The sequence below is a fragment of the Somniosus microcephalus genome, unplaced genomic scaffold (assembly GCF_052327205.1).
Source record: "Somniosus microcephalus isolate GS21.2 unplaced genomic scaffold, FLI_Smic_1.0 unresolved_chr3, whole genome shotgun sequence".
NCBI lineage: Eukaryota > Metazoa > Chordata > Chondrichthyes > Squaliformes > Somniosidae > Somniosus > Somniosus microcephalus.
Window position 1 is genome coordinate 62,476,286 of NW_028225181.1, and position 72,089 is coordinate 62,548,374.

Consider the following 72,089-nt stretch of genomic DNA (forward strand, 5'->3'; position numbering starts at 1 on the left):
CATTGTTGTAACTGTGCACGGGATTTCCACTGAATCCATATAGAAGTGTCAGTGACTCCGCAAAGGAACAGTTGGAAATTTCCGAGGCTGAAATGCTCACTTAACTTGAGCTCTACACTGCGGGAGAAGCACCATGAGAGCAGTTGGGAGCTGGGATTGTTCTTTTTAGAGCCGAGAATGGCGACGGGAGATTTAATAGAGGTTTTCGAAATTATGAGCGGGTATAATCGAGAGATTAGGGGGAAACTGCTTCCAGTGGTAGGGGGTTATTAAACAGAGGACACAGATTTCATATTTATTATTACACTAGACCCTGAATCTGATTATTTTATGGGAGGCACTGGGCCCGATTTTTGGCTTGTGTGGGAAATGGTCGGATTTCCCCGAATGTGGAGCTCCTGACACACAAAAAAATGTGTCAGCCAGATCCATGCAATTTTCCCTCAAGTGGCCAATTAATTCCCAGCATGTGGGCAGCTTTGCTAATTGTCCAATTCGTGTCAGAAAGCCCCACAGTGTGGTGTCATCATTCGTGGTGCTTTCAAAGTGTCCAGCAAGCGTCTCCACCTCTGCAGGCTTCTCAATCACTCTTGCACAATGGCAGAGGAGCCTGCACCAGCTGCTGCCAGCGGCAGAGGCTGAGCTGCGGCCAAATTCAACGGGACGTCATTGCAGACTTTGGTGGATGGGGTAAGGGCCCACAGGGAGGTCCTCTACCCTCGCTCAGGGAGGAAGAGGCCTCCCAAAGAATCCACGGCTGCCTGGATGGAGGTGGCATCAGAGGTAAACTCTCTGGGTGTCACCAGTCGCACCTGACTGCGGTGCAGGAAGCGCTTCCATGACCTTCACCGCACAGGGAAAGCAAGTATGAAGTTTCCATCAACCTCAACCTGATCCCCATTGCCTTTCCCCAACAGCACTCAGCTTCAGCAATCTCTGCTTCCACATCCCACTTCACAGTCACATCCATGCACCCTTACCCATTCCATCTCTCTCCATGCTCACATTCACAGAACTATTCCACCATCCAGTCTTGTAAATAGTTTTAATGCCATTATTTTCCTGTACATAAAAAATCTGGTGCCAGCTGCTGCAGTTATGGCGTCTGTCATTTGGCGAATGGGGATGTCACATAGAGGTCTTAGGATAACTTGCAGATGACTGCAAGCTGGTCAAAGTTGTTGGAAAGTGCAGGCATGGGCCATTGTCCATAGTCAATTCAGAAGCAGTGAGGCTGCAGTGTTTGAAGTTCCAGGCTACGCAAATCTGCCCAACATGAGTGCGTTCCCAGCAATGTTCTCGCGCACTGGTGCCGCTGGTTGGCGGGCCTCTGCAGGATGCTCGTTTCTCTCCTCCTCCTCCTCCTCAGCATCATCCTCATGTGAGGCGGCTCTGTGAGGAGCCTCTTGGTCCTGCGGAATCGGCAAGCCACGACACTGCGCCATGTTGAGAAGCACACAGCATACCACAACGATTTTGCAGACCCTGGCTGATGAGCACTGTAGGGCTCCACCTGATCTATGGAGGCATCTGAAGCGCATCTTCAGCAATCCGATGTTTTGCTCAATAATGCATCTGGTGGTAATGTGGCTGGAGTTGTAGCACTCCTCAGCTTCGTTGGCTGGTCTCCTCAGCGGCGTCATTAGTCAATCTCCATCTTTTTTGAATCTGTTAAAACTAAATAGTCCTTAAAATGAGACTGGGTGTGACAGTAATGTTGAGATGAGGAACACTCTGTGTTGCAGTTCCTGGTGCTGTCACAGTGAGGCCGCCCCCACAGACAGGAAGCCTGTTCATGGTAATAACATCAGACTGACACCTGCGATTTCAGTCTCAGGGGACTCAACTTCCTCTTTCTCACTGCCGGCTCCAAGCCACACATCTCAGTTCTGAGCAGAAAATAAATCCAGGGGCCACAATCTGGTGGAAACATCTGGCAAGGCGGCGTATATCTGGCCACAGAGTCGGTGCAGAGCCACACAGATCACTTTGTGGTGACATTTGCAATTGTTGATTGTGTTTAGGGTCTCCATTCTCGGACATGACTGGCGGTTTCTGTGGATCAGTCACTGAGCTCCCTCTGCTCTCTGAAGCAGGGAGCTGGTAGTTTGCTCCCTTTCAGTATATGAGGACATTTTTCATTAGGCAGCGAGATGTTATGATCTGGAATGCACTGCCTTAGAGCGTGGTGGAAGCAGCTTTTATAATAAATTTCAGAAGAGAATTGAATACATACTTTATTGAAAAATAAGAGACAGGACTTGGGGAAAGAGCAGAGAGTGGGACTAATTAGAGAGCTCTTTCAAAGAGCTGGCACAGGCACGATGGGCTGAATGGCCTCTTCCTGTAATATTTCATTTGGTAATTCTAGTTCACAGCTTTTATCACTTACCTCATTGTATCTCCTCTTTTAAAGTCTCTTTCTCTCTTTATTTCTCTCTTTCTCAGCCCTTCTAGCAATCATAAATAAAAGTTTAGACTACAAAGTTGGACAGAGCACTTCAGCTGAAGCCTCACCTCTGATTTATAAAGCTTTATCAATAACATCCTTGCCTTAGCATGAAAATAGTGGGCAAAACAAAGCAGTATTTTCTCCCAGTAAGGCTTCTGTCCCTTCTGAACAAGGTAATGCACCGATTATTTTGGCACAAGTCACTCGTATTGTTATGGTTACACTAAAGAACCAGCAAGTTATTTTCAACTTAACTCCCGGGCAGTAATTCTGTCCCAGGATATATAGATACATAGATACATAGAAGATAGGAGCAGGAGTACGCCATTCGGCCCTTCGAGCCTGCTCCGCCATTCAATGAGATCATGGCTGATCATCCAAATTCAGTGCCCGGTCCCTGCCTTCTCCCCATATCCCTTGATCCCTTTAGCCTTAAGAAATATATCCAACTCTTTTTTGAATATACTTAATGAACTGGCCTCCACCGCCCTCTCTGGCAGAGAATTCCACAGGTTCACCACTCTCTGGGTGAAGAAATTCCTCCTCATTTCAGTCATAAATGGCTTACCCCTTATCCTTAGACTATGACCCCTGGTTCTGGACTCCCCGGCCATCAGAAACATCTTTCCTGCATCTAGTCTGTCCAGGCCTGAAAGAATTTTATAGGTTTCGATGAGGTCCCCTCTCAATCTTCTAAACTCCAGTGAGTATAAGCCCAATCGACACAAACTCTCCTCATACGTCATTCCTGCCATCCCAGGTATCAGCCTGGTGAATCTTTGCTGCACTCCTTCCATGGCAAGAACGTCCTTCCTCAGGTAAGGCGACCAAAACTGCACACAATACTCAAGGTGTGGTCTCACCAAGGCCCTGTAGAACTGCAGCAAGACATCCTTGTTCTTGTACTCGAACCCTCTTGCTACGAAGGCCAACATACCATTTGCCTTCTTAACCGCCTGCTGCACCTGCATGCTTACCTTCAGCGACTGCTGTACAAGAACACCCAGGTCTCTTTGCACTTCCCCTTCTCCCAATCTATTACCATTCAAATAATAATCTGCCCTCCTATTTTTGCCACCAAAGTGGTTAACCTCACATTTATCCACATTACAGGGCATTTGCCATGTTTCTGCCCAATCACCCAACCTGTCCAAATCGTGCTGGAGTTTCACGACATCCTCCTCACAGCATACCCTCCCCCCCAGCTTTGTGTCGTCTGCAAATTTGGAGATATTACATCCAATTCCCTCGTCCAGATCATTAATATATATTGTGAACAGTTGGGGTCCTAGGACCGATCCTTGCGGTACCCCACTAGTCACTGCCTGCCACTCGGAAAACGACCCATTTATTCCAACTCTTTGCTTTCTGTCCACCAACCAGTTCTCTATCCAAGTCAATACCTTGCCCCCAATCCCATGTGCCTTAATATTGCACGATAGTCTCTTATGCGGGACCTTATCGAAAGCCTTCTGAAAGTCAAAATACACCACATCCACTGGTTCTCCCTTATCTATTTTACCAGTTACATCCTCAAAAAATTCCAGTAGATTAGTCAAGCATGATTTACCTTTTGTAAATCCATGTTGATTTTGTCCGATCCAGTGACTGCTTTCCAAGTGCTCTGCTATTACATCTTTTATAATGGACTCTAGCATTTTCTCCAGTACCGATGTCAAGTTTACTGGTCTATAATTCCCCGCCTTTTCTCTACCACCTTTTTTGAATAGTGGGGTAACATTAGCTACCCGCCAATCCATGGGTACCGTTCCAGAGTCCATCGAGTTCTGGAAGATGACCAGCAATGCATTTACTATTTCTAGGGCCACTTCCTTAAGTACCCTGGGATGTAGATTATCAGGCCCTGGGAGTTTATCGGCCTTTAGTCCAATCAATTTTCCTAACACCATTTCCCTACAAATACTGATTTCTTTCAGTTCCACCATTTCATCAGACCCTATGTTCCCCGGCATCTCTGGGAGGTTATTTGTGTCCTCCTTTGTGAAGACAGAACCAAAATATGTATTTAGTTGGTCGGCCATTTCTTTGTTCCCCATTATAAATTCCCCCGATTCTGACTGCAAGGGACCTACGCTTGACTTCACCAATCCTTTTCTCTTCACATATCTATAAAAGCTTTTACAGTCAGTTTTTATGTTCTCTGCAAACTAACTCTCATATTCTATTTTCCCTTTCTTAATTAATCCCTTTGTCCTCCTTTGTTGAATCCTAAACTGCTCCCAATCCTCAGGATTATTGCTTTTGCTGGCCAATTTATATGCCCTCTCCTTGGACCTTATGCTACCCCTAATTTCCCTTGTTAGCCACGGTTGGGTCACCTTTTTTGTTTTATTTTTATGCCAAACTGGGATGAACAAATTCTGTCGTTCATCCATTCGGTCTTTGAATGTTTGCCATTGCCGAACCACCGTCAACCCTTTGAGTGCCATTCCCCAATCAATCCTACCCATCTCGCTCCTCAGATCATCATAGTTTCCTTTATTTAAATTGAGGACCCTAGTCTCCGAGTCAACTACTTCATTCTCCATCTTAATGAAGAATTCGATCATATTATGATCGCTCCGACCCAAGGGGCCTCTTACAACAAGATTGCTAATTAATCCTTTCTCGTTACATAATACCCAGTCTAAGATGACCTGATCTCTGGTTGGTTCCTCGACATATTGGTCCAGGAAACCATCCCATAAACACTCCAGGAATTCCTCCTCCACAGTATTGGTACTAATTTGGTTGGCCCAATCTATATGTAGATTAAAGTCCCCCATGATGACTGCTGTGCCCTTAATGCACGCTTCTTTAATTTCTCGTTTAATGTCATCCCCAACCTCCGCCTTACTGTTTGGAGGTCTATAAACCACTCCCACTAACGTTTATTTCCCCTTAGTATTTCTCAATTCTACCCATACAGATTCCACCTCATCAGAGCTAATATCCTTCATTACAATTGTGTTAATCCCTTCCTTAACGAGTAATGATACCCCACCTCCCTTTCCTTTTTGCCTATCTATCCTGAATATCGAATACCCCTGGATGTTGAGTTCCCAGTCCTAGCCTTCCTTGAGCCACGTTTCCGTAATCCCAACCAAACCGTATTTGTTTACTTCTATTTGCGCAGCCAATTCATCCACCTTATTACAAATGCTCCTCGCATTAAGACACAAAGCCTTCAGGCTTGTTTTTTTAATGCTCTTAGACCTATTAGAATTAATATTTACTGTGGCCATGTTTGATTTAAACTGTTGATTTCTCTGACTGCCACTTTTGTTTTTCTCCTTCCTATCTTTTGCTTTTATCCTTGTTTCCCTTTCCTCTGTCTCCCTGCTCAGGTTCCCAACCCCCTGCCATTTTAGTTGAAACCCTCCCCCACAGCACTAGCAAACACTCCCCCTAGGACATTGGTTCCAGCCCTGCCCAGGTGCAAACCGTCCGGTTTGAACTGGTCCCACCTCCCCCAGAACCGGTTCCAATGTCCCAGGAACTTGAATCCCTCCCCCTGGCACCATTCCTCTAGCCACGTCTTCATCTGAAGTATCCTTCTATTTCTACTCTGACTAGCACGTGGCACTGGTAGCAATCCTGAGATTACTAACTTTGAGGTCCCGTTTTTTTAATTTATCTCCTAACTCCCTATACTCCGCTTTGAGGACCTCATCCCGCTTTTTACCTATATTGTTGGTGCCTATATGCACCACGACAACTGGCTCTTCACCCTCCCCTTCCAAGATGTTCTGGAGTCGCTCGGAGACATCCTTGACCCTTGCACCAGGGAGGCAACACACCATCCTGGAGTCTCATTTGCGGCCGCAGAAACGCCTATCTATTCTCCTTTGAATTGAATCCCCTATTACTATAGCTCTACCCCTCTTTTTCCTCCCATTCTGTGCAGCAGAGCCACCCCTGGTGCCAGGAAGTTGGCTGCTGCTGCCTTCCTCTGATAAGCCATCCCCCCCAACAGTACTCAAAGTGGTGTATCTGTGGCGAGGGGGATAGCCACAGGGGACCCCTGCACTACCTGCCTGCGCCTAGTACTCTGCCTGTTGGTCACCCGTTCCCTTGATTCCTGTCCAACCTCTACCTGCGGTGTGTCCAACTCTGTAAATGTGCTATTCACGTTGTCCTGAGCATCGTGAACGCTCCATTATGTGTCCAATCGCAGCTCCAGTGCCGCAATGCGGTCTGTCAGTAGCTGCAGCTGGATGCACTTCCAGCACATGTAGTTGTCAGGGACACAGGAAGTGTCCCTGAGTTCCCACATATCGCAGGAGGAGCAGATCACGGGGCCCGGCTTTCCTGCCATGGCTTACCCTTTAATTAATTGAATTTAAATTAAATCAATCAATCCCACTAATTACACTACAGTTAACTGGTTTACCAACAGTCCCTTCTACACCAGAGAGACCTTAGAAACTATAAACCAGAGTTAAAGTTTAAAAAAAAAGAGATATACTCACCAACCAAATACTCACCAACCAATCACTTACCTGCTTCCTGGTGACGTCACACTTTGATTACTTTTTACCTCTCTCCCCTGCTGTTGAATTGGTCGGGCTGCTCCTGACTCACTGCCGCCGGTATAACTGCTGCCGATGCTGTGTTCTCACACAAGGCCCGCTCTAGTCGGGCTGCTCCTGACTCACTGCCGCCGGTGTAACTGCCACCGATGCTGTGTTCCCACAAGGCCCGCTCTAGTCGGGCTGCTCCTGACTCACTGCCGCCTGTGTAACTGCCGCCGATGTTGTGTTCCCACAAGGCCCGCTCTAGTCGGGCTGCTCCTGACTCACTGCCGCCGGTGTAACTGCCGCCGATGCTGTGTTCCCACAAGGCCCGCTCTAGTCGGGCTGCTCCTGAGTCACTGCCGCCGGTGTAACTGCCGCCGATGCTGTGTTCCCACAAGGCCCGCTCTAGTCGGGCTGCTCCTGACTCACTGCCGCCGGTGTAACTCCCGCCGATGTTGTGTTCCCACAAGGCCCGCTCTAGTCGGGCTGCTCCTGACTCACTGCCGCCGATGCTGTGTTCCCACAAGGCCCGCTCTAGTCGGGCTGCTCCTGACTCACTGCCGCCGGTGTAACTACCGCCGATGCTGTGTTCCCACAAGGCCCACTCTAGTCGGGCTGCTCCTGACTCACTGCCGCCGGTGTAACTGCCGCCGATGCTGTGTTCCCACAAGGCCCACTCTAGTCGGGCTGCTCCTGAGTCACTGCCGCCGGTGTAACTGCCGCCGATGCTGTGTTCTCACAAGGCCCACTCTAGTCGGGCTGCTCCTGACTCACTGCCGCCGGTGTAACTGCCGCCGATGCTGTGTTCCCACAAGGCCCGCTCTAGTCGGGCTGCTCCTGAGTCACTGCCGCCGGTGTAACTGCCGCCGATGTTGTGTTCCCACAAGGCCCGCTCTAGTCGGGCTGCTCCTGACTCACTGCCGCCGGTGTAACTGCCGCCGATGCTGTGTTCCCACAACGCCCGCTCTAGTCGGGCTGCTCCTGACTCACTGCCGCCGGTGTAACTGCCGCCGATGCTGTGTTCCCACAAGGCCCGCTCTAGTCGGGCTGCTCCTGACTCACTGCCGCCGGTGTAACTGCCGCCGATGCTGTGTTCTCACAAGGCCCGCTCTAGTCGGGCTGCTCCTGAGTCACTGCCGCCGGTGTAACTGCCGCCGATGCTGTGTTCTCACAAGGCCCGCTCTAGTCGGGCTGCTCCTGACTCACTGCCGCCGGTGTAACTGCCGCCGATGCTGTGTTCCCACAAGGCCCACTCTAGTCGGGCTGCTCCTGACTCACTGCCGCCGGTGTAACTGCCGCCGATGCTGTGTTCTCACAAGGCCCACTCTAGTCGGGCTGCTCCTGACTCACTGCCGCCGGTGTAACTGCCGCCGATGCTGGGTTCCCACAAGGCCCGCTCTAGTCGGGCTGCTCCTGAATCACTGCCGCCGGTTTGAACTGCCGCCGATGCTGTGTTCCCACAAGGCCCACTCTAGTCGGGCTGCCCCTGACTCACTGCCACCGGTTTGAACTGCCGCCGATGCTGTGTCCCCACAAGGCCCGCTCTAGTCGGGCTGCTCCTGACTCACTGCCGCCGAGGTATTAGGGCATTTTGGTGTTCAGAGATAACTGGGCGCCCCTGTACATGAATAACTGAAAGTTAACATGCACGTAACCAGGTAAAGGTTCCGGGGCCTTACTTATGGCCTCAAAAGGACTCATGTAACTTCCAGCTTTCAGACCTCTCCTGCCCCTTTATATTTGCACTAGACCTCGGTACTCTTCTTATCACTTCCCTATGTTATTCTTAAACAATTTTCCATATCACACTTGTTAAACTACACACTCGTCATGGTTAGTTTTTTGAGGTTGTACCTAGCAGAATAGATGAAGGGCAACCATCAGTGCATGTGTTGAATTTGGATTTTCAGAAGGCATTCCATAAGGTGCTACTCAAGAAGTTTTGAACAAAATTTGGGGTCATGAGAATGGTGGTAATGTACATGCATGGATTGAGGATGGGTTAATGGACAGAAAACAGAGAGTAGGAACACACGGTTTATTTTCGGATTGGCAGGATGTAACTACTGGTGTGCCACAAGGATCAGTGCTTGGGCCTCAGCGATTTCCAATCTACATCAATTATTTGGATGATGGGAACAAATTTACTATTCCAAGTTTGCTGATGATACAAGGTTTAGTGGGAATGTAAGTTGTGAGGGGGCTGTGAGGGGATATACAGAGGCTAAGCGAGTGGGAAGGGACATGGCAAATGGAATATAAAGTGGAGAAATGTGAAGTTATCCAATTTGGCAGGATAATAGAAGAGCATAGTGTATTTTCAATGGTGAGGTATTAGGACATTTTGGTATTCAGAGATAACTGGGCGCCCCTGTACACGAATCACTGAAAGTTAACATGCAGGTAGAGCAAACAATTCGGAAAGCAAATTATATGTTCGCCATCATTACACGATGATTTGAGTGTAAGTGTAAAGATGTCGCACTGCAATTATATAGGGCCCAGTTTTGGTCTCCATACATAAGGAAGGATATACATGCCATAGAGGGATTGCACCGAAGTATCCTTGGATGAGGAGATTTTCCTATGAGGAAAGATTGTGTAGACTAGGCCTATATTCTCTCGAGTTTAGAAGAATTGGAGGTGATGTATTTGAAACATGCACAATTCTGACATGACTTGACAGGGTTAATGCAGGGAGGATGTTTCCCCTGGCTGGGGAGTCTAGAATCAGGCATCACAATCTTAGAATAAGGGGTCTGCTATTTAGGACTGAAATGAGTTGAAATTTCTTCACTGAGTGGGTGGTGAATCTTTGGAATTCTCTACCCCACAGGGCTGTGGAGGCTCAGTCGTTGAATATATTTAAGATCGATAGGTTATTGGATATTAAGGGAATCAAGGGATATGGAGATAGTACAGGAGAGTGTATTTGAGGTAGAACATCAGGCATGATCAGGTTGAATGGCAGAGCAGGTTTGACGGGCCGAAAGGCCTATTACCTGCACCTATTTCTTATATTCTTTTGTTCTTATTTCTTATTGTGTGAGACCCTGTCTCTTTAATTGTTACACTAGATGCTGCCTCGGCTGTTATTAGAAAATAACCTGCCGGTTATTCCAGTTCTAGTGCGTGCCTCAATTACCATAACTGTAGAACTTGTCTCTGTTGTATTCAACAGAGTTTGCATCTGGGATTGTTAAAGCAGACCCGGCTTCTGTTAGTGTTACAATATCACCTGATTCAGTTATTATTGCACAGTGACTTGTTTCTTATAGTTTTACAGAAGACCCCAGTTACGTTATTACTGCATTAGACCCGGTCTCTGTGTATATATCATTAGCCCTTGTCTCTGTTTGAATTACACTGGACACTGTCTCTGTTTCTGTTACAATAGATCCTGTCACTGTTTGTATTACGCTATCTCCAGTATCTGTTTGTATTGCACTAGACCCTGTCACTGTTTGTATTACACTAGACTCTGTCTCTGTTTATATTACACTAGACCCTGTCTCTGTTTATATTACACTAGACCCTGTCACTGTTTGTATTGCACTAGACCCTGTCTCTGTTTATATTACACTACACCCTGTCTCTGCTTACATTACTCTAGACCCTGTCTCTGTTTATATTACACTAGACCCTGTCTCTGTTTATATTACACTAGACCCTGTCTCTGTTTATATTACACTAGACCCTGTCTCTGTTTATATTACACTAGACCCTGTCTCTGTTTATATTACACTAGACCCTGTCTCTGTTTATATTGCACTAGACCCTGTCTCTGTTTATATTACACTACACCCTGTCTCTGTTTATATTACACTAGACCCTGTCTCTGTTTATATTACACTACACCCTGTCTCTGTTTATATTACACTACACCCTGTCTCTGTTTATATTACACTAGACCCTGTCTCTGTTTATATTACACTAGACCCTGTCTCTGTTTATATTACACTAGACCCTGTCTCTGATTATATTACACTGGACCCTGTCTCTGTTTATATTACACTAGACCCTGTCTCTGTTTATATTACACTAGACCCTGTCTCTGTTTATATTACACTAGACCCTGTCTCTGTTTATATTACACTAGACCCTGTCTCTGTTTATATTACACTAGACCCTGTCTCTGTTTATATTACACTAGACCCTGTCTCTGTTTATATTACACTAGACCCTGTCTCTGTTTATATTACACTAGACCCTGTCTCTGTTTATATTGCACTAGACCCTGTCTCTGTTTATATTACACTAGACCCTATCTCTGTTTATATTACACTAGACCCTGTCTCTGTTTATATTACACTAGACCCTGTCTCTGTTTATATTACACGAGACCCTGTCTCTGTTTATATTACACTAGACCCTGTCTCTGTTTATATTACACTCGACCCTGTCTCTGTTTATATTACACTACACCCTGTCTCTGTTTATATTACACTACACCCTGTCTCTGCTTACATTACTCTAGACCCTGTCTCTGTTTATATTACACTTGACTCTATCTCTGTTATATTACACTAGACCCTGTCTCTGTTTATATTACACTAGACCCTGTCTCTGTTTATATTACACTAGACCCTGTCTCTGTTTATATTACACTAGACCCTGTCTCTGTTTATATTACACTAGACCCTGTCTCTGTTTATATTACACTTGACTCTATCTCTGTTATATTACACTAGACCCTGTCTCTGTTTATAAGCCACTAGACCCTGCCTCTATTTATATTGCACGAGACCCTGTCTCTGTTTATATTACACCAAACCCTGTCTCTGTTTATAAGCCACTAGATCCTGTCTCTTTTTATATTACACGAGACCCTGTCTCTGTTTATATTACACTAGACCCTGTCTCTGTTTATAAGCCACTAGACCCTGTCTCTATTTATATTACACTAGACCCTGTCTTTATTCCGGTGGAATAGATTTACAGTAATTGGTGGAATGTTTACAGGGGAGTTGAGGGGAAACTTCTTCACCCGGAGGTTTGTGGGGGTCTGGAACTCACTTCCTGAAAGAGTGGTAGAGCCAGAAAATCTATCCACATTTAAAAGGTACTTGGATGCAGACTCGGCATGCTGTAACCAGCAGGGCTATGGACCAAGAGCTGGGACGTGGGATTAGGCTGGATAGCTCTTTGTTGGCCGGCATGGACACAATGGGCCGAAATGACCTCCTTCTCTGCGGTAAATTTCTATGATTCTATGATTAGACACCGAGTTAATGTGTGATTAGTTTGAGCTGGAATCCACAATCTACTGATTCTGAAACAAGAATCAAGCCACTTTAGACAAGCTGCTGCTAAAATGTTTCATGGTCTCAGGTGGAATTTTATATGTACTATTTTAGAGTAATATTGGATAATATCATTGTCATTAAGCATCCGCACATTAATATCACAAATATCAACTTCAATAGTACATTTAGAAAATTTGTGATTAGTGTAATTTAAATGAAGAGAATCGTGCAATCTTATTGCACAGAAGGAACATTCGGCCCATTGCTCCTGTGTCCGCTCTTTGAAAGAGATATCCTATTAGTCCCACTCTACTGCTTTTCTCCAACGGCCTGCAAATATTTCATTACAACATATTTCCATGTCCCTTTTGATATTTTCTATTGACACTTTCAGGCAGTGCATTCCAGATTAAAACAATTCGCTGGCCAAAAATTCTCATCTTCCCCCCACTGATTTTATTTGCTAAATATATGAAATCTGTGTCCTCTGGATACCGACACTCCTGTCAGTTGAAATTGTACCTCACTATCAGATCGCTCAAACCCCTTCATGCAGAGAAAGCTTGGAAAGGCAGTGGCATTAATTTCTCTATTCTGCCAGAGATTGATTGGTAGATTTTAGTTAGGAAACGATAGCTTGATAGAGTCAATATATTGATCAGTCATGATGTGTTTAAACATTGACATGGCAGTAATAACTGAGAAAGGGTATCGTGTAATTCAAAAAGCAGTATGGTCTACTGCATCAGCATCAGCTACAATGTCTAGTGCAATAGAAACAGACATTCTCTGGTGCAATAATAAAAGAGACAGTGCCTAGTGTAACATAAACATCCAATGCCGAGTGTACTACAAACAGAGACAGACATTAGTGTAACAGAAACAGAGACAGTGTCTGGTATATTAATAACTGAGAAAGTGACCAATGTAATATAAACAGAGATATGGCCTAGGATAATAGAAACAGAGACAGAGTCTAGTGTAAAATAAAAAGAGACAGGGCCTAGGGTAATATAAACAGGGCCTAGGGTAATATAAGCAGAGACAGGGTCTAGTGTAATATAAAAGGAGACAGGGCCTAGGGGAATATAAGCAGAGACAGGGTCTAGTGTAATATAAAGAGAGACAGGGTCTAGTGTAATATAAACAGGCAATGCCGGGTGTACTACAAACAGAGACAGACATTAGTGTAACAGAAACATAGACAGTGTCTGGTATATTAATAACTGAGAAAGGGCCCAATGTGATATAAACAGAGATATGGCCTAGGGAAATAGAAACAGAGACAGGGTCTAGTGTAATATAAACAGGGTCAGGGTCTAGAGTAATATAAACAGAGTCAGGGTCTAGCGCAATATAAACAGAGACAGGTCTAGGGAAATATAAACAGAGAATGTGCCTAGTGTAATATAAACAGAGACAGGGTCGAGTGAAATAAAAACAGAGATAGGGCCTAGTATAAAATAAACAGCGACATGGTCTAGTGTAATATAGGCAAATGCAGGGTCTAGTGTGATATAAACAAAGACAGGGTCTGGTGTAATATATACAGAGACAGCGTGTAGTGTAATATAAACAGAGACAGGCTCTAGTGTAATATAAATAGAGACAGGGTCTAGTGAAATATAAGCAGAGACGGGGTCTAGTGTAATATAAACCGGGACAAGATCTAGTTTAATATAATCAGAGATAGGGTCTTATGTATTATGAACTCAGACAGGGTCTAATGTAATATAAATATAGACAGCATCTAGAGTAATATAAACAGAGACATTGCCTATTGTAATATAAACAGAGACAGGGTCTAGTTTAAAATAAAAGAGACAGTGTCTAGTGTAATATAAACAGAGACTGGATCTAGTGTAATATAAACATAGACAGGATCTAGTTTAATATAAAGAGAGACAACTCGCTTATACCGCCAAAAACTGGAGGGTTGCACCTCAACAGACTTGGATCAATGTCCTCATGGCTTGAGGGTGGGCGGTCATTGCTAGTGCTGTTGGGGAGGATTTAACGAGCTTGGCAGGTGGATAGGAACCTGGGAGTATTTTCAGAAGGGCAAGAAGCAACCCTGCAATTCAACAAATTAGTAAGCGAGTTTGTAAGGCAGAGGAAAGAAAGACTATTAAATAGACAAGAAATGAGTTTGGCAGTGCTAAATGACATATACGTCAAAGCAAGGAGTCAAGGGAATAAAGCAGATGAGCTGAGCGCACATACATGCACGTGGGAGTTTGATATTACAGGTGTTACTGAGACATGGCTGAACGAAGGACAGGAATGGCAACTCAACATTTCTCGTTACTGGGATATCTGATGAGATGGAGAGGTGGATAAAAAAGAGGCGGACGCAATATTGATTAAAGAATCAATTACAGCTGTGAGGCGGGATGATATCTTAGAAGGATCATCAAGTGAGTCCTTATATGTTGAACTGATAAACAAAAAAAGAGGCAATCGCAGTGCTGGTAAGAAGGAGTTAGAAGAGGAAATATGTCGGAAAATTTCTGAAACTTGCAGAAATAGGACAGTTATAGAAGGGGATTTCAACTTCCCTAATAATAACTGGGATAAAAGTACTTTGACAGGTATAGAGGGAGCAGAATTCTTAAATTGTATTCAGGAGGTAATTTTTACCTAGTACATAGCAAGCCCAACAAGAGAGGTGGCGGTTTTGGATCTAGTTTTAGGGAACAAATCTTGGCAGGTGGAAAGGTTATCAATGGGAGTGCATATTTCTGGTAGTGATCATAACTCAGTTATATTTAGGGCAGTTTATAAAAAGGCTAAGGACAGACCAGGAATTAAATTTCTCAATTGGGGACAAGATAAGTTTACTAAGCTGAGAGGTGATTTAGCCAAGGTGGACTGGAGACAGAAACCTGATGGTAAATTATTATCAGAGCAGTGGGAGGCATTCAAGGAGGTGATAGTGAGGATTCTGCGCAAGTATGTTCTCTTAAAGTAAATGTGAGGGACTAACAAATCTAGAGCACCCTGGATGTCAAGGGGCCTACAGGATAGGATAAAGATTTAAAAAATGAAGATTATGACAGATATCGAGAACGCAATATTGCAGAAAGCCTAGTGGATATAAAAAGTGCAGAAGTGACGTTCAAAAGGAATTTAGAAAAGCAAACAGGGGGCATGAAAAAGCATTGGCAAGTAAAATATGTTTTACAAATACGTTAAGAGAAAGGGGATAACAATGTAAGTGTTGGGCCTATTAGGGACAATAAATGTAACCTGTGTGTGGAAGGGGAAGATATGGGTATGGTTCTTAATGAGTACTTTGCGTCTGTTTTCACAAATGAGACGAACGATGCAGACATTGCAATCAGGGGGGAGGTATGTGAAATATTAGAAGAAATAAATAGAGTGAAAGAGGGAGTATTAACGGGTTTAGCCTCTTTGAAAGTGGCTAAATCTCGAGGCCCGAATGAAATGCATTGCAGACAGTTAAGAGAAGTAAAATCGGAAATAGCAGAGGCACTAACCATTGTTTTCCAATCCTATCTGGTTAGATTATGGTGCCGGAGGACTGGAGGAGTGCTAATGTGGTACCGTTGTTTAAAAAGGAAGAAAGGGATAGACCGAGTCATTTTAGGACAGTCAGCCTAACCTCGGTAGTAGGAAAATTGTATGTAAAATCCCGAGGTCCAGGAAAATCATCATTTAGAAGAACACGGTTTAATCAGGGACAGTTAGCGTCGATTTGTTAAGGGAAGGCCGTGTCTGTATAATTTGATAGAATTTTTGCGGAGGTAACAGGGAGGTTCGATGACGGTAGTGCATTTGATGTAGTTCATATGTATTTTAGCAAGGCTTTTAATAAGGTCCCATATGGCATACTGGTCACGAAAGTAAAAGCCCATGGGATCGAAGGCAAACTGGCAAGTTGGTTCCAATATTGGCTCAGAGGCCGGAAGCAAAGGGTATTGGTCGAAAGGTATTTTTGTGACTGGAAGACTGTTTCCAGTGGGTTTCTGCAGTGTCCAGTGCTGGGTCCTTTGGTGTTAGTGGTATATATCAATGGTTTTGACTTGAATGTGTGAAGTATGATTAAGAAGTTTGCAGATAATACAAAATTTAGTCGTGTGATTGATAATGAAGAGTAAACCTGTAGACTGCAGGAAGATATCAATGAACTGGAAAGGTGGGCAGAAGAATTGCAAATGGAATTCAATCTGGAAAAGTGTGAGCTAATACTTATGGGGAGGGCTAACAAAGCAAGGGAAGACACTATAACTTGTAGGACACTGAGAAGTGCGGAAGATCAGAGGGACCTTGGAGTGCCTGTCCACAGATCCCTGAAGGTAGCAGGAAGGGTCGATAAGCTAGTTAATAAGGCAGACGGGATACATGCCTTTATTAGCCGAGGCTTAAAATATAAGAGCAGGGAGGTTGTGCTTCATCTCTATAACATATTAGTTAAGCCACAGCTAGAATACTGCGTGCAGTTCTGGTCACCGCATTATAAGAAGGATGTGATTGCACTAGAGCGGGTGCAGAGGATATATGCAAGGATTTTGCCTGGGCTGGGGAATAATTAGCTATGAGAAAATAATGGCATGGATGGGGTTATTTTCATTGGAACAGAGGAGGCTGAGGGGAGGCTTAATTGAGGTGTAAATATTATGAGAGGCCCAGATAGAGTGGACACGACGGACATATTTCCCATAGCAGAAGGGTCAGTAACCAGGGGTGTATAGTTTTAAAGTAGTTGGTCGGAGGTTTTGAGGGGATTTGAGAATTTTGTGAACCCATAGGTTGGTGGGGTCTGGCACTCACTGCCTGAAAGGGTGGTAGAGACAGAGACCCTCAACACATTTAAAATTACTTAGATATGCACTTGAAGTGCCGTAACCTACAGGGCTACGGGCCTAATGCTGGAAACTGGGGTCAGGGTGGATTGCTCTTTGTCGGCCGGCATGGATGATGGAACTAATGGCCTCCTTCTGTGCTGTAAATTTCTATGATTCTATCCTGAACCTGCATCAGCGATGCCCACTGGTGCAAAAGGCTCAAAATGCCCGCGGACACAATGTGATCCCCCCTCTCATCTACCTCAAATACTGTCAGAAAGCTGGAGACACTCTGTGTGTTTAACTGAAACATGGAGAGAGTCGGTGTGTATAACACAAGACGATCGTGAGAGTGTGTCTGTCTGATAGGCACCAGACTCTGGGAATCATTCCCAGCTTTGCGCTCCCTGATGTGTACCGTGCTGTACCTGCACTGGGGCTGTTTGATTGGACAATGCAGAGGGAGATATACTCTGTATCAGACCAGTGCTGTAGCTGCACAGGGAGTATTTGATGGGGCAGTGTGGAGGGAACATTACTCTGTATCTGACCAGTGCTGTAACTTCCCTGGGAATGTTTAAAGGGACAGTATACAGGCAACTTACAAAGATGGGAGGGAAAGTAGGGAGTGAGGAGGATACAAAAAACCTGCAAAGGGACATAGACAGGCTAAGTAAGTGGGCAGAGATTCGGCAGATGGGATACAATACTGGAAAGTGTGAGGTTATGCACTTTGGCAGCAAAAATCATAGAGCAAGTTATTATCTTAATGGCAAGAAACTGGAAAGTAACGCATTACAAAGGGATCTGGGGGTCCTGGTGCACGAAACTCAAAAATTTAGTATGCAGGTGCAGCAGATGATCAAGAAGGCCAATGGAATGTTGGTTTTTATTGCTAGCAGGATAGAATATAAAAACAGGGAGGTATTGCTGCAGTTATACAAGGTATTGGTGAGACCGCACCTGGAATACTGCATACAGTTTTGGTGTCCATACTTAAGAAAAGTCATACTTGCTCTCGAGGTAGTACAAAGAAGGTTCACTCGGTTAATCCCGGGGATGAAGGGGTGGACATATGAGGAGAGGCTGAGTAGATTGGGACTCTACTCATTGGAGTTGAGAAGAATGAGAGGCGATCTTTTTGAAACATATAAGATTGTGAAGGGGCTTGATCGGGTGGATGAGGTGAGGATGTTCCCAATGATGGGTGAAACTAGAACTAGGGGGCATAATCTTAGAATAAGGGGCTGCTCTTTCAAAACTGAGATGAGGAGAAACTTCTTCACTCAGAGGGTAGTAGGTCTGTGGACTTTGCTGCCCCAGAAAGCTGTGGAAGCTACATCATTAAATAAATTTAAAACAGAAATAGCCACTTTCCTAGAAGTAAAGGGAATTAGGGGTTCCGGGGAGCGGGCAGGAAATTGGACATGAGTCTAGGTTCGGATCGATCATGGCCCTGTGGGTGGCGGAGCGGGCCCAGGGGCCGTGTAGCCTGGTCCTGCTCCTACTTCTTGTGTTCTAATTCTGTGTTAGATTTCAGGAGATGGTTTTATTCATAGGGATTAGTGGAGACCTCGGGAACAGGCTGCCAGCTAGGAGTCTTTCAAGAGTAAATTGGGCCTGTTCCTGGCTGGGGTGGAGATTGCCTTTTACAGAAGGTAAGTATTGCAGCAAATATAGGTACAGAGTGATCTCCTGGACGAGTTTCGATCGCCTAGATGGGTCGGAGATGAATTTCCCAGATTTATTCTCCCAAATTGGCCATTGGGTTTTTTACCTGGTTTTTTGCCTCTCCCGGGAGATCACATGGGATCTGGTGGGATGGAGAGTGGAAGTAGATTTGAGGTTAGGATCAGATCAGCCATGATCTTGTTGAATGGCGGAGCAGGCTCGAAAGGCCGATTGGCCTACTCCTGCTCCTATTCCTTATGTTCTTATGTTCTTAACTTTACTCGGTATCAAACACGTGCTGTACCTGCCCTTGGAGTGTGTCTTGGGACAGTATAGAGGGAGCTTTACGCTGTATCTAAGCCGTGCTGTACCTGCCCTGATACTATTTGATGGGAGAGTGTGGAAGGAGCTGTTCTCTCTATCTGACCAGAACTGTACCTTCCCTGGGAATGTTTGATGGGACATTATAGAGGGTGTTTTACTCTGTATTTAACCCGTGCTGCACCAGCATGGGACTCTTTGATGGGTCAGTGTCAAGGGAGATTTACTCTGCATAACGCATGTTGTGAACCTGCACTGGGAGTGTTGGATGGGGAGTGAAGTGGGAGTGTTACTCTGTAACTAACCAGTGCTGTGCCTTGCCTGGCAGTGGTAGCTGGGGAGTTTAAAGGGAGATTTACTTTGCCATGTACTGCACTGTATCAGGCTGCGATAGAGCAGAGCCCTGCTCTTTAACAGAGCCTGACATGTGAATCGTACGGACTATAATATCAGAGGAGACTGCATGGTGCGTCTGGGCTCTCTGCAATCATTCCACCTATACTGCCTGACATAAAAAGGCCTGGGTAAAAGTGTCTTTTCTCTGATGGGACACTGGGTGGCGCAACGGCTCCTTAACCAAAGGGACTTGGGTTCAATTATAACTCAGACAGGACGGGTGAAAAATACCTCTCAGGGAAATAAAGAATGTGTGATAGGGAAACTGGAGCGGTGTGGAGGAGCCTCGGTGAAAGGAAATCAGCAAAGTCTAAGTTAGTCAATTTTTCATTCCAGATTTATTAACAATTTCACAGCATACAATTTACAGAGAATGGTTTAAAAAGGTAACACAAAGTGAATATAATAACTGAGCGTCACATTGAGAACTGAATACATGTGGTCTGAGCTGCAAGTTATCTGTACATCTCTTACAGACACCAGAGAGAGAAAACAGGGGCTCCGCATAAAGGGAAGGGAACAATTGTGAATTAGAATAGAAAAAAGTGACTTACTTACATGTGAAACATTCAAACAACTCTAAGATACATATACATTATAGCCCCGATTATCTCACACATTTCAAACAAAAAGACGGAATTCAAGGTTATATTTTTCTCAGCTATAGATTCGGATCTTTATAACTGAAGACATTTTACTTTGAGAATCAACAAGTGGAAATATTTTATTTTCAGAACACAGCGATGTTAATAAACAGATGAGGAAAATCCATGGCATCTGAAATTCAGCCCATCACTTGACCTTTAAAAGAGGGATAAAAGAATGAAGCAGGACTTTAGTGGTCTATGATAATTATCTCAGTATTTTTTTCAATGAAACTTTCAGAGATTTGTCAAACCGCTTCAGTCATGTCGAAGTTTGAGTGGGTTGAATCTTCTCACCTTCACCAGCGTGACAGCAGCGCTGTAGAAAATGCTCAGGAAGAACAGGAGGATGAATGTGGAAGCGGTTGTCCAAATATTGCCACTCTCGTCCTCATAGTCTTCAATCCAGATGTGGTCTGAGGAATCTACGGGGATGTAGAGGAGGAAATAAATTCAGATCATTTTTAATCCAAGATATCATATAATTATGGTGTGTGGGTGTTTTGTGTGTTAATGCGGGTGTCTGTGTGTGTTTTGTGTAATGGTGTGAGTGTGTTGTGTGTGTTAATGCGGGTGCCTGTGTGTGTTTTGTGTAAGCGTGTGAGTGTATTGTGTGTTTTAATGCAGGAGCCTGTGTGTGTTTTGTGTAAGGGTGTGTGTGTGTTTTGTGTGTTAATGCGGGTGTCTGTGTGTGTTTTGTGTAAGGGTGTGTTTGAGTTGTGTGTTTTAATGTGGGTGCCTGTGTGTGTTTTGTGCAAGGGTGAGTGTGTTGTGTGTTTTAATGTGGGTCTCTGTGTGTGTTTTGTGTAAGGGTTTGTGTGTGTTGTGTGTGTTAATGCTGGTGCTGTGTGTTTGTTTAAGGGTGTGTGCGTGTTTTGTGTATTAATGCGAGTGTCTGTGTGTGTTTTGTGTAAGGGTGTGTGTTTGTTGTGTGTATTAATGCGGGTGTCTGGGTGTGTTGAGTGTAAGGGTGTGAGTGTGTTGTGTGTTTTAATGTGGGTGCCTGTGTGTGTTGTGTGTGTTAATGTGGGTGCTATTGTGTGTTTTGTGTAAGGGTGTATGTGTGATTTGTGTGTTAATGCGGGTGCCTGTGTGTGTTTGTGTAAGGGTGTGTGTATGTTGTGTGTGTTAATGCGGGTGTCTGTGTGTGTTTTGTGTAAGGGTGTGTGTGTGTTTTGTGTATTAATGCGAGTGTCTGTGTGTGTTTTGTGTAAGGGTGTGTGTGTGTTGTGTGTATTAATGCGGGTGTCTGTGTTTGTTTTGTGTAAGTGTGCAAGTGTGTTGTGTGTGTTAATGCAGGGGTCTGTGTGTGTTTTGTGTCTTGTTGATGTTTCTGTTAATGCGGGTCTCTGTGTGTGTTTTGTGTTAGTGTTTGTGTTGTGAGAGTGGTACTGCAGGGTTTTACGTGTGTTTTGTGTAAGGGTGTGTGTGTTTGTGTGTGCTATTGTGGGTGTCTTTGTCTGTTTGTGTAAGGGTGTGTGTGTGTTTTATCCGTTATTGTGGGTGTCTGTTTATGTTTTGTGTAAGGGTTTGTGTGTTGATTTGTGTGTTAATGCTGGTGTCTTTGTGTTTTGTGTAATTCTGTATGTGTGTTAATATGTGTTAATGCAGTTGTCTGAGTTTTGTGCGTAAGCGAGTGTGTGTGATGATGTGTGTTTAATGCGGGGTTATGTGTGTGTTTTGTGTAAGTGTGTGTGTGTGTTCTGTATCAAAATGCGGGTCTCTGTGTGTGTTTTTTATAAGGGTGTATGCTCGATGATGTGCGTGTTTTTGTAAGGGTGTGTGTGTATTTATTTGTGTGTTAATACGGGTGCCTGTTTGTGTTTTGTGTAAGTGTGTGTGTGTGTGTTGATGTGTGTGTCAATGCGGATCTCTATGTGTGTTATTTGCAAGGTTGTGTTTGTGATGATGTTTTTGTTAATGCGGGTGTCTGTGTGTGTTTGTGTAATGTTGTGTGCATGTGTTGATATATGTTTTAACGTGGGGTTCTCTGTGCGTTTTGTGTAAATGTGTGTATTGTGCGTGTTAATGCGGGTATGTGTGTATTTTGTACGATTGTGTGCATTGATATGTGTGTTAATGTGGGTGTCCGTGTGTGTTATGTGTAAGGGTGTGTGTGTTTTGTGTGTTAATGAGGGTGTCTGTTTGTGTTGTGTGTAAGGGTGTGTATGTGAGTTGTGTGTCTTAATGCAGGTGTCTCTGTGTGTTTTGTGCAAGGGTGTGTGTGTTGTGTTTGTTTTTGCGAGTGTCTGTGTGAGTTTTGTGTAAGCGTGTGTGGGTGTTGATGTGTGTTTTAAGGTGGGTGTCGGTGTTTGTTTTCTGTAAGTGTGTGCGAGTTGATGTGTTTGTTTATGCGGGAGACTGTGTGTGTTTTGTGTAATGGTGTATGTGTTGATGTGTGTTTATGCAGGTGTATGTGTGTGTTTTGTGTAAGGATTTGTGTGTGTGTGTTTTGACATGTGTTAATGCGGGTGTCTGTGCGTGTTTTGTGTAAGGATTTGTGTGTGTGTTGATGTGTGTGCTAATGCGGGGGTCTGTGTGTATTTTGTGTAACGGTGTGTGTATGTTGTTGTGTGTTAATATGGGTGTCAGTGTGTGTTTTGTGTAAGGATGTGTGTTTGTTGATGTGTGCTAATGCTGGTGTCTGTTTGTGTATTGTGTAAGGGTTTGTGTGTGTTGATGTGTGTGTCAATGTGGTGTCTGTGTGTATTGTGTAAGGATGTGTGTTTGTTGATGTGTGTGTTAATGCGGGTGTCTGTCTGTGTTTTGTGTAAGGGTGTGTTTTTTATGTATGTGTTAATGCTGGTGTCTGTGTGTTTTGCGTAAGTGTGTGTGTGTTGTGTGTGTTCATGCTGGTGGCTGTGTGCGTTTTGTGTAAGGGTGTGTGTGTTGATATGTGTGTTAATGCGGGTGTCTGTGTGTGTTTCGTGTAAGTGTGTGTCTGTTGATGAGTGTGTCAATGCTGGTGTCTCTGGGTGTTTTGTGTAATGGTGTGTGTGTCTGTTGATATGTGTTAATTCGGGTGTCTGTGTGTGTTTTGTGTAATGGTGTGTGTGTCTGTTGATGTGTGTTAATGCGGGTGTCTTTGTGTGTTTGTGAAAGGGTCTGAGTGTGCTGATATGTGTGTTAATGTGGGTGTCTGTGTGTTTCATGTAAGTGTGTGTGTCTGTTGATGAGTGTGTCAATGCTGGTGTCTCTGGGTGTTTTGTGTAATGGTTTGTGTGTCTGCTGATGTGTGTTAATGCAGGTGTCTGTGTGTGTTTTGTGTAAGGATGTGTGTTTGTTGATGTGTGTGTTAATGTGGGTGTCTGTCTGTGTTTTGTGTAAGTGTGTGTGTGTGTTATGTGTGTTACTGTGGGTGTCTGTCTGTGTTTTGTGTATGGGTGTGTGTGCCTGTTGATGTGTGTTAATGTGGGTGTCTGTGTATGTTTGTATTGATGTTTGTGTTAATGATGGTGTCTGTGAGTTTGTGAAAGGGTGTGTGTGTTGATGTGTGTTAATGCGGGTGTCTGTGTGTGTTTTGTGTAAGGGTTTGTTTGTGTGTTGATGTGTGTGTTAATGCGGGTGTCTGAGTGTTTTTGTGTAAGTGCTTGTTTGTCTGTTAATGCAGGTGTCTGTGTGTGTTTGTGTAAGTGTTTGTTTGTGTGTTGATGTATGTGTTAATGTGGGTGTCTGTGAGTTTTTGTGTAAGGGATTGTTTGTGTGTTGAGTTTGATAACACGGGTGTCTGTGTGTTCTTGGATAAGAATGTGTGTGTGTTGTGTGTGTGTTAATGCTGGTGTCTGTGTGTGTTTTGTGTAAGTGTGTGTGTGTGTGTTGATGTGCCGGTAATGCACGTGTCTGTGTGTGCTCTGTGTAAGGGTGTGTATGTTGATGGATGTGTTAATGCGGATGTCTGTGTGTGTTTGTATTGTGTGTGTGTGTTGATGTGAGTTTTTATGTGAGTGTCTGTTTGTGCTTCGTGTAAGGGTGTGTGTATGTGGAAGTGTGCGTTAATGTGGGTGTCTGTGTGTGCTTTGTGTAAGTGTATGTGCCTTGATGTGTGCATAAATGCGGGTGTCTGTGTGTGCTTTTTGTAAGTGTGTGTGTTGATGATTGTGTTAATGCGGGTGTCTGTTTGTGTTTTTTATAAGTGTGTGTGTGTGTTGATGTGTCTGTTAATGTGCATGTTTCTGTGTGCTTTGTGTAAGTGTGTGCGTGTGTTGATATTTATGTTAATGCGGGTGTCTATGTCTGTTTTATATAAGGGTCTGTGTGTGTTGATATTTATGTTAATGTGGGTTCCTGTGTGTGTTTTTTGTAAGGGTGTCTGTGTTGATGTTTGTGTTAATGCGGGTGTCTCTGTGTGTGATTTGTGCAAGGGTGTGTGTGTGTTGATGTGTGTGTTAATGCGGGTGTCTGTGTGTGTTTTATGTAAGTGTGTGTGTGTGTTGATGTTTGTGTTAATGCGGGTGTCTGTGTGTGTTTGGTGTAATGGTCTGTGTGTGTTGATATTTACATTACTGTGGGTGTCTGTGTGTGTTTTGTGTAAGTGTGTGTATTGATGTGTGTGTCAATGTGGGTGTCGGTGTGTGTTTTTTGTAAGTGTGTGTGTATTGATGTGTTTGTTAATTTGGGTGTCAGTGTGTGTTTTGTGTACGTGTGTGTGTCTTGATGTGTGTGTTAATTTGGGTGTTTGTTTGTGTTTTGTGCAAATGTGTATGTTGAAATTTGTGTTAATGCAGGAGCCTGTGTGTGCTTTTTTTTTAATGAGTGTGTGTGTTGATGTGTGTGCTCATGCAGGTGTCTGTGTGTCTCTTCTGTAAGTGTGTCTGTGTCGATGTTTCTGCTTATATGAGTGAATGTGTGTGTTTGTTAATCCGGGTGTGTGTGTTTGTTTTCTGTAAGTGTGTGTTAATGTATATGTTTGTGCGGGTGTCTGTGTGTGTGTGTATTAATGTGAGTGTCTGTTTGTGTGTGTTAATATGGGTGTCCACGTGTGTTTTGTATAATTGTGTGTTAATGTGTATGTTTGTGCGTGTGTCTGTGTGTGTGTTATTGTGGGTGTCTGTTTGTGTGTGTTAATATGAGTGTCTGTGTGTGTTATGTGTAAGTGTGTGTGTATTGATGTGTGTGTTAGGGTGAGTGTCTGTGTGTGTTGATGTGTAAGTGTGTGTGTATTGATGTGTGTGTTAATGTGAGTGTCTGCGTGTGCTTTGTGTAAGTGTGTGTATTGATGTGTGTGTTAATAGGAGTGTCTGCGTGTGTTTATGTGTAAGTGTGTGTGTATTGATGTGTGTGTTAGGGTGAGTGTCTGTGTGTGTTGATGTGTTAGTGTGTGTGTATCGATGTGTGTGTTAGGGTGTGTGCTGTGTGTGTTGATGTGTAAGAGTGTGTGTATTGATGCGTGTGTTAATAGGAGTGTCTGATGATGTGTAAGTGTGTGTGTATTGATGTGTGTTTTAGGGTAAGTGTCTGTGTGTGCTTTGTGTAAGTATGTGTGTATTGATGTGTGTGTTAGGGTGAGTGTCTGTGTGTACTTTGTGTAAGGGTGTGTGTATTGATGTGTGTGTTAATACAGGTGTCTGTGTGTGCTTTGTGTAAGTATGTGTGTATTGATGTGTGTGTTAGGGTGAGTGTCTGTGTGTGCTTTGTGTAAGGGTGTGTGTATTGATGTGTGTGTTAATACAGGTGTCTGTGTGTGCTTTGTGTAAGTGTGAGTGTATTGATGTGTGTGTTAGGGTGAGTGTCTGTGTGTTGATGTGTAAGTGTGTGTGTATTGATGTGTGTGTTAGGGTGAGAGTCTGTGTTTTGATGTGCTAGTGTGTGTGTATTGATGTGTGTGTTAATATGAGTGTCTGTGTGTGTTTAAGTGTAAGTGTGCACAGAGAGGGTGGAATGCAACATTTCAACCGATGGTCCTCAGCAACATCAGGGACACAACCGTGATAAATGAGAAGTGGAGTCAATCATCAGCATGTATCTGGTCTAACATAATAATATATTACTTTACAAATAAAAGGGACAAATTTATCCCAAACCCTATATAAAAATAGCATGTTGAATATATTTTTTTACAATATGATTCTCATGCGGCATTTTGAACAGTTTTGAACAGTGAGTTAGAAGCTGCTTTTTAACTAACGATAACTGAGTACATAGAATAGATATTGGGTCACCTCCCCTTTCTCTCTCTCGGGAGTGTGGGTTAAAGAGGGTTATCAATAGCCCTTTGCCCTCTCTCTGGTGGGGGACTGCGAGGTACAGTGGGTTACCAAATGCCCTTTCCCCTCTCTCTGGTGTGTGCGTGGAAGTACAGTGGGTTAAATATTGCCCTTTCCCCTCTCTCTGGTGTGTGTGTGGAAGTACAGTGGGTTAAATATTGCCCTTTCCCCTCTCTCTGGTGTGTGTGTGGAAGTACAGTGGGTTACCAAATGCCCTTTCCCCTCTCTCTGGTGTGTGCGTGGAAGTACAGTGGGTTAAATATTGCCCTTTCCCCTCTCTCTGGTGTGTGCGTGGAAGTACAGCGGGTTAAATATTGCCCTTTCCCCTCTCTCTGGTGTGTGTGTGGAAGTACAGTGGGTTAAATATTGCCCTTTCCCCTCTCTCTGGTGTGTGTGTGGAAGTACAGTGGGTTAAATATTGCCCTTTCCCCTCTCTCTGGTGTGTGTGTGGAAGTACAGTGGGTTACCAAATGCCCTTTCCCCTCTCTCTGGTGTGTGTGTGGAAGTACAGTGGGTTAAATATTGCCCTTTCCCCTCTCTCTGGTGTGTGTGTGGAAGTACAGTGAGTGAAATATTGCCCTTTCCCCTCTCTCTGGTGTGTGTGTGGAAGTACAGTGGGTTAAATATTGCCCTTTACCCTCGCTCCATTGCGGGAGTGGAGAAAAATTAGGTTAACAATTGTCCTTTCCCATCTCTCAGTGGGGGATTGAATGTACAGTGGGTTAACAAATGCCCTTTCCCCTCTCTCTGGTGTGTGCGTGGAAGTACAGTGGGTTAAATATTGCCCTTTACCCTCTCTCTGGTGTGTGCGTGGAAATACAGTGGGTTAAATATTGCCCTTTACCCTCTCTCCGGTGAGTGAGTGGAGATAAATTAGGTTAACAGTTGTCCTTTCCCATTTCTCTGGTGGGGGAATGAATGAATGTACAACGGGTTAACAAATGCCATTTCCCCCTCTCTCTGGTGGGGGAATGTGTGGTACAGTGAGTTAATATTTGCTCTTTGCCCTCTGTCTGGTGGGGCAGTCAATGTGTTAACAAGAGCTCTTTCCCCTCTCTCAGGTGTGGGAGTTGTGGTACAGTGGGTTAAAAATTGCCCTTTGCTCTATCTTTGGTGGGGGGTGTGGAGATACACTGGGTTAACTATTGACCTTTCCCAACTCTCTGGTGGGGTGTTGTGTTACAGTGGGTTAGCAATTGCCCTTTCCTCTCTCTTGGGTAGGCGAGTGGTATTACAGTGGGCTAACAATTGCCCTTTCCTCTCTCTCTGGTGGGGTGTTTGGTACAGTGGGTTATAAATTGCCCTTTCCTCTCTCTCTGGTGTGGTGTTGTGGTAAATTGGGTTAACAATTGCCCTTTCCCATCTCTCTGGTGTGGTGTTGTGGTACAATGGGTTAATAATTGCCTTTACCTCGCTCTCTGATAGGGGAGTAGGGGTACAATGGGTTAACAATTGTTCTTTCCACTCTCTCCCTGGTGTGGTGTTGTGGTACATTGGGTTAACAATTGTTCTTTCCCCTCTCTCTGGTGGGGGAGTTGTGGTACAGTGGGTTAACAATTGTTCTTTCCACTCTCTCCCTGGTGTGGTGTTGTGCTACATTGGGTTAACAATTGTACTTTCCCCTCTCTCTGGTGGGGGAGGTGTGGTACAGTGGGTTAACAATTGTTCTTTCCCCTCTCTCTGGTGGGGGAGTTGTGGTACATTGGGTTAACCATTGTACTTTCCTCTCTCTCTGGTGGGGGAGTTGTGGTACATTGGGTTAACAATTGTACTTTCCCCTCTCTCTGGTGGGGGAGTTGTGGTACATTGGGTTAACAATTGTTCTTTCCCCTCTCTCTGGTGGGGGAGTTGTGGTACATTGGGTTAACAATTGTACTTTCCCCTCTCTCTGGTGGGGGAGTTGTGGTACATTGGGTTAACAATTGTACTTTCCTCTCTCTCTGGTGTGGTGTTGTGGTACATTGGGTTAACAATTGTTCTTTCCCCTCTCTCTGGTGGGGGAGTTGTGGTACATTGGGTTAACAATTGTTCTTTCCCCTCTCTCTGGTGGGGGAGTTGTGGTACATTGGGTTAACAATTGTTCTTTCCCCTCTCTCTGGTGTGGTGTTGTGGTACATTGGGTTAACAATTGTTCTTTCCCCTCTCTCTGGTGGGGGAGTTGTGGTACATTGGGTTAACAATTGTTCTTTCCCCTCTCTCTGGTGGGGGAGTTGTGGTACATTGGGTTAACAATTGTACTTTCCCCTCTCTCTGGTGTGGTGTTGTGGTACATTGGGTTAACAATTGTACTTTCCCCTCTCTCTGGTGGGGGAGTTGTGGCACATTGGGTTAACAATTGTTCTTTCCCCTCTCTCTGGTGGGGGAGTTGTGGTACATTGGGTTAACAATTGTTCTTTCCCCTCTCTCTGGTGGGGGAGTTGTGGTACATTGGGTTAACAATTGTTCTTTCCCCTCTCTCTGGTGGGGGAGTTGTGGTACATTGGGTTAACAATTGTTCTTTCCCCTCTCTCTGGTGGGGGAGTTGTGGTACATTGGGTTAACCATTGTTCTTTCCCCTCTCTCTGGTGGGGGTGTTGTGGTACATTGGGTTAACAATTGTTCTTTCCCCTCTCTCTGGTGTGGTGTTGTGGTACAATGGGTTAACAATTGTTCTTTCCCCTCTCTCTGGTGGGGGAGTTGTGGTACATTGGGTTAACAATTGTACTTTCCCCTCTCTCTGGTGGGGGAGTTGTGGTACATTGGGTTAACAATTGTACTTTCCCCTCTCTCTGGTGTGGTGTTGTGGTCCATTGGGTTAACCATTGTTCTTTCCCCTCTCTCTGGTGGGGGAGTTGTGGTACATTGGGTTAACAATTGTACTTTCCCCTCTCTCTCTGGTGGGGGAGTTGTGGTACATTGGGTTAACAATTGTTCTTTCCCCTCTCTCTGGTGTGGTGTTGTGGTACAATGGGTTAACAATTGTTCTTTCCCCTCTCTCTGGTGGGGGAGTTGTGGTACATTGGGTTAACAATTGTACTTTCCCCTCTCTCTGGTGTGGTGTTGTGGTACATTGGGTTAACAATTGTACTTTCCCCTCTCTCTGGTGGGGGAGTTGTGGTACATTGGGTTAACAATTGTTCTTTCCCCTCTCTCTGGTGGGGGAGTTGTGGTACATTGGGTTAACAATTGTTCTTTCCCCTCTCTCTGGTGGGGGAGTTGTGGTACATTGGGTTAACAATTGTACTTTCCCCTCTCTCTGGTGGGGGAGTTGTGGTACATTGGGTTAACCATTGTTCTTTCCCCTCTCTCTGGTGGGGGAGTTGTGGTACATTGGGTTAACAATTGTTCTTTCCCCTCTCTCTGGTGTGGTGTTGTGGTACAATGGGTTAACAATTGTTCTTTCCCCTCTCTCTGGTGGGGGAGTTGTGGTACATTGGGTTAACAATTGTACTTTCCCCTCGCTCTGGTGGGGGAGTTGTGGTACATTGGGTTAACAATTGTACTTTCCCCTCTCTCTGGTGTGGTGTTGTGGTCCATTGGGTTAACCATTGTTCTTTCCCCTCTCTCTGGTGGGGGAGTTGTGGTACATTGGGTTAACAATTGTACTTTCCCCTCTCTCTCTGGTGGGGGAGTTGTGGTACATTGGGTTAACAATTGTTCTTTCCCCTCTCTCTGGTGTGGTGTTGTGGTACAATGGGTTAACAATTGTTCTTTCCCCTCTCTCTGGTGGGGGAGTTGTGGTACATTGGGTTAACAATTGTACTTTCCCCTCTCTCTGGTGGGGGAGTTGTGGTACATTGGGTTAACAATTGTACTTTCCCCTCTCTCTGGTGTGGTGTTGTGGTCCATTGGGTTAACCATTGTTCTTTCCCCTCTCTCTGGTGGGGGAGTTGTGGTACATTGGGTTAACAATTGTTCTTTCCCCTCTCTCTGGTGGGGGAGTTGTGGTACATTGGGTTAACAATTGTTCTTTCCCCTCTCTCTGGTGGGGGAGTTGTGGTACAGTGGGTTAACAATTGTTCTTTCCCCTCTCTCTGGTGGGGGTGTTGTGGTACATTGGGTTAACAATTGTTCTTTCCCCTCTCTCTGGTGTGGGAGTTGTGGTACATTGGGTTAACAATTGTTCTTTCCCCTCTCTCTGGTGGGGGAGTTGTGGTACATTGGGTTAACAATTGTTCTTTCCCCTCTCTCTGGTGGGGGAGTTGTGGTACATTGGGTTAACAATTGTACTTTCCCCTCTCTCTGGTGGGGGAGTTGTGGTACATTGGGTTAACAATTGTTCTTTCCCCTCTCTCTGGTGGGGGAGTTGTGGTACATTGGGTTAACAATTGTTCTTTCCCCTCTCTCTGGTGGGGGTGTTGTGGTACATTGGGTTAACAATTGTACTTTCCCCTCTCTCTGGTGGGGGAGTTGTGGTACACTGGGTTAACAATTGTACTTTCCCCTCTCTCTGGTGGGGGAGTTGTGGTACATTGGGTTAACAATTGTTCTTTCCCCTCTCTCTGGTGGGGGAGTTGTGGTACATTGGGTTAACAATTGTACTTTCCCCTCTCTCTGGTGGGGGAGTTGTGGTACATTGGGTTAACAATTGTTCTTTCCCCTCTCTCTGGTGGGGGAGTTGTGGTACATTGGGTTAACAATTGTACTTTCCCCTCTCTCTGGTGGGGGAGTTGTGGTACATTGGGTTAACAATTGTTCTTTCCCCTCTCTCTGGTGGGGGAGTTGTGGTACATTGGGTTAACAATTGTTCTTTCCACTCTCTCTGGTGTGGAGTTGTGGTACATTGGGTTAACAATTGTTCTTTCCCCTCTCTCTGGTGGGGGTGTTGTGGTACATTGGGTTAACAATTGTTCTTTCCCCTCTCTCTGGTGGGGGAGTTGTGGTACATTGGGTTAACAATTGTACTTTCCCCTCTCTCTGGTGGGGGAGTTGTGGTACATTGGGTTAACAATTGTACTTTCCCCTCTCTCTGGTGGGGGAGTTGTGGTACATTGGGTTAACAATTGTTCTTTCCCCTCTCTCTGGTGGGGGAGTTGTGGTACATTGGGTTAACAATTGTTCTTTCCCCTCTCTCTGGTGTGGAGTTGTGGTACATTGGGTTAACAATTGTACTTTCCCCTCTCTCTGGTGTGGTGTTGTGGTACATTGGGTTAACAATTGTTCTTTCCCCTCTCTCTGGTGGGGGAGTTGTGGTACATTGGGTTAACAATTGTACTTTCCCCTCTCTCTGGTGGGGGAGTTGTGGTACATTGGGTTAACAATTGTACTTTCCCCTCTCTCTGGTGGGGGAGTTGTGGTACATTGGGTTAACCATTGCCCTTTCCCCTCTCTCTGGTGGGGGAGTTGTGGTACATTGGGTTAACAATTGTTCTTTCCCCTCTCTCTGGTGGGGGAGTTGTGGTACATTGGGTTAACAATTGTTCTTTCCACTCTCTCTGGTGGGGGAGTTGTGGTACATTGGGTTAACAATTGTTCTTTCCCCTCTCTCTGGTGTGGTGTTGTGGTACATTGGGTTAACAATTGTTCTTTCCCCTCTCTCTGGTGGGGGAGTTGTGGTCCATTGGGTTAACAATTGTTCTTTCCCCTCTCTCTGGTGTGGTGTTGTGGTACATTGGGTTAACAATTGTACTTTCCCCTCTCTCTGGTGTGGTGTTGTGGTACAGTGGGTTAACAATTGTACTTTCCCCTCTCTCTGGTGGGGGAGTTGTGGTACATTGGGTTAACAATTGTACTTTCCCCTCTCTCTGGTGGGGGAGTTGTGGTACATTGGGTTAACAATTGTACTTTCCCCTCTCTCTGGTGGGGGAATTGTGGTACAGTGGGTTAACAATAGTTCTTTCCCCTCTCTCTGGTGGGGGAGTTGTGGTACATTGGGTTAACAATTGTTCTTTCCCCTCTCTCTGGTGGGGGAGTTGTGGTACATTGGGTTAACAATTGTTCTTTCCCCTCTCTCTGGTGGGGGAGTTGTGGTACATTGGGTTAACAATTGTTCTTTCCCCTCTCTCTGGTGGGGGAGTTGTGGTACAATGGGTTAACCATTGTTCTTTCCCCTCTCTCTGGTGGGGGAGTTGTGGTACATTGGGTTAACCATTGTTCTTTCCCCTCTCTCTGGTGTGGTGTTGCGGTACATTGGGTTAACAATTGTTCTTTCCCCTCTCTCTGGTGGGGGAGTTGTGGTACAGTGGGTCAACAATTGTACTTTCCCCTCTCTCTGGTGTGGTGTTGTGGTACATTGGGTTAACAATTGTACTTTCCCCTCTCTCTGGTGTGGTGTTGTGGTACATTGGGTTAACAATTGTACTTTCCCCTCTCTCTGGTGGGGGAGTTGTGGTACATTGGGTTAACAATTGTTCTTTCCCCTCTCTCTGGTGGGGGAGTTGTGGTACATTGGGTTAACAATTGTTCTTTCCTCTCTCTCTGGTGGGGGAGTTGTGGTACAGTGGGTTAACAATTGTACTTTCCCCTCTCTCTGGTGTGGTGTTGTGGTACATTGGGTTAACAATTGTACTTTCCCCTCTCTCTGGTGTGGTGTTGTGGTACATTGGGTTAACAATTGTACTTTCCCCTCTCTCTGGTGGGGGAGTTGTGGTACATTGGGTTAACCATTGTACTTTCCCCTCTCTCTGGTGGGGGAGTTGTGGTACATTGGGTTAACAATTGTTCTTTCCACTCTCTCTGGTGGGGGAGTTGTGGTACATTGGGTTAACAATTGTTCTTTCCCCTCTCTCTGGTGGGGGAGTTGTGGTACAATGGGTTAACAATTGTTCTTTCCCCTCTCTCTGGTGGGGGAGTTGTGGTACATTGGGTTAACCATTGTTCTTTCCCCTCTCTCTGGTGGGGGAGTTGTGGTACAATGGGTTAACCATTGTACTTTCCCCTCTTTCTGGTGGGGGAGTTGTGGTACATTGGGTTAACAATTGTTCTTTCCCCTCTCTCTGGTGGGGGAGTTGTGGTACATTGGGTTAACAATTGTACTTTCCCCTCTCTCTGGTGGGGGAGTTGTGTTACAGTGGGTTAACCATTGTTCTTTCCTCTCTCTCTGGTGGGGGAGTTGTGGTACATTGGGTTAACAATTGTTCTTTCCCCTCTCTCTGGTGGGGGAGTTGTGGTACATTGGGTTAACAATTGTTCTTTCCCCTCTCTCTGGTGGGGGAGTTGTGGTACATTGGGTTAACAATTGCCCTTTCCCCTCTCTCTGGTGTGGAGTTGTGGTACATTGGGTTAACAATTGTTCTTTCCCCTCTCTCTGGTGTGGAGTTGTGGTACATTGGGTTAACAATTGCCCTTTCCCCTCTCTCTGGTGGGGGAGTTGTGGTACATTGGGTTAACAATTGTACTTTCCACTCTCTCTGGTGGGGGAGTTGTGGTACATTGGGTTAACAATTGTTCTTTCCCCTCTCTCTCTGGTGGGGGAGTTGTGGTACATTGGGTTAACAATTGCCCTTTCCCCTCTCTCTGGTGTGGAGTTGTGGTACATTGGGTTAACAATTGTTCTTTCCCCTCTCTCTGGTGGGGGTGTTGTGGTACATTGGGTTAACAATTGTTCTTTCCCCTCTCTCTGGTGTGGTGTTGTGGTACATTGGGTTAACAATTGTACTTTCCTCTCTCTCTGGTGGGGGAGTTGTGGTACATTGGGTTAACAATTGCCATTTCCCCTCTCTCTGGTGTGTGCGTGGTTGGAACAGTAGGTTATCAATTGCCCTTTCCTCTCTCTCTTTTGGGGGAGTGGAGAAACAGTCGGTTAACAATTGCCCTTTCCTCTCTCTCTGGAGACGGAGTCGGGGAACAGTGGGTTAACAATCTCCCTTTCCTCTCTCTCTGGTAGGGGTGTGTGAGTACAGTGGGTTAACATTTACACTTTCCCTTCTCTCTGGTAGGGGTGTGGGAGTACAGAGGGTTAACAATTGCCCTTTCCACGCTCTCTGGTTGTGCGGTTGTGATACAGTGGGTTAACAATTGTCCTTTCCACTCTCTCTCTTGTGGTGGGGTGGGGTGTACAGTGGGATAACAATTGCTCTTTCCTCTCTCTGGTGGGGGAGTGGGTGTACAGTGGGTTAACAATTGCCCTTTCCTCTCTCTCTGGTAGGGGTGTGGTCGTACAGTGGGTTAACATTTGCCCTTTCACATATCTCTGGTTGGGGTGTGGGATTACTGTGGGTTAACAATTGCCCTTTCCTCTCTCTCTGGTAGGGGTGTGGTAGTACAGTGTGTTAACATTTGCCCTTTCACTTATCTCTGAAGGGGTGTGGGTGTACTGTGGGTTAACAATTGCCCTTTCCTCTCTCTGGTAGGGGAGTTGTGGTACATTGGGTTAACAATTGACCTTTCCACTCTCTCTCTTGTGGTGGGGGAGTGGGTGTACAATGTGTTCACAATTGCACTTTCCTTTCTCTCTGGTGGGGGAGTGGGGGTACAGTGGGTTTACAATTGCACGTTCCTCTCGCTCTTGTAGAGGAGTGGGTGTACTGTGGGTTAACAATTGCACTTTCCTCTCTCTCTTGTAGAGGAGTGGGTGTACAGTGGGTTAACAATTGCCCTTTCCTCTCTCTCTGTGGGGGAGTGGGTGTACAGTGGGTTAACAATTGCCCTTTCCTTTCTCTCTGGCAGGGGTGTTGTTGTACATTGGGTTAACAATTGTCCTTTCCCCTCTCTCTGGTAGGGCAGTTGTGGTACAGTGGGTTAACAATTGCCCTTTCCCCTCTCTCTCTGGCAGGGAGTTGTGGTCCAGTGGGTTAACAATTGCTCTTTCTCCTCTCTGTGGTAGGGGAGTTGTGGTACAGTGGGTTAAGAATTGCCATTTCCTCTCTCTCTGGTGGGGAAGTTGGGGTACAGTGGGTTAACAATTGCCCTTTCCCCTCTCTGTGGTAGGTCAGTTGTGGTACAGTAGAATAACACATGCCCTGTCCTGTCTCTCTGTTAGGGAGTTGTGGTACATTGGGTTAACATTTGCCCTTTCCTCTCTCTCTGGCAGGGGTGTTGTTGTACAGTGGGTTAACAATTGCCCTTTCCCCTCTCTCTGGAAGGGGAGTTGTGGTACAGTGGGTTAACAATTGCCCTTTCCCCTCTCTCTGGAAGGGGAGTTGTGGTACAGTGGGTTAACAATTGCTCTTTCCTCTCTCTGGCAGGGGTGTTGTTGTACAGTGGGTTAACAATTGCACTTTCCCCTCTCTCTGGAAGGGGAGTTGTGGTACAGTGGGTTAACAATTGCACTTTCCCCTCTCTCTGGAAGGGGAGTTGTGGTACAGTGGGTTAACAATTGCACTTTCCCCTCTCTCTGGTAGGAGTGTTGTGGTACAGTGGGTTAACAATTGCCCTTTCCCCTCTCTCTGGTAGTGGAGTTGTGGTACAGTGGGTTAACAATTGCACTTTCCTGTCTTTCTGGTAAGGGTTTTGTGGTACACTGGGTTAACAATTACCTTTTCCCCTCTCTGATAGGGGAGTTCTGGTACAGTGGGTTAACAATTGCACTTTCCCCTCTCTCTGGTAGGAGTGTTGTGGTACAGTGGGTTAACAATTGCACTTTCCCCTCTCTCTGGTAAGGGTGTTGTGGTACAGTGGGTTAACAATTGCACTTTCCCCTCTCTCTGGTAAGGGTGTTGTGGTACAGTGGGTTAACAATTGCACTTTCCTCTCTCTCTGGTAAGGGTGTTGTGGTACAGTGGGTTAACAATTGCACTTTCCTCTCTCTCTGGTAGGGGTGTTGTGGTACAGTGGGTTAACAATTGCCTTTTCCTCACTCTCGGGTAGGGGAGTGGCTGTACCATGGGTTAACAATTGCCTTTTCCTCACTCTCTGTTAGGGGAGTTGTGGTACAGTGGGTTAACACTTGCCCTTTCCCCTCTCTCTGGCAGGGAGTTGTGGTACAATGGGTTAACACTTGCACTTTCCCCTCTCTCTAGAAGGGGAGTTGTGGTACAGTGGGTTAAGAATTGCACTTTCCCCTCTCTCTAGAAGGGGAGTTGTGGTACAGTGGGTTAAGAATTGCACTTTCCCCTCTCTCTAGAAGGGGAGTTGTGGTACAGTGGGTTAAGAATTGCACTTTCCCCTCTCTCTAGAAGGGGAGTTGTGGTACAGTGGGTTAAGAATTGCACTTTCCCCTCTCTCTAGAAGGGGAGTTGTGGTACAGTGGGTTAAGAATTGCACTTTCCCCTCTCTCTGGTAGTGGAGTTGTGGCACAGTGGGTTAACAAATGCCCTTTCCTCTCTCTCTGGTAGGGGTGTTGTGGTACAGTGGGTTAACAACAGGCAGGCAAATGGTCATCGACCTGAAACGTTAGCTATTTCTCTCTGCACAGATGCCGCCTGAATGCTGAGAATTTCCAGCATTTCCTGTTCTTATCTAAGATTTCCACCATCTGCAGTATTCTGCTATTGAACGAGAAATGCGGAGACCGAGATCTTAATCTGCTGCTTTTGTTTGTCGGAAATGGGAATTTTAAGCTTCCCCCAGCGGGAGGAAAGTTGCTGAAGTTACGTTGAGTAAAGTTTTATGAGAAAGCTTCATTTTATCTCTAACTCACGGTGAATCTGAGCAGGGAGCGCTGACTATACAAGCCATGGACCCAAGACCCAAAAACTCCCAACTTCAGATACAAAGCCCGCCCCTTGACAACAATGGGAAGCACAACTTACTAAGTGGCTGTGTTTTTAACTCACGGTTGGAAGACAACGCATTTATTGATATTTATTTAAGAACGGAAATGCAATCGAGAGTTTCTCATTGACAAGAATTGACGGTGTCCATCAGTATAAGGGAAATGTTCAGAAAACTTGGTTTACCACTGGATTTATTGACCGTTCTGGTGATGATCTTCAAGGGGATCGCTTCATGTCCCACCACACAGGAGTAGGAAGCGCCGTTGGCCCACTCCTCCGCTGCAATGGATAACAGGCTGTAGATGAAGAAGGAACTGCTGCCGTTCTCCGCCAACACCTCGGTGTTCTTGTAGTTGCTGGAATTGAGCGGCTTGTCATTGACGGTCCACTTGATGAAGATCTCTCGGGGGGAGAAACCTCTCGCTAAGCAGGTGAGGGTGACGGACCTCTGTGTGGAGATTTCTTCTGACGAGGGCAGGAGGACAGACACGGATGGTTGACGCAGATCTTGAGCTGCAGGACAATTAGAATAAAGGACAATAAGCTGGAGAATTCCAGAGACAATGAAAGCGGTGGTTAGATGTGAGGGAAATGTGATTCACGCTGAATTTTAAAGTACCTATTTTCCCCTCTGGATCCTGTCCGGTTTTCAACCCGCAGTTGAGGGATATGCAATCCTTCTCTCTGAGAGCTTGAATAGTTGAATTCACAGCACAGAAACTGGCCATTCGGCCCAACAAATCTGGGCAGGTGTTTATGCTCCACAGGAGACACCTCCCACCTTACTTCATCTAACCACAATAGCATATCGTTCTATTACCTTTTCCCTCATGGGCTTATCTACTTTCCCCTTAGGTGAATTATTTCGGGTCCCAGAATGTTTAGTTAGTGGAATTACCAATCTGAATTATCAGAGTGGTCCATTAAAGCTCTTACTATAATGAATTGGCCCGTATACATACACAGGAAATAGCCACAGTGTCTCACTTATTGCTACACTCTCACTGCTCACCTGTTTCCTTGTGGATGGAATCGCTTATAGCAGTCGGCATATCCTGATGGCTCACCACGCAGGAGAACTCATCCCCACTCAGCCAGGCTTGTGTCGAGATGTTTATGTTGCTGATGACGCTGTTGGGTTCCTCTCCGGGTTGAATGGCAATTTCTGATTTCAAAGTCTCCTTTCCTCGGGTCCAGGACATGGTGAATCCATAAGGAGCATTAGACACGACGCAGGTTAAGATCACCATTGTCTCCAGTAAGACCTGTTCTAGTGATGGCTGTCGAAGCATAATCAGTGGATCGCTGTTTGTGATAGGATCTGTGAAATGGAAATGAAAGTCAAGCAAAGCTTCATCTTCAGAATCTGGACACCAGCATTCAGCCATTACTGGCTCAAGGAGATTCAATCACCATTGTGAATTCACCCTGTTGCTGTTGCTTAAACACCATCGTTATTGGATAGACAAAGAAATGGCACCGAATCCGGCTAACTCTTTAACATTTCCTGGGTATTTGCACCCAGAGCTTCCTGTAATGTGCTGTGAAGCAAATACGTGGCGTAAAAAAAAGAATAAATTCAAGCGCAATTGTGTTACGCACTAACTAGAGCTCTTGCCGAAATCCATTGCTCCTTTATGCCCGTCTATAGATCCTGGTGCCCAAACACATCTCTGATCATTATAATGCATCTGCCCCAAGGTGTCAGGAGCTCGAAAATTACACTGCTTCAAAACGGCTGTCAAATAAAATCCAGGATTTTAGGTGGAACAGGAAAAAAGTGAATTTCCTGTTTTCTTGTTATGATTTTTGGGGCGATGAATATGTGCAGGAACCTGTTGCAGCCCCCATCAGAGGAGAGGTGATACGTCGGGAGAATGGAGCTCCAAGGCCTCTTTTGTGGTGGGGAATGATTTGAAATGCCGTGGTGTGTTAGTTTGCTAATTTGTGTCATTAGTGAGCATTTCTCATGTCTGGTGTGACAGTCAGAATGAAGTATGACCGCAGGGCAGCAATAGGAACACAGGAATAGGAGGTGGGCATTCATCCCATCCAGCTTGTTCTGTTATTCAATGAGATCATGGCGGATTTGCACCTGTACACCATCTACCAGCTTTCTTTCTGTAACCCTTGATAACCTTGCCTAACAAAAATCTATCAATCTCTGTTTTGCTATTTTCAGTTGCCGCCCATCCTCAACATCATTTGGGGGAGAGATTGTGAGATACAGTGGTATAACAAATGCCCTTTCCTCTCTCACTGGTGGATGACTGGAGAACCAGTGGCTTCACAATTGCGCTCTCCCCACTCGAAGGTGGGTAGTGGCAGTTACAGTGGTATAACAGTTGCCCTTTCCTCATTCTCTGGTGGGTGAGTGGAGATTCAGTGGGTTAAGAATTGCCCTTCCCCCTCTCTCTGTTGGGGGAGTGGGAGTTACAATGGTATAACAATTGCCCTTTATTCTCTCTCTGGTGGGTGAGTGGAGATACAGTGGGTATAACAATTGCACTTTCCCCTCTCTCTGTTGGGGGAGTGGGAGGTAGAGTGGTAATCCAATTGCCCTTCATTCTCTCGCTGGTGGGTGAGTGGAGATACAGTGGCTTAAAAATTGCCCTTTCCCCTCTTTCTGGTGGGATAGTGGGTGTACAGTGGGTTAACAATAGCCTGTTCCCCTCTCTCTGGTGGGAGAGTGGGGTTCATGGGTTAACAGTCGCCATTTCCCCTCTTTCTGCTGGGCGATTGAAGATACGGTGGGCTTACAATTGTCCTTTCCCTATCAATGGTGTGGGAGTGGAGTACAGTGAGTTAACAACTGCCCTTGCCCTATCATTGGAGGGTGTGTGGGGCACAGTGGGTTAAACACTGCCCTTTCATTTTCTGTGGTGATGGAGTGGCGGTAGAGTTGGTTAACAACTGCCCTTTCCCTATCTATGGTGGTGGAGTGTGGGTGCATTTGGTTAACAATTGCCCTTACCATCTCTCTCGTGGGTGAGTGGAGATACAGTGAGTGAAGATTTTCACTCTCCCCTCTCTCTGGTGGGGCAGTAGGGGTCCAGTGGGTTATTAATTGCCCTTTCCCTTCTCTCTGGTGGGACAGTGTGACTACTGTGGGTTAACAATTGCCCTTTCCCCACTATCTTGTGAGACAGTGGGGGTACTGTTGGTTAATAATTGCACTTTCCCCTCTCTCTGCTGGGAGAGTGGGGGTACAGTGGGTTAATAATTGCACTTTACCATCTCTCTAGTGGGACAGTGAGGCTAGTGTGGGTTAACAATTGCCCTTTCCCCTCTCTGTGCTGGGAGAGTGGGGGTACAGTTGGTTAATAATTGCCCTTTACCCTCTCTCTGGTGGGACAGTGAGGCTACTGTGGGTTAACAATTGGCCTTCCCTCTCTCTCTGGTGGGGGTATATTTCGTGCTCGTTTGTGGCCCTCACATCAGTTCGCAGTTGCTGCGATTATTGAAATGTAAATGTCCCCAATTCTGAAGGGATGGACAACAATGGTAACTGGGATAAAAACAGAAATGGCTGCAAAAACTCAGCAAGTCAGGCGGAATCTGTGCAGATAGGAACAGAGTCAAACTTTCAGGTCGACGACCCTTCATCAAAACGGGCTGCCGAAAGGTAATCGACCTGAAACCTTGGCAAAAATGGAAACAAAATTAATTGAAAGGTGTGTTTTTAACTCAGGAATGGAAGAAAAGACCTTTATTGATGTTTATTTAAGAACTTAAATGCAAGCGAGTGTTTCTCATTGACAAGAATTAACGGAGTCCATCAGTACAAGGGAAATGTTCATTAGCATTCTTTACCGCTGGATTTATTGACCGTTCTGGTGATGATCTTCAAGGGGATCGCTTCATGTCCCACCACACAGGAGTAGGAAGCGCCGCTGGCCCACTCCTCCGCTGCAATGGATAACAGGCTGTAGATGAAGAAGGAACTGCTGCCGTTCTCCGCCAACACCTCGGTGTTCTTGTAGTTGCTGGAATTGAGCGGCTTGTCATTAACGGTCCACTTGACGAAGACCTCTCGTGGGGAGAAACCTCTCGCTAAGCAGGTGAGGGTGACGGACCTCTGAGCGGAGACATCTTCTGCCGAGGGCAGGAGGACAGACACGGACGGTTGCCGCGGATCTTGAGCTGCAGGACAATTAGAATAAAGAACAATAAGCTGGAGAATTCCAGAGACAATGGAAGCAATGGTTAGATGTGAGAGAAATGTGCTTCACGCCGATTTTTAAAGGATTTATATTCTCCTCTGGACCCTGTTCGGTTTCCAAGCCTGAGCTGGCTGATATGCAATCCTTCTCTATGAGCCTGAAGAGTTGGGTTTACCGCACAGAATCAGGCTCTTCGGCCCAACAGCTCTGAGCCGGTGATTATGCTCCACAAGAGACACCTCCCACCTCATTTATCTAAACCCTAATGGCATATCCTTCGATTCTGTTTTCCCTCATGAACTTATCTATCTTCCCCTTAAGTGCATTACCTCGGTTCCCAGGGTATTTAGTTAGTGGAATTATCAATCTGAATGATCAGAGTAGTCCATTAGAACTCATAATAGAACGAATTGGTCCTTACTCAAACCTAGGAAACAGCCACAGTGTCTCACTTATTGCTACACTCTCACTGCTCACCTGTTTCTTTGTGGATGGAATCTCTGATAGGAGTTGGCATATCCTGATGGCTCACCACGCAGTAGAACTCATCCCCACTCAGCCAGGCTTGTGTCGAGATGTTTATTTTGCTGATCACGCTGTTGGGATCCTCTCCAGGTTGAACGGCAATCTCTGATTTCAAAGATTCCTTTCCTCGGGTCCAGGTCACGGTGACTCCATAAGGACCATTAGACAGGACGCAGGTTAAGGTGACCGTCGCCTCCAGTAAGACCTGTTCTAGTGACGGTTGGTGAAGAGTAATCACTAGATCGCTGCATGAGGAACAATCTGTGAAACAGAAATGAAAGTCAAGCAATGTTTCATCTTCAGAATCAGGACACCAGTATTCACCCATTTCTGACTCAAGCAGAATAAATCTCCCTGTTGATTAAGCACCAGCGTTATTGGAATGACAATAAATTGTCAACGATTCTGGGGGACTCTTTAATATTTCCTGTGTATTTGCCCCCAGAACTCCTGTAATGGGCTGTGAAGCAATTACCCGGCGTTAAACAATGAATAAGTTCGGGTGCAATTTATTTACGCACTGAAAACAGCTCTTCCCATAATCCCTTGCTCCTTTATGCCCGTCCATACATCCTGGTGCCCGAACACATCTCCGCTCATTATAATGTCTCTGTCCCCAGGTTCAAGAGCTCTTCACGAAAATTACACTGTTTCAAAAAGGCTGTCAAATAAAATCCATGATTTTCGGTGCAACAAGAAAAAACTGAATCTTCTGGTTTCTTGTTCCGATATTTGGGGCGATGAAAATGTGTAGGAATACTCAGAGTAGAAGTGAATTGTCGGGAGCTGGAATTCCAAAGGGGTGTTTTTGGTGGGGAATAATTTGTAAAGCCGGTGTGAGGTAGTTTGTTTATTTCTGTCATAGTGAGCTTTTCTCATGCCTGGTGAGAGAGACTCAGAATGAAATATGACCTCGTGGCAGCAATAGAAACACAGCAACAGGAGGAGGCCATTCAGCCCATCCAGCCTGGCCCACCATTCAATGAGATCATGGCTGATCTGCACCTCAACACCATCTACCTGCAATGTTTCTGTAACCCTTGCCCAACATAAATCTATCAATCTCAGTATTGATATTATCAATTGATGCCCATCTTGAACAGCTTTGTGGGAGAGAGAGTTCCGGATTTCCACAGCCCTTTGCACGAAGAAGTGGTTTCTGACCTCACCCCTGAACGGCCTAGCTCAAATTTTAAGATTATCCCCCTTTGTTCTGGACTTCTCCAGCAGAGGAAATACTTTCTCTCTATATGGCCACCAATTCCAAAAATTATCTTAATTCGTTCACCCTTTAATCTTCTATACTCAAAGCAATACACGCCTAGTCAGTGCAATATGTCCTCAAAATGTAATACTTCTTGCCCCGTAACATTCTGGTAAATCTGCAACGCACCCCCTCCAAGGTCATTGTATCCTGCCTGATGTGTGGAGCCCAGAACTGAACACAGTTCTCTAAATAGGGTAAATGACCTTTCTAGCAGTGGGTTCCTGGAAAATCATCAGTAAAGGCCTCCAGACACCTACGGCCGCTCGGAATATGATCAGCCAGCTCAGGATAAACCGGAGCCCAAGGACACCTCACTCACTGTCTGACATCAGAGTCGAGGGAAACCTATAGCGAGGTTATTAAATCCAGAACTGTGAGGAATCCTAATTGATGAATGATGGTTGGTTCAAGTCCCACTCCAGAGATTTGAACACAGAATGGAAACTGACACTCCCAATGCAGTACTGATTGAGCGCTGCACTGTATTTTGGATGAGGTGTTAAAGCGAGGATCAATCTGCCCTCTCAATTGGACATAAGACATCCCATGGCACCATTTCAAAGATGAGCAGGGGAGTTCTTCCGGTGCCATGGCAAATAATTACCCCTCAACAAATATCACAAAAAAAAAATCTGGTCTTTATCACATTGCTGTTTGTGGGAGATTGTTGTGCACAAAATGTCTTCCTCATTTTGTGCATTACAACAGTGGCCACATTTCAAGCGTAATTCATTGGTTGTCAATCGATTTGCGGTAGCCTGAGGTCCCGGAAGGCGCTGTATAAAGCCAATTCTTAATTATCTTTTACATCCGAAGGAAACACAAACTGCATGATTGTATATTATAATTAGAGCTAACACAGGGTAAATCTGAAAATAAGGACACCTCACTCACTGTCTGACATTACAGCTGAGGGAATTCTTCTTTGCTGGTGAAGGGATGGAATCCTAAACCTTGAGGAATCCCACTTACATCGGAAGGAAACACCAAAGTGTTTGCTTGTAAATTAGAAACGGTGCTGTGCTATGGACTAATTCCAATAAAATTCTGACTCAGAGCGGCACTGGAAATGGGTTGGAACTCCCCGACTGTGCCTCTTACCCTGAGAGTTGGCAATGTTTCGGCTTTGGGTAACCCCTTCATGAGTGACCTGGCAGGTGTAGACCGAGCCGCTGAACCATTCGCCGGCGGGGACTGTCAGCAGACTGGTGGTCGAGAAGGTCCCGTTCACTTCACAGACGAGAGAGGTGATGAAGCCCGAATGCATGAGTTGTCCATTCTTCAGCCAATTCACGGTCAGTGACTCTGGATGGAAGTCCATGATTGAACACACGACCTTTGCATATCTGCTGCTGGTGATTTGGTCACTGGAACTCGCCGTGAGGATAACAGTTGGATGGACCACTGTATCACGTTCTGGGGAATACATGTTTTGGACATTCATTGCAAAATAAATGATTAAGAAATGCATAGTGTCCTTATCATTAAACAAGTCCTTTACTATCTGGCACACATTAGCAAGGCATTTCCAAGGACCAGAATTCTGCACGATATTCGAAGTGTGATATGGAGACCAGGACTGTGCACAATATTCTAAAAGTGATATGGACACCAGGACTCTGCACAGTATTCTAATTGTGATATGGAGACCAGAACTCTGCACAGTATTCTATGAGTGATATGGAGACCAGGAATGTGCACAGTATTCTAAGTGTGATACGGTGACCAGAAGTCTGCACAGTATTGCAAGTGTGAGAAGGTAACCGGACTGTACACGGTATTCGAAGTGTGATATGGAGTCTAGGATTGTGCTCCGTACTCTAAGTGTGAAGTGGAGACCAGAACTGTTCACAATACGCTAAGTGTGGACTAACCAAGTTTCTATTCAAGTTGAACATAACTTCCCTGCTTTTCACAGTTTGCCCCTGCATCCCACTACACTAACCTGGCACTGGAACGATCCACACGGAATCTCTTCGTCGAACCACGCAGTAGATTGTGCTGCTCCCCATTTCTGACTCGGTGATGGTTAACTGGCTGCTCAGTGTGTAGGTTCCCCTCTTGTTGAGCACTGACGGGTAAGTCATCAATCCAGTGTTGATCGGCTGTTTATCTTTTGTCCAGGAAACGCTGGTGATTTCGGGGTTGTAGTCCATTGCCAAACAGCCGAAAACGATGGAGCCGTCTGTGTTGGGTGGTTCACAGGAGAGTAGAATGTAGAGGGTGGGAGGAGATGGTGTCGCTGGGAAAGAATGGCCAATTAGGCAAGTTAGAATCTGTAATCCGGGCTCATAAAACAACCAAACAACGCGAAATTTGACTCCAGGATAAACTCATTCCATCATTTGACGATCAAAAACTACAGCGGCATTTGCGCTTTTGTCAGGTCCATCATACGCGCCTGCCGACCCCCTGGTCGGGAACACACCTCTCTGTCCGAGTTCTATCATATTGCAAATATAAGAACATTTTCACCTCACCTCAATAAGGTATCTTTCATTCGATCTTACAATAGAAGGGCAGAGAGTTTTTCCTGCAATTTCGGCCAGCATTTATTTATCAATCAACACCACTTCTGGTCATTTACTTCATTGCAGTTTTTGGAAATTTGCTCTGTGTCAATTGACTAATGCTTTTCCCTACAAAACAGCAGTGACTCTACTTCAAAAGTAACAGCGTAATCCGCGCTTATAAAACTAGCAAAACATCAGCTCAAATCCGACACACACAGAATTGAACAGGAAACTTTTTCACGGCTAGTTTCTAAGATAAAAGCTGCAGATGAATCGGGATTGGGTCGAATCTATCTCTTTCCTGCTCAGTATTTGAGCGATGTACTTCAACGCCCTGTCATTTGTGCTCTGTCCCATTCTATTGAATGGATGCTTCATGAAGTTCCTCCTCGCTCCCACTCAATTAACTATCCGACTATAATATATGATTCCGAAATCCGGTTAATGGTAGTGTCTCTTTAAATGGCCCATTTCAGTTACAAAAGTACCTGATGACCTCCCACCAGTGAGAACAGGCGCTGCTTTCTGGGTCGTAACAGGCACCTCTTGTTGCTGATTGTATCGAGCATAATCTAATCATGGGGAGAGGTTTCTTCTATAAAAATCTAATATTGGTAACACTTAAATATTATACATTTATATGAGGCAGGGAGTAGTGGTGAGCGGATGTTGTACAAACTGTAGAAAATAATGCAGTGGGGTCTCCCATGGATCGGTATGAGGACCATTGTTGTTCTTGTTATATAAAAATGACCTGGACTTGGGTATAGGGAGTACAATGTTGAAGTTCCCAGATGATTCAAATCTTGGCAAAGTAGCAAATAGTGAGCAGGATAGTAGCAGACTTCAGGAGGACTTAAACAGACTAGTGAAAAGAACAGGCACATGGTAGGTGCAATTTAGTGTGGATAAGTGTGAAGCGACGCACCTTGGGAGGAACAACATGGAGAAGCAGTATAATCTATATGGTACTATTTTGAGAGGATGCAAGAACAGAGAGATATGGATGTGCATATACACAAATCATTGAAGTTGGCGGGGAAAGTTGATAAAGCTGTTATGAAGGCGTATAGGACACTGGGCTTTGTAAATAGATACACGGATTATTTAAAAAAGGAAGCTATGCAAAACCTTTACAAATCAGGGGTCAGGCCTCAGCTGGAGTATTGAGCACAATCCTGTCAGCACAATTCAGGAAGGATGAAAGGCCTTTGAGAGGGTAGAGAAGAGGTTTACCAGGAAGTTACCAGGGATGAGGAACTTCAGTTGTGGAGAGATTGGAGAAGCTGGGATATTCTAGTTAGAGCAGAGGTTAAGTGGAGACTTAACAGAGCTGTTCAAAGTTATGGGAGGTTTGCTAGAGCAAATAGGCAGAAACTGATTCCTTTGGCAAGTAGGTTGTTAACCGAAGGTGACAGATTTAAAATAATTTCCCGAAGATCTAGCGGGACAATTGGGGTATTTCCCACAAGAGGGTTGCTAATTACTGGAAAGCACCAGCTGGCTGGACATGTACTTGAAGAGCACCCATTTGCAGGGTTAGGAGGAAAAGGCTGGGGTTTTTGAGGAAATTGGACAGTTTTCAGAGCCGGCACAGGCAGGACGGGCCGAATGGCCTCTTCCTGTGATGTACGTTGCTCTGATTCTAGAGGAGTCAGCGGAAATTGTTCTTCCCGATTTAATGGAAGGAAACACTTCATATTCTGAAACATAGAAACATAGAATATAGGAGCAGGAGTAGACCATTCGGCCCCTCGAACCTGTTCCACCATTTAATGAGATCATGGCTGATCATCCAAACTCATTACCCTGTCCCTGCTTTCTCCCAATATCCCATGATCACTTTAGCATTAAGAAATATATCTAACTCCTTCTTGAAAATATGTAATGAATTGGCCTCAACTGCCCTGTGTGGCAGAGAATTCCTCAAGTTCACCACTTTCTGGGTGAAGAAATTCCTCCTCCTCTTAGTCCTAAATGGCTTACCACTTATCCGTAGACTGTGACCTCTGGGCCTGGACTCCCCGCCATGGGGAACATCCTTCCTGCATCTAGTCTGTCTAGTCCTGTCAGAATTTTATAAGTTTCAATGAGATCAACTCTCATTCTTCTAAACGCTAGCGAATATAAGCCTAATCGATCCAATCTCTCTTCATACGACATCCCAGGTATCAGCCTGGTGAATCTTCGCTGCACTCCCTCCATGGCAAGAAAATCCTTCCTCCGATAAGCCGACCAAACCTGCACACAATACTCAAGGTGTGGTCTCACCAAGGCCCTGTACAACTGCAGCAAGACATCCTTGCTCCTCTACTCTAATCCTCTTGCTATGAAGGCCAACATACCATTTGCCTTCTTAACCACCTGCTGCACCTGCATGATTAGCTTCAGCGACTGGTGAACAAGGTAACCCAGGTCTCGTTACACTTCCTCTTTTCCCAATCTATTGCCATTAAGATAATAATCTTTCTTCCTGTTTTTGCCACCAAAGTGGATAACCTCGCATATTTCCACATTATACTGCATTTGCCATGCATCTGCCCAATCACCCAACCTGTCCAGATCATACTGGAGTTTCTCTGCATCCTCCTCACAGCACACACGCCCACCCAGCTTTGTGCCGTCTGCAAACTTGGAGATATTACATCTAGTTCCCTCGTCTAGTTCATTAATATATATTGTGAATAGTTGGGGTCCTAGCACTGAACCCTGCAGTACCCACTAGTCACTGCCTGCCACTCAGAAAAAGACCCGTTTATTCCAACACTTTGCTTCCTTTCTGCCAACCAGTTTTCTATCCAAGTTATTACCTTACCCCCAATCCCATGTGCTTTAACATTGCACGCTAATCCCTTATGCGGGATTTTTCGAAAGCCTTCTCAAATTCCAAATACACCACATCGACTGGTTCTCCCTTATCTATTCTATCCGTTACATCCTCAAAAACTTCCAGTGGAACAGTCAAGCATGAATTACCTTTTCTAAATCCATGTTGACTTTGTCCGATCCTGTCACTGTTTTCCAAGTGCTCTGCAATTGCATCTTTTATAATGTACTCTAGCATTTTCCCCACTTCCGATGTCAGGCTTATCAGTATATAAATCCCCGTTTTCTCTCTATCACCCTTTATAAATAGTGGAGGTACAATAGCTACCCTCCAATCCATTGGAACTGCTCCAGAGTCTATAGAATTTTGGAAGATGACCAGCAATGCATCCAATATTTCCAGTGCCACTTCCTTAAGTACCCTAGGATGTAGATTATCAGGACTTGGGGATTTCTCAGCATTCAATCCCATCAATTTCCCTAACACCATTTCCCTACAAATACTGATGTCATGCAATCCCTCCCACTCATTCGACCCTATGTACCCTAACATATCTGGGAGGTTCTTTGTATCCTCCTTTGTGAAGGCAGAATCAAAGTATGTATTTTATTGGATGCCATTTCTTTGTTCCCCATTATAAATTCCCCTGATTCTGCCTGCAAGGGACCTATGCTTGACTTCAACAATCTTTTTCTCTTCTCATATCTATAGAAGCTTTTACAGTCAGTTTTTATGTTCCTGCAAGCTTACTCTAGAATATATCTTCCCCCTCTTAATTAATCCTTTTGTCCTCCTTTGCTCAATCGTAAACTGCTCCCAGTCCTCAGGTTTACTGCTTTTTCTGGCTAACTTATATGTCCTCTCCTCGGATCTTATGCTGTCCCTAATTTCCCTTGTTAGCCGCGATTGAGTCACCTTTTTTGTTTTATTTTTATGCCACTTCTATCAGATCTATTTTATTGTTTGTTACAATGAAAGAGGATATTTAAAACAAAGGGATCTGAGCAATCTGACGCAAATGTGTGACTTGGTTATATTATAAAGGCTTAAAGCTCATTGTGAATGATGACTCATTGCAGGCTGAATGTAAATCTTTAATTGTTTCACAGAAGTGCAGCTCAGTGATTGTCTGCCTTGTGTTGTGACCCAGTCCAATAACTGCAACTCGGTCGAATTTGTCCCTTTTCAAAAGAAAAATGAACGAAGTTATGATGTCAAACTTAAAGTTCCCAAGATGGTTACACCGAGCGGGACTATCAACTTTCTGCATTTAAATTTTTAAAATAACTTCCAGCCTCCCATCAGATTAGAACAGGTGCTGCCTTCTGGCCCTACAGCCACTTCCTCAAACTGTTTGTTCTGAAAGTGAGCTCAGGATCAGGTCAATCTCATTCAATAATTAGCTGATATCCAAAATGATTAAACATTAACACTTTATTCAAATTTGGGCATGTTTTCCAAAAAATGTTGCCATCAATAAATGTGCCTTGTTCAACCTGGGCAATGGAACAATTTATTGTTATATATCTGACTCGAGCACTCTCAAGTTATTGGTTAGCTGCAGTTTAAGGGTCTGACCAAGCACTCTCAGGTCCGATATAGCACGGATAAGATAGAATGACGATCGCTCTGAATTAACCTGCTGGTCAGATCGGGAATAGCAAGGTTTGGATGCTGAGAAATGCTCCCTCTCCACTGTCCTGTCAGGCTCTCCGGGTCAAATATAGTAAGAGATAGATATATTTTTAAATTAGCAGGTCAGATTCAAGACGAGTTAGATAGAGAAAACAGCTCCATAAGCACTGCCCAGGCAAATATTCACGGCTCACATACAACAGAAACTACATACAGTGTAAACCTCCTTCTACACGGTCCGACCAAAGACTGTGCGGCAAGTTGATACTCGGTTCAGAAACAGAGTAAAACTTTTTACCATTTTGTCCCATCAACGATTCCCAGCTCTACAAAAGCACAGTTTGGATACAAAATAACTTCTCCATAAAATGCTTTTACAATTTGCTCAGTTAGGTAAAGCACAATTATATACAACATAAAGCTTCAAATACACTTTCATTAAAGCGTTCCAGCTCACATATAGCAATGATTGGATAGAAGGTGAATCTGTATTGAACGTGCCCATCACCTCCACGTCATTGTAAGTAGGAGGCTAGATCTCCTTCTGCACTGCCCTTCAAACGCACTCAGGGCAGGTACAGCGCAGGTTAGATACTGAGCAAAGCTCACTCTACACTGTCCCATCAACACTCCCAGGGCAGGTACAGCACGGCTTAGATACAGAGTAAAGCTCACTCTACACTGTCCCATCAAACATTCCCAGGACAGGTGCAGCACGGGTTAGATACAGAGTAAAGCGCACTCTGCACTGTCCCATCAAACACACTTAGGGCAGGTACAGCGCAGGTTACATACAGAATAAAACCTCCTCTACACTGCCCCGTCAAACAGTCCCAGGGCAGGTACAACACGGGTTAGGTACAGAGTAACACTCCCTCTTCACTGTCCCACCAAACGCTCCCAGTGCAGTTAAAGCACGGGTTAGATACAGAGCAAATCTCCCTCTACACTGTCCCATCAAACACTCACAGGGCAGGTTCAACACGGGTCAGATACTGAGTAAAGCATTACACTATCTGTTTAAATTGTCAAAATAACTTCCAGCTTCCCGGAAGATCAGAATCGGCGCTGCTTTCTGGAGCGTTACCGTCACTTCCTGAAAATGTTTATTCAGAAAGTGAGCTCAGGATCACGCCAATCTCATTCAATAATTAGCTGATACTCAAAATGTTTAAAGATTATCAATTCATTGGGCCAGAAATTCGGGTCCCCACTGGTGATTCCGTGTTAATATTCTGTGAGCCTTTCTGGCCCTTCCTCCTCAGAACCACCCGCTCCTGGAACTTGTGTAATGAAATGAATCTGCTTGAAATTCATTGTGTTGCCTGTCATCTGCAGCCTTATTAATAAAATTAATTAATAGTAATTTTAAACCTAATTCTGACTATTTACTTTTGATATAATAGGGTTTTACTTCAATTGGAAGGATAATTCGACATAATTAAAATATTAAATAGTATAATACATCAATACAATCAGATAAATGTATTATTTTTACTTAAATCCAATCACATTTGAATCATTAAAAATGATCAGGAAAATGTAATACTCTCCAGCTCTCTGCCTACACGTGTTCAATCTCATCATTTTTCTGAACTCTGATATAACCTGAAGTCTGTCTACTCTCAGAGTGTATTTCACATTATGGATTTCGGAGTGGACTGTTTTAAATAGTACAATTTCCGGCCGGGGTCACATCTCACTAACTACCGACGGGCTGTAACACCACCTGTTACCTAAAGCTGGACTCTCGAGTTGAAATATTCTCCTCAATCTTAAAAATAACAAATATTTGTGTTAATTAAAAACCACCGGTGCAGTTTGCAGTCAGTAACATAGCCTCTGCTATTTAATAACACAGACAATCCTTTATATTTTACTCCTGTAACTCAGAATGCCCGTAAATTCATTATTATATATAGTCTGCTATTTACATTATGATCAAATAAAACTGGAGGAGAACAATTCATTCAGACCATCTGCGGCACTGAAACTTATTGAGCAATTGGAGGAGAAATATTGTTAATCAATTTAATATTAATAAGAATGAAACATAACTCTCAGAAATAATCTGTCCTTTGCCTTTCGTTCTATCCCATATAGAGCAGAGCTATGGGAGACAGGATGTTGTTTTTAATTTAAGATAATATGAACCTCTTGTGTTTAAATTAAAATGTTTGACTTTCAATAGATTATTTTTCTGTCTCCAGCCTTACGCAGTCTGAACCTTCCTTGAATTAAAATAGAATCACATGAACAATTATTTGACTGCCAGCGACCTTTTTTCTCTTAGACTTTGGACTTGCTGAGTAGTTTAGTGATAATTGTCTCACTGTCAAACAATCAATATTATTGAAGGAATAATATGGTTTCGGCAGCACAGTATGAATTTCATAACTCGCCGCGTATATTAAATTGACAAACTGCAATTTACAACACGGATTTAAGTAGTATTTGAATACAACCCGTCATTCATCTGTTTAAAACATCCCTAATCCATCTGAACACAGCGGTGAAATCAGGATGTTATGAGAATCATTGCAGGCATAATTAACAACTCTCTCCAGCCTCTAAACTTCTCCGCTCATGTTAATTTTCCCCAGTGTACTGCAGAACTGTGGAAGGTGAATAAACCTTTCCGCTCATGTTAATTTTCCCCAGTGTACTGCAGAACTGTGGAAGGCGAATAAACTTTTCCGCTCATGTTAATTTTCCCCAGTGTACTGCAGAACTGTGGAAGGTGAATAAACTTTAGTAATTCATATTTTTACTGTAGCATATTTTAGTAATATTGGGAGACATTATCGCATTATTATCGCTGATTAATATTAATTAAAATTAACTACAACCTGAACACTTGTTAATGATGTAGATAGTAATTACAGTAACATTTCACGTATTAAATATGAGCATAATAGTCTATAGATTAATAGTTAAATGCATAATTATCACTTCAATATAAAGATACTTTAAATACCCTTCAATTACTTTTTATTTCTAAAACATTCCTGTTTTGTGATAGTTTGAAACACATATAATGTTTGCTTTAGATCAGAAACCTGCTGCTGCTCGATGTCACCCAGATTAAACATTGTAGAAACGGCAAATAGTTTCACAAATTCTGGGTATTCAGAGTAACCAGACACACACTCTCCTCAGCAGATCAACACTAAATCACATCACTGAGGGGCTGAATCCACACTCTCCTCAGCAGATCAACACTAAATCACATCACTGAGGGGCTGAATCCACACTCTCCTCAGCAGATCAACACTGAATCACATCACTGAGGGGCTGAATCCACACTCTCCTCAGCAGATCAACACTAAATCACATCACTGAGGGGCTGAATCCACACTCTCCTCAGCAGATCAACACTGAATCACATCACTGAGGGGCTGAATCTACACTCTCCTCAGCAGATCAACACTGAATCACATCACTGAGGGGCTGAATCCACACTCTCCTCAGCAGATCAACACTAAATCACATCACTGAGGGGCTGAATCCACACTCTCCTCAGCAGATCAACACTAAATCACATCACTGAGGGCTGAATCCACACTCTCCTCAGCAGATCAACACTAAATCACATCACTGAGGGGCTGAATCCACACTCTCCTCAGCAGATCAACACTGAATCACATCACTGAGGGGCTGAATCCACACTCTCCTCAGCAGATCAACACTAAATCACATCACTGAGGGCTGAATCCACACTCTCCTCAGCAGATCAACACTGAATCATGTCACCGAGGGGCTGAATCCACACTTTCCTCAGCAGATCAACACTGAATCATGTCACCGAGGGGCTGAATCCCGCGACAGAACCTTTCATGGAGCAGCTGCTTAATTCTATAAACTCTTTCAGCAGAATCAAATGTATCATTGCATAAAACCTCAATACAGAATCCAACGAATCCGCTTGTCACTGACCTAATTCATTATTGAAATAAGCAGGAATATAAAATAATGATGGCAGAGTTGTGATTAGACAGATCATGTTCAATACATTAATATTGATTTTATAGCATATTTTAATAATATTGGGTGATATTACTAATTTTGCAAGTAATATTAATTTAATTCTGTTCCGGTTGCTAATTTGTTAATTTTGAATTTCTTAATTACAGTAACATATCACGTACTAAATATAAACGTTCATGAACATTAGATTAATAGATGTCTTGTAAGTATCACAAATAAAAAATCGTTAAAATATCTTAAGGTTATTTCTGAGCACTAACGCTCTCTGTTTTGTGCCTACAATCTCCTTTCAGACACATTTAAACACAATGTTTGGTTTTGATCAGAAAACCTGTAGAAAAATCGATGTCACCGAGATTAAACATTGCAAAAACTCCTATCAGTTTAAAAACCGTTAGGTTTTTAAAGTAACCCAGGCCCACAATCTCATCAGCCGATAAACAACAAATCACATCAATCAGAGACTCAAGCCCTCAACAGCAGTTTCAGTGAAGAAACAGTTTAAATCGATGATCCCATTGCAGCAGAATCAAATAACACATTGCAAAAAATCTCAATACAGGATCGACCGAACCCAAGTTTCAGTGAACGAATTCATTGTTAAAATTAACAGAAATATAAAATCAAAATACGAAGACAACAGTTACTGAATGAGTGCATGTTTCTTACCTGCAGTCACCGTCACCATGGTCCCTTGTCCCCAGTATTCGAGATAGTCACAGTGTTACATTCCCCGGGCTGGTCACACAATAACCGGCACTGCAGGGAAGAGACAGAAACACAACATTAGTTTAAATATCCATATCCCAGGGCAAAGAAAATCACGCTGGATCTTCATAAAATGCTAAATGCGTTAATGGAAACTTTTCGCTCTTCACAAAATAACGTGATGGTTTATGTTTCACAGAGTAGCCCAAGAACATTTATCGAAATCACCAACTGTTGAATGAATAAATATCACAGTGTATTCATATTGAAACGTGCTAGTAGGACAGTGCTGGACACAAATAATACTCTATTGCATATACAGTTGGATTGTAAAAGCGATCACTGACCCAAACTCAGTCAATAAGTGCTGAGGGGTTTTTGTATTGACACTAACTGCTGTGCCACCCAGTATATCACAGTGAGACACATCGTGTCAAATACTCCGGCGGACTGTTAACTGTAAAATACAGAGATTAAATTCCACAGCAGTCTAAAAAACCTGGTTCCGACTCCACTAAGAGTGCACCAGTGAGATATGTCAGTTTGTTCTGGTCATTATATTTATAGAAGGGATTGGATTACTTGTGAAGCATCTGTGCAGATTTAACATGAGTATCAACATTAATAATGCAGAACACATTATACTTTAATACAATATATATTACTTCTACTCATTATGTGTATGTAAGCCTAAATTCCTGCGAAGCTCCTGGCGTGGTAATGATCGCAGGTTTGAGCAAACTCCCAGTTTGGGGTTTTTGTATGAGGAGCTCGCTGTGTACAGCACCGTGAGCCCCATATACTCCCACAGTGACAGAAACCCGCACAAATACTGCACTCACTCTCTGTGCAGTACTGCCTCTCAACATTCACTTCAAATAGACATTCACTTCAAATAGACATTCATTTCTGATCCATTTTAGAATTTACTCCAACAGTATGCAAAACTGAATGAAACTGAACATGGTTCCAACCAACTCCCTCCTGGTATCAGTCAGATTGAACCGAGCATCATATCCAGCTCTACAATTGCTGACACTGTTAACTGTAAACAGGAGCACAACCAGAACATCTCCATACATCGGTTAGTGGGTTAGACATTTACCATTGAATGTTCAGTTTGTTATTTCTGTAAAAAGCGGCTTGTGATCTTGTTCTGAACACGGCCGTTAATATTGCATTTGATACAATTACTGACCGTCAGGTTATGATGGAAGTTGCTGAATTTCCCCTCGGTCTGTTCTTGTACGGGTCCAGCCCTGGTTTCTCTCGCTGTGGTCTCTAGCACAGTAATAGATGGCGGTGTCTTCGGTCTTCAGGGTCTTCATGTCCAACGCGAAGATGTTGTTTGAAATGTCTTTGGACGCAGTAAATCGGCTCTCAATCCCGGGGGCGTAGTAGTTGCTGGATGAACTGATATAGCTAACCAGCCACTCCAGCCCCTGTCCGGGAACCTGTCGGACCCAGCTCATGGGGTAGCTACCAAGGTTGAACCCGCTGGTTTTACAGGTCAGTCTCAGGGAGTTCCCGGGATGTCCGGTCTCTGCCTCGGGCTGAGTCAACACTATTTCATCCGACTGGACACCTGAAAAAAAATCAAAAACCCCGAGGATTAATCCTGGTGAAATGATTTCCGACTCTGTCAGAGAGAGACTAACACTGAAACAGTAACACTGAGAGCCTTGGACAATAAAATCTACTCACCGGATAAGAAAGCCAGCAACAGACTGAGAAAAATCGCCGACTTCATCCTCCTGGCAATGTGTGGGAAATGGTTCTGGCAGGAACTCACTGAGCAAACCCACTCCCGGATTCTTGTATTACGGACCCAGTGACCGGCAGTTAAATACCCGGCAGATGGGGGCGTGGTTAGAGGCGCCGCCTATTGATTCACTGATAGAGGTGTCTGCTGGAGCCACGTCACACCGTCCACATCACCAAGAGAAAGGACTTACATCTGGTCTGTAAATTAATCCCTTTATATCCTCAATATTAAAGGAGGAGTGGATCTCTAATTTTAAATTACATTATCAGGGCTAAAGAGACTGCCAGTGTGTGTTACTCCATCTCCCGGTACCTATCCCTTCACTCTGCACCAATAAAGTATCCCCTATATTATGAACTGCTTTAGGTCTATGTAACTGAATGCGGGATTGGGTAATGTGATTGTATTTACAATGTGGATGTCTATAGCTGCACGATTTGTGTCTGGAGACGAGTACAATACCCCCACATTATACAAGTGTCTTTCATTGTATTTCTCTAACTGCCCCCGAGTCTGTGACCCTAAGACAGTCCTTTATAAAATTAGCTGTATGATAGGGCCGCTTGCCTGATAATTAAGGATTGAGTTGACAGAGACACATAACAATTTGGGGCCCGCCCGCTTCAGATCAGCTTCTTAAGAGAGAAGCCGGTGAATGACAACCGATAATACGATCAGTAAACCCCGGCATCCAAATCCTTGCAGCGACCTTTAATAACGACCTACTGTGTAACATACACTGGTATCAGGAACACAGTATATCAGGACACAGCGGTATGTTACAGAATGTCACAAGATCAAATGCTTTATCTCCCGCTGAAAGATATCACAAACTGGACATGTCTCTACCCATTGGTAGCTGGGCTGTGAGCGGGCTTGTTCAGGAATCCAAATCAGCACAAATTAAACTGCACAGTGCGTGGCTGCTAATCAGTAATAAGGGAGCCTTCAGTTTAAATCAGGCACACAACTCTGAGAATATACAACGTAGCCCAGCGGGTTCAAGGCAATTCCACCGCTGTATTATTTACTTTGGGATTCCCACTCAGCTCATTAACTTGTGTGTATGGGTCCATTAAATCTCTCCCCAGCACTTCATGCAGTACTGAATAAACGGGCTGAATTATCTAGAATTAACTTTATTTGAAAATAGATTTAATTGAATACCATATGGATCAATTTCTATTTTCGGATCCTATTTTGTGATATTGTGAGCATGGAGTTTACCGAAAATCATTGTTACAATTTAATATCATTAAAATGTTTCTTTCTTTTAAGAGCGCTACTGAATCATTTAATGCTCAAATAGTAAAATCTCATCATGATTCCATTCATATTGACGCTAATCTGCCCCATACAGCATTTGGCAGCAACCCAGCCGACTGCCGTTAGCGAGGCTGAACGCCCAGTGTCGTTTACAGGAAGCATCTGGGGGTTCAGTGCAGTAAATCAAAGATCTGTTTCCTCATTACTGACCACTTGGCTGAAAGTCAACTTCAAACCCTTTACATTGTCAATCAGGCCTATTTATATACAAATCTACCCAGCAACACTACGGGAGAAAAATTAACTATTTTAGTTGTATATCTAGTTGTAACTCTTCCCATCTCACAGGAATGGAAATATATCCAACGTCTCAGACAGCAGTCAGCTGGAGGATCTGTCCAGCTCTTCACAGCCCTGTAATAGATAGATAGATAGAGAGATAGATAGAGAGAGAGTGATAGATAGATAGATAGATAGACAGATAGCTAGATAAATAGATAGATAGATAGATAGAGAGAGAGAGAGAGAGGGGGGGGGATAGATAAATAGATAGATAAATAGATAGATAGATAGATAGATAGATAGATAGATAGATAGATAGATAAATAGATTGATAGATAGCTAGCTAGATAGATAGATAGATAGCCAGATAGACAAGTAGCGAGATAGCGATTTAGAACGATAGATATATAGGCAGTAGTTAGATATATAAATATATATATACATATATATATATGGATGGAGGATTAGATAAATGGACGATGGATGGATGGATGGATCGAGCTTTACAAATTTACACTTGTGTTGTTCTGTGCCAATTGCTCACAGATTTTTTAGTTAAGGATTATTTTTCCTGCAGTATTTTCCATTTAGCTTTCGAGCAACCCACAGATTGTTTTAGATGGAGCCTGGAACCATGACCCCACAGGGTGGGCTGATGAAGGGTCCTAGTGTCCATACAGAACACTAACTCATCTGGTTAAGATGAACAACTGAAAAAGCACACACAATGTATTTGCCATATATGTATATAATATACATGTGTGTCGGTGTGTGTGTACAAAACACATGATTCTTAAATTTTGCTAGAGAATTCAACAAAGATAAAGGATTCAAATCACAATTTTTTTTAACGTTTTATTTCGTTTTATTCAAAATGTAATTGTAGAGCCTTTAATATCTTTAACATTTATTGATAACCCATTCACTTGCGGGCTCTTGTTTAGAAAGCAATGTCACATTGACCATTCCGCTCCCAAGTTGAGCATGTCTCTTCCCATTATAAATAGTTTTTTCAATTTTTTGATGATGTAACAGGGAGGATTGATGAAGGGAATGCAATGGATGCTGTCCACATGGATTTTGGAAGGCGTTTGACAAAGTACTGCATAGAATTGTGCTTAAATATAATGAGGCTGATGGAATAGGTGGGTCAGTGGCAGCTTGGATAATGAGTTGGCTTTAGGACAGAAGACTGCGTGTAGTGGTAAATGGCTGTTTTTGAAGAATGGAGGATGGTGCACAGTGGTGTTCCCCAAGGGTCTGTGCGGGGGCCTCTGGTTTTTGCTATATATATATATATATTTATATATAAATGATTTGGATATGTTGGAATAAAGAGTAGAATTTCTAATTTTGCTGATGAGACCCAACTTGGAGGTGTGGGACAGAGTGACGATGATACCAATCGACTGCAACAGGATATAGATAAGCTAGCAGAGTGGGCAGAGAAGTGGCAGATGGAATTTAGTAAGGAGAATTGTTAGGTGATTCCTTTTGGCAGAAGGAACAGAGAGAGGCAATATACACTTAGAGGCACAGTTTTAGAGTGTGTGCAGGGACAGAGGGACCTGGGAGTTAATGTGCATAAGTCCCCGAAGGTGGCAGAACATATTGAAAGTGTAGATGTCAAAGCATATGGGACCTTGGGCTTCATAAATAGAGGTATTGTGTACAAAACCAGTGAAGTTATGCTGAAACTTTACAGAGCGCTGGTTAGGCCACAACTGGAGTATGGCATTCAGTTCTGGCCACTACACCATCGGACGGATGTGAAGGCCGTTGAGAGGGTGCAGATGACATTTACCTGAATGGTTCCGGGGATGGGAGATCTTAGCTAGAAGGAGATGTTGGAAAATTTGGATTTGTTTTCATTAGAGCAAAGGAGGTTGAAAGGTGATTTGATAGAAGTGTACAAGATTATGACGTGTTTCGATAGGCTAGACAGAGAAAATCTGTACCCACCAGTTGATTGTATAAGGACTAGGGGACACAGATTTAAGGTTTTGGGCAAAAGATAGAGGGGGGATTTGAGGAAAAACTTTTTATGCAGTGAGTGGTGAGGACCTTGAATTCACTGCCGATGGAAGTGGTGGAAGCGGAGACACTCAATGTTTTCAGGGGGAGACTGGATAGGCACTTGAGGGAAATAAACTTGCAGGGCTACAGGGCTAGAGCGGGGGAATGTGACTGAATGGATTGCTCTAGAGAGTGCTGGCATGGACTGGATGGTTCGAATGGCCTCCTTCTGTGTCATTATGACTCTATGACTCCGACTATATTCAGCTGGAAAGGGGATTAAATCACACCGAGGATAATGAGCAGCCACCCACCAGTCTCTGCACTTTATTGCCCAGTCATCACCTCACCTTCACAAAGAAGCTCATGATATAACACTCCAGCGTGTGATGATTGGTGTAAGTGATGGTGAAAGTGAAACTGTACCTGTTCCTGACGTGAGGTTAATAAATCTGTAAATCCCTGATTAATATTTCTCTCGTTTGGAAAGGAAAGATACTTGTTACCCTCCAGCGAATTTCACACTATTTCTGTTTCCACAATCTTCTATTTCTTGACTATTCCCTTCACAGTTTCCTCTCCAAGCTCTTCCAGTATTTGTGGACACATACTGCTGATCCCCACATAATCAGTAGCTTAACCCTTTTAACGTGTTGATGTGTTTTTTACTCCAACACTACAGGGAATGAGCAGAGGGTTTTTCACAGTAACGGGATTTCCTTCCAATTATGATATTAAATAATACATTGGGCGTGGGGAGTGTAAAACAGGCGCAATCACGTTCTCCGCCCGTTATCCGACGTGCCCAGTATTCAGCTACGTTGTAGTCCGTGGACTGGAATATCAGGCCGTGCGTATAACGGGCGATCAATGCCACACCGCCTGTGCAGTGTCCCCAGCCCCCAACACAAGGTCCAATTTCAGGCCATTCTGATGAGGTCACATCGAGTACTCCAGTGGCTGATGGTTAGAGGTCACACTGATGTTGCTATGGTGACCAAGTGGCACTGATGACGCTGAATTGTTTTGATGATGATGACACATCATGATGATGTGTGTTGCTGATGTGAAGAAGCCAAACTGCTAAAACCGTAATGCAATGTACAGGAAGTTGAACCTATAGAAACATGTTGCAAGGGCACTGGAGACACACTATGTCATTTAACAATCCCAGGGCACGCACTGCCCAGTTTAGAAACAGAATAAAGCTCCCTTTACACTGTCCCATCAATCACTCCCCGGGCAGGTACAGCCCAGGTTAGAAACAGAGTAAAGCTCCCTCTACACTGTGCCATCAACACTGCCAGGGCAGGTACAGCAATAGTTAGAGGCAGAGTAAAGTTCACTCTGAACTATCCCATAAAGCATTCCAGGATACATAGAGCATGAGGTAGATACAGAGTGAAACTCCCTCCATATTGCACTTCAAAAACTCGGAGGTAGCTATAGCAAGGGTTAGGTACAAAATAAAGCTCCGTCCACACTGCCCAATCAAACACTCCCAGGTCAATTACAACACAGGTTCTAAAAACTGTAAACCTCCCTTTACAGTGTCCCATCGAACACTCCCAGGGCAGGTATAGCACGGGTTAGATACAGAGTAAATCTGCCTCTACAATATCCCATCAAGCACTCACAGGGCAGGAACAACACGGTTTAGATAGAGATTAAAATCCCTTAATACCGACCATTCAAACACTCCCATGGAAGGTAAAGAACTGATTCGATACAGAGTAACACTCCATCTGCACTGTTATATCAAAAACTCACAGGGCAGTTATCGCACTTGTTAGATACTGAGTAAAGTTCTTTCTAACATTTCTCATCAAACACTCCCAGGCTAGGTACAGCATGTGTTATATACAGAGTAAAGCTCCCTCTACAATGTCCCATCAAACATTCCCAGGGCCGGTACAACACTGGTTAGATACAGACTAAAGCTTCCTCTACACTGTCCCATCAAAAACTCCCAGGGCAGGTACAGTCGGTTTAGATACGGATTAAAGCTCTTTCTACACTGTCAAATCAAACTGTACCTGGAAACGAACAGCGAGGTGTAGATAGAGAGAAAAATCCTTCTACACGTTCTCATTAAACTCTCTCAGTTCAGGCACCACATGCATTATATACAGAGTAATGCTCCCTCTAAAATATCCCATCAAAAACTCCAAAAGCAGGTATAGCACGGGTTGTATATAGAGTCAAATTCCCTCTGCACTCTCCTATCAACATGTTTTGCACGGGTTAAATACTGTGTAAAGGTCCCTCAACACTGTCCCATCGAACAGTCCCAGGGCTGTACAGTACGTGTTAAATATAGAGTTATGCTCCAGCTACATTGTCCCACTAAACTCCAGGGTAGATAAGCATGCTTTAGATACAGAGTAAAGCTTACTTATATTGTCTCAATAAACACTCCCAGGGCATTTAGTGCACGGGTTAGAAACAGAGTAAAGCTCCCTTCATACTGTCCCATAAAACACACCCAGGGCAGGTACTGCACGGATTTGATAGAGATTAATGCTCCCTTTACACTGTCCCATCAAACGCTACCAGGTCAGGTATTGCACGGGTTACATACAGTGTAAAGATCTTTCTACAATGTCCCATCAATCTTTCCTAGGGCAGCTAGAGCGTGGGTTAATACAGAATACAGCTCCCTCTACACGTTGCAGGCAAACATTTCCAGGAAGTTTTAGCAAGGTTTGGATACAGATTAAAGCTCTGACTACGCTGTCCCATTAAACAATCTCAAGGCAGTTACAGGATAGGTTAAATAAAGATGAAATCTCCCTCTGCATTGCCAACCAAACTTTACCAAGGCAAGTAAAGCATTTGTTAGAAACAGAGCAAAGCTCCCTGAACACTGTCCCATCAAACACTTCTACTGCTGGTACAGACCAGGTTAGATACAGATAAACTCTCCCTAAAATGTCCGACCAAACACTGCCAGGACTGGTACGCAAAGGTTAGAAACAGAGTAATGCTCCCACTACACTATCCCTTCAAACACTACAGAGTAGATACAGCATTGGTTGGATAAAGAGTAAAGCTCTGTCTATACAATCCCATCTGACACTCCCAGGGCAGGTAGAGCACGGGTTAGATACAGAGTACATCTCCATTCATAGTTTCCCATCAAACAATCCAAGGGAATATGCAGCACGGATTAGATACAGATTAATTCTCCATCTGCACTTTACTATCAAACATTCCCAGGGCAGATATTGCAAGGGTTAGATACAGAGTAAAGCTTCCTCTACAATGTCCCATCGAACACTCCGAGGCCATTTGCAACACAGGTTGGATAAAGAGTAAATCTCCCTCTTCACATTCTCTTCAAACACTCCCAGTGCAGCTACATCATCATGTGTTATATACAGACTGTACAATGACCCATCAAATAATGCCGGGGCAGGCCGAGCAAGCGGTAGACACAGAGTAAATCCCTTTATGCTGTCGCATCAAATAATCACAGGGCTGGAACAGCACGGGTTAGATACAAATTAAAGCTCACTCTATACTTTCCCATCAAACACTTCCAGAACATGAACAGCATGGTTTATTTCCAGAGTAAAACTCTCTCTCCACTGTCTCATCAAATACTCCCAGGACAGGTATACCCGCATTTAGCAACAGAGTAAAACTCCCTCTAAACTTTCCCATCAAACACTCCCAGGCGTGTATATTCAGGTTTATATACAGAGTAAACCTGTTTCTACACTCTCCAATCAAACACTCCCAGTACAGTGCTGCATAGATACAGGTTAATGCTCCCTCCGGTGTGTAATGGCACAGGATTAATGAATGATCTCATAGTAAAGGATTTTCTAGGAAAGAGTGAGCATTGAATGAAAGGACGCCAAATTCAGTTTGACGGTGAGAAAGTTGGTTCACAAACCAGTGCTTTGAAATTAATAAAAGGCAATTACAAACGTATGAAGGCAGAATTGGCTACAGTTGACGGGGACAAAACATTAAAGGATAAGTCAGTAGAGAGGCAGTGGCAGATATTTAAGGAGATACTTTGTAACTCTCAGCAAATATATATTTCAGTGAGAAGGAAAGACCATAAGAGAAGGACGAACCATCCGTGGCTATCTAAGGAACTAAGGTATATTATCACATTGAAAAGAATGGCATAAAATGATAGCAAAATACTGCAGATGTTGGAAATCCGAAATAACAACAGAAAATGCTGGAAAAACTCAGCAGGCCAGGCAACATCCGTGGAGAGGAAATAGAGTCAACATTTCGGGTCAAACACGTTGTCAAGACTGAAGGCCAGGCTGGGAGAGATCCCACTACTAAACGCATCTTCCCCTCCCCTCCCGTTTCAGCATTCCGTAGGGACAGGTCCCTCCCAGACACCCTTGTCCACTCCTCTACCACCCCCAGCACACCTTCCCCTTCGCCCGCCAACTTCCTGTGCAAGCACAGGTGCTGCAACACCTGCCCTTAGACCTCCCGCCTTCCCACTTTCCAGGGCCCCAAGCACTCCTTCCAGGTGCAACAGCGATTTACTTGTACTTCTTGCAATCTAGTATACTGTATTCGCTGCTCACAATGTGGTCTCCTCTTCATTGAGGAGACCAAACGCAGATTGGGGGACTGCTTTGCGGAACACCTCTGTTCAGTCTGTATGGATGACACTGAGCTTCCAGTCGCCTGGCATTTTTATTCACCGCCCCATTCCCACTCAGACCTCACTGTACTCGGGCTTTTGCATTGTTCCACAGAAGCTCAGCAAAACCTCGAGGAACAGCACCTCATCTTCTGATTAGGCACTTTACAGCCTTCCGGACTCAATATTGAGTTCAACAACTTCAGCTCATAACCTCGGCCCCGTTACATTGTTACTTGTTTTTAATCGACACCTTTGTTTTGGCCCTTCCCACCCCCCCTTTTTCTCTCTCCCACATGGCAGCTGTCTCCCATTCTGCCAGCACATTTCACATCTAAGCTAGAGCCGTCTTTTGTCTCCACTGGTCCTATCACCATCTCATCTCGTTTTGAATACCTCATAACGTCTCTTCACTTCTCTTTTGTTCTCTGCCAACCTGGCCTTCAGTCCTGACAAAGGGTTTGGCCCGAAACGTTTACGTTATTTTCTCTCCACGGATGTTCCCTGGCCTGCTGAATTTTTCCAGCATTTTTTGTTGTTATAATGGCATAAAATGTTGCGAAGATTAATGGTAGTCCAGAAGATTGGGACACTTTTAGGTACCTGCAAACGATGACTAAAAAATTAATGAAGAGAGAGAGAAGATAGATTATGAGAGTAAGCAAGCAAGCGATATAAAAACAGAGAGTAAGAGTTTCTGGAGTTCTTTGAGGATGTAACGAGCAGGGTGGATAAAGGGGAACCAGTAACTGTTGTGTATTTGGATTTCCAGAAGGCTTTCGATAAGTGGCCACATAAAAAGTTTACCGCACAAGATAAGAGCTCAAGTGGTTGGGGGTAATATATTAGCATGGAAAGTGGATTAGTTAACTAACAGAAACAAGAGAGTCCGGATAAATGGATCAGTTTGAGGTTGGCAAACTGTAACTAGTGGGGTGCCACAGAAATCGGTACTGGGGCCTCAACTAATAGCAATCTATATTAATGTCTTGGATGAAGGATGCCAGTGTAATGCAGCCAAATTTGCTGATGATACAAAGATAAGTGAGAAAGCAAGTTGTGCAGAGGACACAAATAATCTGCAAAGGGATGTAGGAATGCTAAGGGAGCGGACAGAAATTTGGCTGGGATAATATAATGTGGGGAAATGTGAGGTTATCCACGTTGTGGGAAAAATAAAAAAGCAAATCATTATTTAAACGAAGACAGATTACAAAATGCTGCAGCACACAGGGATCTGGTGGTCCTTGTACATGAAAGACAAAAAGTTAGCATGCAGGTACAGCAAATAATTTTGAAGGCAAACGGAATGTTGGCATTTATTGCAAGTGGGAAGGAGTATAAATGTAGGGTAGTTCTGCTACAACTGTACAGGGTATAGGTGAGACCACACCTCGTGTGCTGCGTACAGTTTTGGTCTCCTTACTTAAGGGTTTTTATCTTGCATTGGAAGCAGTTCAGAGAAGGTACTCTAGGTTGATTCCTGAGATGAAGGGGTTGTCTTATGAATAAAGGTTGCGAAGTTTGGGCCTATACTCATTGGAATTTAGAAGAATGAGAGGTGATCCTATTACAAATATAAGATGCTGAGGGGGCTTGACTAGGTAGATGCAGAGAGGATGTTTCCCCTCGTGGGGTACTCTAGAAGCAGGGGCAATAATTTTATAATAAGTGTTCGCCCATTTAAAAGGGAGACGTTAGGAATGCCTTCTCTCAGATGGTTGAGAATCTGTGAAATTATCTACCCCAGAGAGCTGAGGAGGCTGGGTTATTGAATATATTTAAGGTGGAGATAGACAGAGTTATGAATGACAAGGGAGTTAAGGGTTATGGGGAATGGGCAGGCAAGTGGATTTGAGGCAAATAATAGATCAGACATGATCTTATTGAATGCCGGAGCAGGCTCAATGGAACTAATGGTCTACTCCTGCTCCTATTTCCAATGTTCTTTTGTTCTTATGTACAATGTTCCATCCGAATTTGCCAGGGCAGGTAAAGCTCGGGTTAGTTACAGAGTAAAGCTTTGAATACACTGTCCCATCAAACACTTCCAGGACAGGTGCAGGGCGAGTTAAATACAGATTAAAGCTCCCCCTACAATGCCCATCAAACACTGCCAGGATAGGTAAAGCAAGGATTAGATACAGAGTAAAGTTCCATCTACACTATTCCATCAAACATTCTGGGGTAGATACAGCATGGGTTAGATACATATTAAAGCCCCCTCTATATTGGCCCAGCAAACAATCCCAGGGTAGCTACAGCATGGATTAGAGACAGCGTAAAAATCCCTCTTCAAGGTCCCATGGAACATTCGCAGGGAAGTTACTGCATGGGTTGGGTACAGATTAAATCTCCCTCAACAATGCCCCATCAAACATTCCCAGGACAGGTGTAGCATGGGCTAGATACTGAGTAAAGATCCATTTTGCCGTCCCTTCAAACAATCACAGGGAATGTACTGCATGGATTACATACAGATGAATGCTCCATCTACACATTCTCATCAGACACTCGCAGGGCAGCACAGCAAGCTTTATTTTCAGAGTAATGCTCTCTCTACATTGTCCCATCAATCAATTCCAGAACTTGTACAGCTTAGAAACATAGAAGATAGGAGCAGGAGTAGGCCATTCGTCCCCTCGAGCCTGCTCCGCCATTCAATGCGATCAAGGCTGATCATCCAAATTCAGTACCCTGTCGCTGCTTTCTCCCCATATCCCTTGATCCCTTTAGCCTTAAGAAATATATCCAACTCCTTCTTGAAGATATGTAATGAATTGGCCTCTACTGCCATCTGTGGTAGAGAATTCCACAGGTTCACCACTCTCTGGGTGAAGAAATTCCTCCTCCTCTCTGTCCTAAATTGCTTACCCCTTATCTTTGGACTATGACCCCTGGTTCTGGACTCCCCCGCCATCGGGAACAGCCTTCCTGCATCAGAATAAAGCTCTCTCTATTCTATCTCGTCAAATACTCCTGAAGCAGATACAGCACGTGTAAGGTACAGAGTAAAGCTCTCTCTGCACTGCGTTTCGAACACTTCCAGGGCCGATATGGGTACATTGATGACTGTATCTGTGCCGTTACCTGCTCTGGCCCTAATCTAGAAAACTTCAATCACTTTGCTTCCAATTTCCACCTTTCCCTCACCTTGCCATTCTTCTTCTCTGACTCTGCCCTTCTCTTTTGCGCATTCTCTGCCTACATAGCGATAGGCTATTGACAAACATTCAATATAAGCCCACTGACTCCCACATCTACATGTATTACACTTCCTCCCACCCCACTTCCTTTAAGGACTCTATTGCATTCTCCCAGTTTCTCCATCTCTGCCTCATTTTCTCTGATGATGCCACCTTCCATACGTGTGCTTCCGATATGTCTTCCTTTTTCCTCAGCAGAGGATTCCCCTCTACCATGGTTGACACGGCCATTGACAGAGTCCATTCTATTTCCTCCTCTTCTGATCTCAAACCTTCCCCTCCCTGCCAGACCCACGATAGTGTCCCTTTGTCCTCACATTTCACCACATCATCCTTCACATTCATTGTATCATCCTACGCCAATTCTGCCAACTCCAGTGTGATACCTCCATCAAGCACATTGGACCCTCACCTCCCAATTCAGCATTCCGAAGGAAGCACTCACTCCGCAGCAACCTGGGCCACACCTCTATCACCACCTTCACCACTTCCCCTTCGCATGGCACATTCCCTTGCAAGCACAGGAGATGCAACACATGCCCTTTTACTCCACCCTTCCCATTGTCCAAGGACCCACACACCCCTTCCAGGTGAAAAAGGGATTTACTTCTACTTCTGGCAATTTATTATACTGTATTCGCCGCTCACTTTGCGGTCCCCTCTTCAATAGGCAGACTAAAGGCAGATTGGGTGATCGCTTTGCTGAACACCTCCATTTAATCCATAAAGTTGACCCCGAGCTTCCGGTAGCCTGTCACTTTAATACTCTGCTCCACTCGCTCTCTGACATTTCCATCCTCGACCTGTTACACGGTTCCAATGTAGCTTAACGTGAGCTCGAGGAACTTTCGATTAGGCATTTTACAACATTCTGGAATCAACATCGATTTCAACAATTTCAGACCATAACCTCAGCCCCAATCATTTTTTTCTCTCTCTCACATGGCAGCTGTTGCTCGCCCTGCCAGTGCAATTTACATTTCATCTAGAGTCATCCATTGTTTCTTAACTTGTCCCATTACCATCACCTTTTCCCTTGCACCATCATCCCTTTTGTCTCTTAATCTCTCCAGACATCCATCCAATCACAGACCTTCCCTTTTTTTCTTTCTTAACCTCCCCCTCTCCCTGACCCTACACTTGTTCAAAAACCTGTTCCATCGTCAACTTTCTCCAGTTTTCACGAAGGGTCATCGACCTGAAACGTTAACTCTGTTTCTCTCTCGACAGATGCTGCCTGACCAGCTGAGTATTTCCAGCATTTTCTGTTTTTAATTCAGGTATTGCACCAGTTAGATACAGATTAAAGCTCCCTCTACACTGTCCCATCCAACACTCCCAGGGCAGGTATTGCACCGGTTAGATACAGATTAAAGCTTCCTCTACACTTTCCCATCCAACACTCCCAGGGCAGGTACAGGGATGGTAGAGAGTAAAACTCTCTCTGTATTGGCCCATTCATCACTCCCAGGTTAGGTACAGATTTGATTAGATACAGATTAAATCTCCCTATACACTGTCCCATCAAACACTCCCAGAGATGGTACAGCACGAATTAGATACAGTGTAAAACACCCTCTGCACTCTCCTAACGAATATCACCAGGGCATGTATTGCACGGGTAACATACCAAGTAAAGCTCCCTCTAAAATCTCACTTTGAACACTCCAAGGGGAGGTACAGCATGTGCTGGATAAACTGTATAGCTCCCTCTACAAAGTCCCATCAAATACTCAAAGGGCAGGTATAGAACGGGTTAGATATAGAGTAAAGCTCCTTATACACTTTCTGGACCAACACTCCCAGGGAAGGTACAGCTTTCGTTATATACAGAGGAAAGCTTCCTCTACACTATCCCATTAAACACTTCAGGGTAGATACAGCATTGGTTAGATACAGAGAAAATCTCCCTTTATATTGGCCCCACAAGCACTCCCAGGTTAGGTACAGCATGTGATAGATACAGAGTAAAGCTCCCTCTACACTATCCAATCAAACGCTCCCAAGGCAGCTACAGCATGGGTTGGATACAGGATAAAGCTCTGACAACATTGTTCCATCAAACAATCCCAGTGCACTTACAGGATGGATAAATACAGATTAAAGCTCCCTCCACACTGCCCATCAAATTCTGCCAGGGGATGTACAGCATGGGTTAGAGTCAGAGTAAAGCTCCCTCCACAATATCCCATCAAACACATCATGGTAGATATATTATGGGTTAGGTACTGCGTAAAGGTCCCTCTATAATGTCCCATCAAACATTCTCAGGGCAGGTACAGCATGCTTTATGTACAGAGTAAAGCTCCCTCTACATTGTCCCAATCAACTCTCCCAGGGCAGGTACAGCCTGGAATACGTTCAGAGTAAAATTCCGTCTAAAATGTCACATCAATCACTTGCAGATCAGGTGCAGCACTTGCTGGATGCAGAGTAAAGCTCACTCTAAACTGTCTCATCAAACACTCCCACTTAAGGTACAGCAGGGGAAAGATACTGATTAAATTTGCGACTAAACAGTCTCATCAACCAGTCCCAGATCAGGTACACCACGCGTTAGTTAAAGAGTAATTCTCCCTCTAAACTGTCCCATCAAACACTCCCAGGCAGGTTCAGCATGTGCTAGGTTCAGAGTAAAGCTGCCTCTACACTGTCCCATCCAACACTGCCAGGACAGGGACATCACGGGTTTGATACAGAATAATGCTCGATCTACACTGTGCCATCTGACACTCCCAGGGCAGCTACAACACGGGAAAGATACAGCGTAAAGCTCCCACTAAACTGTACGGTCCAAAGCATCTGAGGCAGTGACAGCAAGGACTAGATACAGGCTAAATATCCCTTCATACAGTCCCTTCAATCATTCCTAGGGCAGGTACAGCACATGTTAGATTCAAAGTAAACATCCCTCTTCACTGTACCATCAAGCACTCATGGGGCAGGTACAGCACGGGTTAGATACTCAGTAAAGCTCCCTCTACACATTGCATTCAAACATCCGCCGTGCAGGTACAGCATAGATTAGATATAAAGTGAAGGTCCCTCTTCACTGTCCTATCAATCACTTCCATTGAAGGTACAGCACGTTTTTGATACATAGTCAAGCTCCCTCTAAACTGCCCCATCAAACACTTCCAGGGCAAGTACAGCACATGTTAGATACAGAGTACAGTTCACTCTACACTGTCCCATCAGTCACTCAGCGTGCAGGTACAACACCGGTCTTCTACAAAGTAAAGCTCCCTCTAAACTGCACCATCAAACATTTCCAAGGCAGGGACAGCACGGACTAGGCACAGGGTAAATGTACCTTTATACTGTCCCTTCCAAAACTCGCATTGCTGGTAAAGTGTGCGTTTTATTCTGAGTAATGCTCCATCTACACAATGTCATCCAACACCCCCAGAGCAGGTACAGCATGGATTAGTTCCAGAGCTAGCTTCCGTCTACATTGTCCCATCAAACACTTCCATGGCAAGTACAGCACGTGTTAGATACAGAGTAAAGCTCCCTCTAAACTAATGCATGAAACAATTGCCGTGCAGGTACAGCACGTGTGAGGTAAAACGTAAAGCTCCCTCTACACTGTGCCATCAAACACACCCAGTGCATTTACATCACAGGTTGATACAGACTAAAGCTCCCTTTAAACTGAGCAATCAAACACTCCCAGGGCAGGTAAAGCATGGGTTAGTGAAAGACTAAAGCTCCCGCTACACTTTCCCATCAAACTCTCCCACAGCAGTAACAACACGTGATAGATACAGCGTAAGGATCCCTCTACACTGTCCCATCAATCATTCATAGGGCAGGTACAGCACAGTTTAGATGCAAAGTTAAACTCCCTCTACACTGCACCATCAAGCTCTTCCAAGGCAGGGACAGGTCGGAATGATACAGGGTAAATCTGCTTTTATACTCTCCCTTCCAACACTCCCAGAGCAGCTATAGCATGGTTTAGTTCCAGAGCTAGATTCCGTCAACACTGTCCCATCAAACACTCCCAGGGCAGGGACAGCACGGGTTAGATATAGAGTAAAGCTCCCTCTACCCGATCCCATCAAACACTCCCAGATCAGGTACAGCACGGGTTAGATACTGTAAAGCCCCTCTACACAGTCCATCAAACACTCCCATTGAATTTTCAGGATGGGTTAGCTAAATAGTAAATCTCCCTCTGCACTGTCTCATCAAACACTCGCAGGGCAAGTACAGCACTTGTTTGATACAGAATAAATCTCCCTCTACACTGTCCCATCAAACAATCAGAGGGCAGCTACATCACGGGTTAGAAACAAAGTAAGGCTCCCTCTACACTTTGCAATCAAACACTCCCATTGCAGGTACATCACGGGTTTGATACAGATGAAAGGTCAATATCCACTGTCCCATCAAACATCCCCGGGCATCAACAGCACAGTTTAAATACAGAGTAATGGACCCACAATACTGTCCCATCAAACACACCCA

General features: G+C 44.3%; 1 pseudogene and 1 gene segment (V, D, J or C); both read right to left on the reverse strand.

Annotated features, from left to right (window-relative positions):
* Positions 1–36,907: 36,907 nt before the first annotated feature.
* Positions 36,908–38,235, reverse strand: LOC147091618 (Ig heavy chain C region-like). The segment is given in 2 exon segments: positions 36,908–37,345; positions 37,845–38,235. Coding segments are annotated over 2 exon segments (768 nt in total).
* A 2,291-nt stretch (positions 38,236–40,526) lies between these two features.
* On the reverse strand, positions 40,527–56,275 carry LOC147091619 (Ig heavy chain C region, secreted form-like; annotated as a pseudogene). The gene is made up of 7 exons (XR_015075228.1): positions 56,162–56,275; positions 55,729–56,042; positions 54,419–54,455; positions 44,733–45,029; positions 43,889–44,203; positions 41,473–41,781; positions 40,527–40,975 (listed from the first exon to the last, which is right to left on the reverse strand). The product of XR_015075228.1 is annotated as an Ig heavy chain C region, secreted form-like (transcript).
* Positions 56,276–72,089: the final 15,814 nt, after the last annotated feature.